This window comes from Coloeus monedula, assembly GCF_965178545.1.
Source record: "Coloeus monedula genome assembly, chromosome: 4".
In the NCBI taxonomy this organism is placed as follows: Eukaryota; Metazoa; Chordata; class Aves; order Passeriformes; family Corvidae; genus Coloeus; species Coloeus monedula.
Genome location: NC_138784.1, coordinates 9,652,939 through 9,725,027, shown reverse-complemented (window position 1 = coordinate 9,725,027; position 72,089 = coordinate 9,652,939).

Sequence of the window (72,089 nt, the reverse complement as noted above, 5' to 3'; positions counted from 1 at the left end):
ATTTCATGCTACTACATTTATGTTTTCTTGTGTTTTCATTTCTAGCACAAATATATAAAACACATGGATAGATGAGATTTCATAGTTGTGCTTCAGGAGCATTGTAACGGGCTTTGAAGGAGACTGAGTTTCTATATCTGAACTGATTGCACCTGGATATTGGGTCCATGTGTGCTGGAAAGAGGTTTCTAGACATAATCCTTCTCACTTATCCAGACCATGTATCAGGCACCCAGATAACAACAGCTTAATAGTGAAAAAACATAGAAAAAAAAAGTCCTGTTCACTCCGAAAGAGTGTTTAGAATAAACCACCACAACATTCTACCCTTCCTTCCTAGCAGGTCCTTGTGTTAGAATGCTCATGGTATTCATCTGAGGGAAAGAAAGATGGGTAACTGTACCTCATATGAGAATATGACAATATGTGCGTCACAGGGCAAATACAATTTCATTGTATTCTATTCATGAATTACAGGTTCAATCTGAAGGCATTGTAGTAGCCCTATATTATACACACACACACACATACATATAAATAAAATACGCTACTTGTGAGCTTTATTCTTTGGTCTAAACCAGATGAAAATAAACAACACAAACAAGGTAAATGTCTAACATCCTTCTACAGCGCAATTTCTTACAGCAAAACCCAGCATTAATTTATGCTAGAAATATTTCTATCTGCCCCTTTTTAGAAACATGGAATGCACTTTAGTATCTCAATGCTCTTTTCGTCAAGCCATGCTCCCTTGGGTAGGAGGGGCTGTTTCCCAACACCAGAACAGACAACTCAAGAATTTGGAGCTCTACACTCTTAAGTGGAATAGACATTGCCAAGCCCTTTAGGGTCACATTTTTTGAAGGAGATCATCTTTCTTAGTCAGGGCCTGCTTTGCAAAGCACCCAGCTCTCACACACACAGAGTGGCCGAAGTCCTAAAACACTGAGCTTCTGGGTGTTGATCTGTTTTGCAACTCTTGCTCCGGCTCCAGATTTTGAATACTGTAGATACTGACCTCTTGGTTTTTTGGCTTTAGCATACAAACACCATCAAACTTCAGAAAGCTGTAATGTAGGTGAGGGCAAATCATGTGGGACTAAACACTCTGGTGGAAAAAAACTGCGGAGGTTTTTTTCTCTTGGTGAGCTGGAGTATCAAGAGCCCAGCTGTTACCATCAGATGAGCAGGCATCCTGATGTATTTACAGAACATGATACATCACAATGAAAGACACAGACCAATGTGCTACACAAACTGTTTTTGTAGTGGCAGAAATAATTCACTAGTTTTGTAAATCCTCCAAGGACAAGTTCTGCCTTGCCTGATACAGAGTGGAATGTTAGAGAATTAACTCTAACAGCAGCTGCCTTAGCCATGTATTTCTTTGCATTTATTACTCTCATACTGTGGAATTGCAGTACTTTTTTCATAAGTCAGAAAGCAGATTTCAAGGATCTGTATTAATCTGCGGTTTCTGTTACAGTTTTTATAAGCAGCCACAACAAACACCTGCACTATACTTAAGTAACATGCATTAAGGGGTTTACCAGACTGTCCTTGGAACTTAATGAAATTTGGTTTGACTTGGAGAAGAAATCTCACAACTTTAACACTTGTAACATTTAAAATGCTTTGCAAAAGATACCATCAAAGGCCAAAACCATTTGATGTATGGTGAGTTATCCCGTACTTATATGGAATTTGTGTTCAGGTCAATAAGAAAGCATAAGAAAATGTATATAGTACAAGTACTGATGGGGTCTTGGGAAAACAAAGATGTAGTCTTATGAGAAAGACAAGTTTTTCATATTTATTCCTCTGAAACTGCCTCTTGTAAAATAATTCAGATACAAACCAAAAGGTATCAAAATTCATTTGGCACAGTATATGTACACTAGTGTTTATATCGCAATATTTGTGGGATAGAACTAGATAGAACTAGAGTTGAGCAGCCACTTCTTAAATATCCTTACCTGAGCGTCCCTTTGTTTCACTTACACTTTTTGGGTTTTCCACCTGGTTTTAAAATGTGGACATCTGAGGAAGGGGGAAAACATTGTTTCATATTATCTTTAATGAAACGTTAGTTTGATCAAAGTTTGCTAAATAAAATGACAAGATTGTTACTTCTACAGAGGCAGTTCCATTCCCACAGATCATCTTCCTGCAGCCCTTGTGCCATATGACTGGAATTTCACGGTAGAGAGACTTCAGACTGTTTTACTGTCTGAACTTTGGGACCACTTCCTTGCATTTCTAAAGAGTTCCATAGGCCAAAATCCTCTGCTGAGTAGCACAACAAAAGCTGCTACAAGACAGACACAAGAAACTTACTCATTCCTGCTGCCTTAGTATAAAACTCCACATACAACTGACTTCTTAGTTAAGGCATTTAGGAAAACAATTGTTGGGGTTCCTCCCCCCTGCCATGGGGTCCTGGGAGAGGGGACCCTGGGGTAGAGGCATGGCCTAGGCACGGGGTCTCCCTGCTCCCTGGTCACATGTACCCTAATCCCGTTCCCCATTGGTTGTTTTGTGTTCCCCTGCATGGAGAAGGACCCAGCTGGTCCCGTGATGAGCAGTTCTTCGGTAGTCCCCCGGCCATGCAGCTGGAGAATAAAGATCTCTGAAACTTCTATCAAGAACCATTCCCTATTTCTTTCCATGGGCCTTGCTGTCTAATGCATGTTGCAGGAGACCCCACTGCAACAATCACCCTCTGCACTGGATTGACATCCATATAACTGTTATTAATTTTTTATCCCTTTACTTTCAATTAAGTGGCTAAAAAAACTGCCTTAATGAAAAATGTTATGCATATTTATAATCCCGTGTATTTATAAACCTTTTCATTGCTCTTTGTGCTTAAGAATGGAAGAGATGTAATTTGTACACCAAGTTCTATCCACACACTAAATACCCTACAGAAGTCACGTAGAATGGAAATGCTGTGGTAGAACAGCTTTATCTCTACCCTGCTAACCATGAGGCCTCAAAACTGTGAAGCCCAGAGCAATATAGGTCATCAGAACTTAATGCAAATTAAACACTAACACCACACCTGACATCATTGTATCTTCTGCATATACACTGAAAATACCATAAGCTTTGTTATTTTTCCTCTCTTACACTGTGGTATGTCCTTCTCTAAAACCTCAGAAGTGAAATGAGAACAGAAACACTATATTAAAAAATTGCTAACTATAACCCAGTATAGCTTTTTTTAATGTGCAAAACTCATGATTTGAAGACTGTTCTCTGAACAGTAACTGGTAACAAGTGCCATGCGCCCCAAAAACTGGTACTCTCCCCTCTCCAGCAGGAGACTTGTTTCATGCAGAACTTAAAACATGTCACTGTGCCACTGACTGTTGTGGACTCCTGGGCATTGGGCCAAAATAGTTTGGGGGAGAAATTCCACATATGCAAAGGGGGGAAAAAATGAAATCGCTCCCTGGCAGAGACATATATATGTGTGTGTGTTTCGTTAAGAGTAGCTTTAAGCTACAAGAAGAGATTATGAGAGTTCTTTCAGAGATTATGTATTGATGAACCAGCTGCACAGTCCATGGCAATAAATAACCACAATTATGGTTTATTTGTGGATATTGGTGTGCACATGCATACATGAGGACACCACATGCCCACACATCAGAATAAACTGGCATTGCAGAACTACTGAAAAAATGGGATGATCCTGTTACTATAGCTCAAGAAATACGTGTTCACTTCTCCTGCCAGTGAAACCTTGCCTTGGGGACAAAGCCTGATAATATTCAGTGAGTGTTATCCTCCAAAGGCCTTAGCCAGACATCACCAAATTATATTTCTTAGTTAACTCCTACCATCTCCATGCCCATACCATCTACTTTCACACAGGACAGAGTGAACTGGTCAGCCAAACCTGGTGAGTTTCTTCTCCTGTACACATAAGAGGAAGATTTGGGCAAAATCATGACCACTAGGGAATACCATGGGAATTTGCCATAAGCACCTCCATTTATCACAAAACTCAGGCAAGCAGTGAAAGGGATAAAAAGATGGAAAAGTTTTAAAGCTGTGATGATCCTTTTTCCTGTTTATGCAGTACCTAGCACAATAAAATAATGCCCCCTTATCAGTATGACAAACACAGAAATAGCTCTAAAATCCCCTCTGGACTAAGATGGAAAGTTCTGCTTCTGCACAATAGGCTGTACTGTTGTGGGAGTAGTAAAACCAGAATACATGGAACAAGAAGAATGGTTTTGTTTCCAAGTTTTATTTAGAAACGCTTAAATTAGAAAAATGTAAGGGAAATGGAAGGGATAGTTTTGAGAATCAATTTTTAATTATAACTTTCTAAATGTCCACAAAGTACTATTATTCTGACACCTTGTTTTCAAAGGCAATCTAACAACTGGTGCCACAGGTGATATAATTAAATTAATTACCAGTACCATCAGGGATGGTAGTTATCTGTTAGATGGGCAGATCTTACTGTGCCAATACTTACTGAAACACATCTGAAAATACTGTCTCTGAAAACACATCTCTGGCTCCCAAAACTGTGTGAGGCTGATCAAAATCTTGTCTTATTTTGATTTTCCAACAGTTACACCCTTTGACTCCACTGTGAGATTGGAAATGTTTACACACTAAAACAGAGAGTGAGAAAAAAGCTGCCCTAATGTACTGATTCCCATCCATGGGAGCAGTGTGGCCATCACACCAGCCTGTCCCTAGCACTTAGGCTCTCAGAACAGTGGGAAACAGCTTTAAGAAGGGCCAAAAAGATCTGAACACACATCTAGGATGTCATCCCAGTCAGAAAATGCAGTCCTTTAACACTGAAATGCAAGGAAACATCAGTGTTCTACTCAAGATAGTGGGTGAGAGAGAAAGAGTTTACAAAATACTCAAATTGAGTAAAATGACAAACATATTTGCTGTGTTCTCTCTGCTCCTCGTACCCGTAGAACCCCATACTGAAACAGAATAGACTTCTCTGTCATGGAAGAAAAGAAAGAGCCAGAAAGGACCAATGAAATCAGTTACAGAAAGAATCACAAAAAATTACAGGGGAAATCAAATGTTAAAATATAAAAAATACAGAGTTACCTAATTCAAATCTACCTCCTCATAAACTTTGTTACTTCCAGTGAGGAAGAATGACAATCCCATCTGTGCCTTCCGGCCTCGTGTGTGTAACACGCTTCCACTCAGCTTGCTTTACTTATGGGAGCTATCAGACCATGTGAAAAGCAAATGCTGGGATTTCCTGACTTGCCTGATACTGTGGTAAATTGTTCTTCAGTCCTAACCAAATTCAAAAATATTTCCTAATACTGAAAAAAATATGCTGAGTCTTCTTGATTATCATCACAACAAAAGTCATGTTCTGGAAAGAGTATGTGCCAAAGACAAAACATGTACAGTAGCTATATATAAAGTTGGAAAAAAGGAGCTCTTCTAATCTGTTCTTTAGTTTAAAAAGATTACTAAAACATATTTTGTCCAAGTACTATGGAATATACTTTAAAAATGGCAATAAAAAATAATTTGCCTTAGGTGAAAGCTCTTACATGGTTACTGTTCATTAACTTCAGTTTAATAAGCACTCCCACAAGAAAGGCTTTGCTGGGCGGGATCCGCCCAAGTTTGGCACAGAATATTGTACTAAGGAATTTAAAGATGGGAAGTGTAGAAACACCAAACAAAAAGTTTTATTTGGGACTCTGGCTGAATAATAAATAATAGAATAGTAATAAATACAGTTTCTGTGGGTCAGGAGCACCATTTGAGAGCACGATTTTGTCCAACATCTTTTGCTGAGGAGGAGCTAAGAAAAGGGAAGCTAGTGATTGGGAGGTGAGGGAACAGGAGAGAGGAAAAGATTGAGCCTGTCTCTTCTGGCTGTTATTACGTAAGGGCAGTGAGGTAGGTATGTCTGGAGAGCTCCGTGTTTCAGTGCACAAGTGACAGGGTGGTTGTGTCATGCACTGCTGTCACTTCTGACTTGGTGGTCTAATACCTGACACGTTTCAAAAGCAGTTGAATCTCCTACAGATTATATAGAGATTTTTTTCAAATGTACACTAAAGGTGATTATCATGTCTCAACCTTTTGCTCAGAAAGACATATTTTGTCAAGTGGGCCAGCAAAGTCTATTTATAATGTATATTTCATGACCCTCGTTAAATAGAAGGGAGTTCTGTTTGTGCAGTACTCCAAACATGCCATATTACAAATACAGGCACACATCACTTGGGAGCCTTGCTCATTCAGGCCAGGTAGGTGCAGGTGCAGACACTGGAGGTGAGAGCTACTTCTTAGCTTCGCTCCAAGGTGGGAGCAACACCTCTGCTGCTCAGCAATCATGCTCCTTACTGCCACTGTGCTGCCTGTTGTCAGATTCCCAGAGGGAATAGGTCTCTCTGGAAAACTTTGTGAAGTGCTGCCTCACAGCTAGTCTTTCAAAGATGAACCCTTTTCAACAGTACCCTGTTTGCACGGAATGCAAGTAGGTTCAAAAAGTTATTATTAAAATAAAAAATCCAGTGTATCTACAAATTTGATTTTCCTCTTAGCTGAAACGTACGACATTAAAATTAAAATTAAAAGGTCATGAGTCTTGCTAGCTTCTCTTCATATCACTTTTCCAGAACAGAAGACAGATGAAGTGGCCTCAGGCTTTGGCCAGAAGGGAGTGACAGAAATGGGGAGATTTATTTGTTCAAATACATAATTTATCATGCTTTAATTAAATATTTCCCCAAAGTTGTACGGGGAGGACCAGGGTGCTTGTGGTGAACATTTAGGATTCACAGCCACAGTACTATATTTTTTATCAGCATAGCATTCCCTAAACAGGCCACTAAATTAATCCCCAGGTGCTGACAACGACTATTGCTTCACCCCAGTTTGCACCAGCCTGCTCTGTCCCACCTAATGGTCTCAGTCTATAACATTATCTATGCCTTGCCCTGGACTTCTCAGCCTGGACTTCTCAGTCATTTAAGCTGTCCTCAAGCTGCTTATTACCTAACTTTTGATCTTTATGAAACACGGAGAAAATATTCTCTGTCATGAAGATGTGTGAATGCAGTAAATGACCAGTCTGTAACCTTTCCATGCTCAGGTCACGTCCAATTGCAAAGACTTTGTGTTGGATTGAACCCAGCAGGCTCAACAGCTCTGCTCACAGGAAGCAAGGGAGGCAGCAGTAACTGGCAAGATCAAAGCCTCTGAAACTATTCCCTTCTTTCCAGTTTGTAGGAAAAGCAGAGAGGGTCTGGCTTTTAACAGTCATGGAGATTTTTTCATAACGAGACAGATTAATCATGTTCTCTCCAGTAAATGCCACCAGGGAAGTTGGGAGCTGTAGCTGCTACAAACTCCACGTATTTTCTCAGACTCTGCTCCTCAAGCTATCTATGCTTAACTCCATTGGCTTACGTGTGCCTGGACCTTTTTCATGTGCCAGCTGGTATTTACCCCCCATGTGACACATTGTAGATAAGCTGACACAGACTATGCCCTCTCCCCACTTTCACACAGATTTTAGACACTTATTGAAAATAAACAAACAAAACAATACTATGCAACTGATGCTCCTCTTCTTTAAGCACTGCATTTCTAGAGAAGAGGATTGTAATAAAAATTATAAATAAATAAGTAAATAAATGAAACCACAGAGAGGATTAAGACATTTCTTTCAGTAGTTGCTATATTTATTCAATACTCTGTTTCTAATAAGCTTTTTTACGTACTGAACTGTGATGCAATTTCAGTTTCTGTCTCCATAATATTGTGTTTCCATAGTTCAGGTTAAATTCCTCTGGAGCTTAATTGGAATCTTTGCTTAGAAAGAAAGTGGGGATTGGCCAAAGTCCTGAGTGATAGGAACTGCAGTATGCAGTGGCAGTGACCTCCAGTTCTGCTGCAGAACCTCATTCTTACTGCCCTGTGCAATCTTCTCCTCCCTTTAGTAGGAATGTTTTTAAACTCTTCATTTCCAGTTCCAGTGTCGAGGGACTAAATTTGAAAGAACTTTGGCTTTCATTAGCAAATCATCAGTACCAACAAAACCACAAGCAACAAAAAAAGCACATCAGCATGCTTTTCAGCACCGGCACTGACTGACGTCTCCTCCTTTCCTGAGCTTTTTGTGTTTTGGGGGATTTTTTGTTGTTGGTTCTTTAATCAGTGAAACTAGACTATTGAGCTTTGGGAAGGAAAAGAGAGCCAGTCCTTTCATTTTATAATTGGTGGAAATTCAGTAGGAGCATTAACAGCTGTCTCTTTCAAAGACGCGCTCAGCATCATCTATGCACAAGTTAGAGCACAGACTGGGGAGAAATAGTAGCAGCAACGTCTCACTTCCACACTGGTGACACACTAGCCATTGCTTCTGACTAAGGGACAGCCCCAGCTTGTTGTTTGAGCAGGCCAATGGCTTTGTTTGGCTCTTTGCAAGAACATAACTTTTCATTTTTTGCTTTCTGATTAACAATGTGGAGGAGAGAACGCATGAGAGAAGCAGACAGAAAGACAGACAGAGTGTCCCATATGATGAGATCAATTAGGCAATCATTTTGGACATGTTCAGACAAAGAAGGTGGTCTCCTTGGAAACTGCAATCACATGCACACACACTCAGAATAACTTCTCCCACATTCTATTCTCTGCTCAGTACAACAAACTTGGATGTAAGCTCCGAGGGACAATTGCGCATCCAGTGTTTACAGACTTGTCAGCATTTCCAATGCCACAGAACAGGCCCCCTGCTCTCCTCACCGACAAATTCACCAAAGACTGAAGAATTAAAAAGCGTATCAGGAGGGTGACAAGGAGGGGCTAAGCAGAGCTACCAATGTTTAAAGACAAAAATGGCAGCATTTTGTAAAGCAAAGTGGTATAAAAATACCTCTTAAAATCTTGAAAGGCTTCAGAAAACTCTCAAACATAAAATCAAACAGTTGGAGAAAGTTACATGCCTGAGATGAAATAGTAAGCTTACAACTGGGACAAAGAAAAAACCCAGATACTTTGTAATTTTTTTTTTCAACTAGAAAAATAAAGAAAACCATTTATATCCACATTTGCAAAAAAATTTCTTCAGACCCCACTGTTCTTATTTACCTAAGTATTTTACTACTGAGACAAAGAAAACCCCACTCCTTTCAGCCAGACTGAGATATAATCTTTAATGGTTTTGAGCAATAAAGTCAGACATTACAAAAACGGGCCTTAACTGTGTTAACTTTTGTACTGACAAAAGGTGGCTGTTTGAAACAGAGGAGAGCATGATTAAAGTATTTTTTTGAGAAAGTACAATTATATAAGGTTAGACTCCTCCCAAACACAAAGTTTCTGAGTCTTCTGTAACATTAGAAGGCATCCTGGAGTTTTTACCATATTAAACAACCTTCATTGTACTAATTTCTTTGTATTAAAACTGTCTCTCACTAGAGTGTAATACAGCTCGATTAATATGAGAGCAATATGGTACCGGGTATTGAGACCAAACACAAGCTGGAACAGAGCTTAATGTAACAATAGGTGAAATATCTGCCATTGTAATACAGCTTCAATTAACCTCAAAATGAACTTCACTTTTTCAGGCAAAAAGACAAAATTTTGTAATTGGAAGCTTTAAAACCAAGCAGTGCCAACACAAGCAGTGAGAGAGCCAACTAACCCTGGAAGAGATCAGTTACCAGAGCTCCCGTTTCACCCTATACAAAAGTTCCATACTGGAACTCCCTGGAACTCCTATGAGAAAAACTTGAAATTAATGCAAAATAAGATGGTCCAACACACACATAGGACTGCAACTACCAGCAGAGCCCAAACCTGCTTCAGTAGCTCTGAACTCATCAGCTCATTGTTAGCACTGGGACTAACAATGAAGGAAGATGAATTAGTCCCACACACTGCACCAATTACCCTGGTAAGGACGTTCCTTTTTCAAATGGACCTCCAGATGCCATATTAAATTTTTCCTTTGCTATCTGAAAGCAGACGCAAATTGCAGCAGAATAAATTATCACAAATGCTTAAAAAATTCCAAGTTTTAGAGAAATCTGATTCAAACTGAAATTTTGAGCTAAAGCTGTGCTTTACAATCAGTAGGTCTAATGGAAAGGTTTACATAGGATTCTCTCTGCATTTTGCTTCCCAAGGGAAGCATTAAAAAGGAGGGAGCACACTTATCCTCTCCTTCTGCAGAACAGCTTTTTGCAAAAGGTATGTGTTACAATTTCTTTCTGAACCTTAGCCCAAGACTGCTTGCAAGCACATTTTTCTTGCAAGAAACTAAATCAAACTGCAACTCTACATCTCTACAGATTCAGCTTCATGACCTCACCTGCTGAGTTTTGCAACTGCAACACATCCTGCTCCTAAACTGTAAGCAAACAGGATTAAGAGCATGAATTCCTAAGTTCATAAAACTACAAAGAAAGCATTTTCATCCAAGTAAAAAAGGCCAAAGGTCCAGGGTTCCTGCTGACTTCAGCAGGAGCCTTTCGGGTTTCTGAGATACCGCTGAACCAGCCTTTGCCTATGACATCACAGTACACGTCATTTGTAATCTCAGAATTAGTACAGGGCATTGCTGTGTAAGGATACACTGAAGGGGATTCTTGGATCAGTTTTACACAGCCAGACCTGCCAGCAGAAGATAAAACTGCTTTGTGGATCTTGCAAATTAGAGCTCTGTGTGCTTTTAATAATGAAAAACTCAGAGGGTGAACTACTAAATTACTATTTTTAAAATTAATAATTGTAGGTATTATATTCTTTTGCCCTGATTTCATGGAAACATTTTTCATATAGAATGGTGGAAATAAAATCTAAAAATTACAGCATTCCCTTTAATCTCTTCAGTGCAGTTGGTCATGTTGGTCAAGGATTTGAGTTTTGCGCAAGGGTGACCCACCCATTTCAGAGATGCCTTGATTCAATCTGCTGCTCAAATTGGTAGTGCTCAGAAATGAGTCACCTGGGCACTCAGATGTATCAAGGGCATATTCAGCATTCTGCTGGACAATGCCTTACATGAATACAGGAGGGGAATACTGTGATTCTCAATCTTTTGCACAGGGATGATGGCACAGTTAAAGCAAATGTCTCAATTTCAGGTGCTGAATGCAGTCCCATGGCAGCTCTCTCTTCCACCACTTCTCAGATAGAAATCTGGGCTGCCAGGCTTCTTTACACTTCCCATTCTCCTCTAAATGGCTGATCACAGAGATGGAAACATGACATGGACACTGTGGTGGGATCACTGCTTTTTCTTAATTATAGACATGTGGAGAAACGTGAAATGGGCTTAGCAGTCTGTTGGTGTTGCCAAAGAGTCAATTAGATGCTTTCTTGACAACTTCTAGAGCTTGTGATGAGTCTGTGATGAGTCACCTCAACATTGTTCACTCCTATCCTCTAGTACAAGTACTGGCCCAGGTAACCTGAGCAGGTTGCTTTCTGCTGCTTTTGTTTTCTTGGACAGAAAAAATCATGGATATCCTGATTTATGTCCAAAAAGTATTTTGTGTTGCTTCCCAGAGAAGGAAAATTGAAGGTGCCTAATTCTAGACTGCTGAGATTGTGTTCACTGAAGGCAATGGAAAAAACCCCAACAAATTCCAGGTTTCAGTGAGCACTGGATCAGGCAAAGAGGCCTTCTAAAGTGGCATATCAAACCAGAAATATATGAGGGGCTATTTTTCTTGTAAAAGGATAAGTTGCGAGTTAAATCACTGTTGACTTTTAGTTACAGAAAGCCACTTAACACTGCACTTGAACAGATAAAGAGATGGGAGCTGAATTCCAGAAGAGGTGTTCTCCTTTCCTTTCAAAGACACAGAAAAAAATACACCTAAAATGAAGGAAAGCACATCTGAACTAAACCAAAATTCTGTACACATTACTAAATTTTAGAATCATCACAGCAACCTCACATGCAAAACATGCTGGCATTTGCCATTCTGCATTGGCAAAAGGGCACGTTTTGCTACATTTTTCCATTAAAAAAAAGTAAATATAAATATATGAATGTCTAAATTTAGAAATACTTAAAATTACTAAAATATGCAGATTTTGAAAAAGAAGCACAAGTTAAAATATGCAAATGTTGGGGTTTTAGGAGTTCTCCTGGTTTTTTTTCTGTTAAAAGAATTTTCCCCACACGTGTTGCTAGGGGGACAAATGGCTGGGTACTTAAGAAAAACAAAAGACCTAGCCACAGAAGTGGGGTGCATCTGGCTATTCTTTTGTTTCACCTGGGTGTGTGGGCACTCAGTTCCCGGCGTTTGGATGGAGAGGGAGGCTGCTTTCTTGGGCTGCTTTTCCTTCTGCCAGAGAAACCCCAGGATCCCAAGCCCACCTTCCCTGCCCCACTGGGAGCCAGGCTGTGGCTGCCCTGCCCCCGCTGTTGCTTCGAGCCTTCGCTGCATTGTATCCCTGCTTGCCCTGCCTGCCCAGACCTCCGGGGGGTTCCCACCACAGCTCCGCAGTTTAAATACATCTTGTCTGCCACTCAGGATTTGTGCTCGTCCCTGCTGTTCCAGCCTGCTGTTCCAGCCTGCTGTTCCCGAGGCACAGGCCGGACACCGGGATCGGCTGCCCAGGGGTTTGTGAAGCCTTTGTTCCATCCCTTCCCGGGATCCCAGGGCACGGGTGCTGCGTGCTCCCCGAGCTCGCTCCGGAGCGCCCCCTGCAGCCGCGGGGGAACCATCGCACCTGCCCTGCTCACCGGGAGCCGCCAGCGCCCCTGCCGGCTGCGAGCGGAACTGCACCCGAGGGGAAAGGGCCCGACAGCCGAGAAGGGATGGACTGGGTTTGTGATTGTTTGCTGTTACTGCCATGGTTATTGCTGCTTGTTTGACTGGCTATACACATATAGATATATAATAGTAAAGAACTGTTATTCCTATTTCCCATATCTTTGCCTAAAAGCCCCTTGATTTCAAAATTATAATAACTCGGAGGGAAGGGGGGTCACATCTGCCATTCCAAGGGAGGCTCCTGCCTTCCTTAGCAGACACCTGTCTTTCAAACCAAGACAGCAAATCAGGAGAGCAGTTCAGGGGAGGAAGAAGACAGGAAGGGAAGGATGCTCTTTGGCCTCATCATAAGATGGGATCCATTTTTCTCCCCTGTGGGAAAGTTGCTGAAGCTTTGCCCAAGGCATGGATTTGTGTTGAATCTGCCATGTAGTGTAGAAACAGGCTTCAGGTTTAAACCTTCTGGCAATGGGTTTCATATGGCAATACGACCCTCTTTGTTACAGCATTCTTGGTAAGCTCATGTGTTAGACAACAACTCAGGAGGTTTCAGGCAACATCTCCCCAGCACAAAGAAAGAATGATAAAGTAGAATTCCTTTCCAGCTGTATACAGCTGTGCACATTTCAACCAGTTATTACAGAATCAAGTATAATTGAGTTTGGAAGGGACCTCAGGAGGTCTCAGCTCCCTCCTCCTGCTTAATGCAGGGACAGCTATTAGTTTAGACAAGGTTGCCCAGGGCTTCATCTGGGTGGGTCTTGAAATCCTTTAAATGTGGAAATTCCACAACCACGCTGGGCACCCTGTTCCACTGCTTGCTTGACTGAACTACTGGTGAAAGATTTCTTCCCTACATCCAGTCTAAACCTCTTGCTTCAATTCATGTTCATTGTCTCTGTAGCCTTTCATTTTTTACTGCTGGGACTCCATCATCTCAATAACCTCCTTTGGAAACTGGAAGGCTGTTATCAAATCCCCCTTTCTTCCAAAGTTTTCTCATCTGGGGTTAACAGAACCAGCTTCCTCAGCCTCCCCTCCAAAGAAAGCTGTAGCACCCTCACCATCATGGTGGCCCTTCGCTGGACACTCTACAGTTTATCAATGCCTTTCTCATACTGAAGGGCCCTAACCTGCCTGGAGCTTTCTAGATGAGGTTTGAAGAACCATATGTAGGCTCTTCCCTCAGCCTCCTGACTGTGCTCCTGTTAGTGCAGCCTATGTCACAGCAGCCCAGGATGCCGCTGGCCATCGTCACTGCCATGGCACCGGGCTGGCTCCTGCTCAGCTCTCTGCCAACAACCCTGGTGCTGTCTCTGCACAGCTGCTCCCCAGCCTCCACCACTGCAGGAGGATTCTTCTCTCCCACGCACACGGCATTGTATTTATTCCTGCAGAATTTTGTAGGGTTCCTGCTGGCCCATCCCTCCATCCAGTCTAGGTCCGTCTGAGCAGCAGCCCTGTCCTCAGGTCTATCAGTTGCTCTCCAATTTAGTGTCATCTGCAAACTTCATGAACATGCCTCTATCACCTCCTCCAGGTCTTTGCTGAACGTGTCACACAGGACAAGTCCCCCAAAAAAATCCTGTGGTGTTCCCTCTGCCACAGACTTCAGCTAGAGTATGATCCATAAATCACTATCCTCTAAGCCAGACCAGCCAACCACTAGTTATGCATTTATTTGTCCACCCATCCAAATTCTAAATTGGACACAAGAATATTTGTAGACCTTGTCCAAAAAGTCTTGTTGAAGTTAAGATAAATGACATCTACTGGTCTCCCTCACCCACAGCCTCATCCAGCTGTTTTATCCTACAAGGCAGTGAGTATAACCTTGGTAAATCCATGCTGATTGTTTCCAGTCATCATTTCCTCCCTCCAAATGTTGTCTTTATTATTTATTCAGTGGCCCATATCCACAAGTTGGGTGTATGTAGAAGGTACCAGCCCAGGCTTTATCACTGAACCAGCACAGAGGCTGCATCAAAAAATACTCTCAACTCTCACACAGAGCCTACACTGTGCAAAGCTCTGCTGCTCTGCATTTGCACAACATTCAGCCCCAGCCACAAAGGAGAGTGTGTGCATATATGGACAGATGTGTAAATAAACATAAACCAGCCAGTTGCTTTTCACCCTCACTTGTCAAAATTCAGTATTCACTCATGAGCTTTTCAGACTGCTGGTCAATTCTGCTCAGCTGAGGTATTTTAAAGATACTACTGCACTATGAATAATTTGGGGGGGGGGAAAAAAGACAAAGAAACCATTTCCTATTGCTTCTAAAACCCTAAATATTAACTGAGTCTAACATGTATATGTAAGGACTACAATATACACTGCGACTCTGAGGAAAAGATTCCATTATACATGATGTTAACCACCAACGTGAATGTGGTGGTCCTGCTACAGAATTACAAATGAATAATGATATCTCTCAAAACTAAAACATCATGGCAACAAAATGTATTTGCTTTTAGAGTGATTTCTATATAGAATCATGCATTTATTTAATCCAAATTAATTTCTACAGCCCTTTTCCACAGAGGGATATTGCGTGAGATGAAAAATAACACACTCAACCTTCTTTTAGCAAGGCTAATACCTGCATACTCTTGAGACTGCATTCTTATTTCTGCTGGTAGGTGCTGTATAAATTTGTAATAGAGACCATCTGATAAGTGTTTTCCAAGACTGCTTCTTCCACGTGAACAGAAATAAATTCTCAGCATCTGGATGTCATGGCATGAAGATGGTAATTGAAACCCTTGCTCAGTACAGTGAAGTATCTAGAGGCAGCACAACATAATGGAAATTTTCAGCAGAAGCATAAAATTTCACAGGCTCCTGCAGCACATCTGACCAGGATAAGACCTGCTGCCAGAAAGGACAAACTGACCATACCATGGGAAATGCAGTATAAAGCCAGAGAAAGCTGACCTTGCTAAACACACAAAGCTTCTCCAAATGTCTGACACTATCATTAGGATCTGAGTTGCCTTTTTTCCAGTTGAAATTTATAAAATCACTGTTGCATTGATAAACAAATAATTAAAACAATTCATTCTCCTACCTGTATCACCCTAAAGTACTGGGGAAACTAGAAGGATAACTTTTTGGGACATACACCGTGGTATCTGCTCTCCTGACTTGAAGGAAAATGTATCTGAGAGTGAATTGTCTTGAAGTCTCATTTTAAATCACAGTCAGAGTAATGCAATTATTTATAAACAGGTAAAGGTTAATTAATTTAGATGCTGCAAACCTACAAAAGACTGACATGAACCTAAGTCTATCTTTCTACCTTATCTTCCTTTTTTCCCATGTATAATCTTATTTTAAAATACACTGGGGACACTAGCTGCATCCTGATCAATGGCTATGGTTTGATTTTCAAATTTTGGATTGCCTTTCCACTTGAAAGAACAAAATAGTGCATGGTTGATACATAACATAAAGGAGTTTTATGACATGGCTGAAAGAGTTACTACAGAATCTAAATGAGATATAGCAGTATATGCTGTTGCATACACTATGCTTTTCCAGAAGTTTTTTTTTTAAAACAAAAGTTTTACTAAATTCCACTTACATCAGTGAGAAGTCAACTTCAGACAAAGTTATACTTAGAAAAATGTGTACTATTTAAATATATTGTATTATCAGAAGTCCTCCTCTGCTGTACTTTAGGTTTGTTTACATTCCCGTCACAAAAATTTGCTATAGGCAGATATGGAAACAAACTACATAAGACAATATTCTCTGTCTTTCAATTTCAGCAAATTTTTTAACACTGCTATTTGACAAGAATGCCTTTCCAAAGCTTGATTGTTAACAGACTTCAGGAAAAAAAATTATTTCATAAATAACATCCAACGTTTCAGTTTGTAAGCTCTGAAAACGTGTTTACTGTTTGAGAAACCTCCAAATGGGAAAGGAAAACAGGAAATAAAAACATCTGATTAATAAAGAATGGTGGGATTTAGGTTGTTTTTTAAAGAATAGTTCAAATGAACCAAGAACAAACCAAATTTAATAGAAGCCCTTCTATTTTCATAAAATAAGAGAATTTCAACCACTAGGATTTTTGCTAGTTTCCTACACGCATACACACTCATGTGCCACTCCAATGTGGAGAAAGTTTCTGAGATCCTAAATTGCTCAAGTGTCTCCATGGGTAGCCCCTCTGATCAAAATTTCACAGAAAACTGCAGTAACATCTCCCAACCTCTGCTGAGAATAAGGGAGAAAATTGAAACCAGAGAGCAAGAGACCAGCTTACAAAGACCCTATTCCCTCCCCCCCCCCCCCCCCCCCCCCCAGTTTGGTGTGCATCACATAGCGCTCTCCATGTCCAAAGGTTAGTGCTACAGCCAAGGGCTTATGGCAGACAACAGTTCTGAAGTCAAACATCTCTTAAACTACTCTAATTTTAGGCATGCCTCCTATTTGCAGAACTGGTCATGAGTAACTGGCATTTTTACTCCTTTCTAAAGCCAAAAGTAATCAGGTCAAAAGATGCTCATGGGCAAAACAGGCAAGTGAAAGGCACAGTCCAAACTTCACTCCAGCAGCAGTAGAAGAGCAGCCATGCAGCAGAGCACTGTGCAGGAGAACCAGCAGGAAGACTGGAAGCAATGTTACAGGTGGCATCAAACCCATACCCACTCAGTAACTACAGTTACACAGTGCAAGGTTAAGAAATGCATTGTCCCTCTCTCAGGACCACAATTTCTCCTGCTGATGTGCAGATCTTTGTTCCTACTTACTGGCACTCAGCAGAATTCTTCACTAAAACAGAGCTGCTCTACTGACAACTGAAGTGATGCCCCATTGCTGTGAGGTGCCATCAGCTCCATTTCAGGGACTGTAAATGCTTCTGACCACACTCACAGCAGGGCCACTGAGTGGAAAACACGCTGAAATGAGTTTTCAGGTTTCACCCATTGCTATACAAAACCTCTTTCACACACAGGAAAATCCAAGACACTGCTTTACTCCTAGGACATTGCAGCAGCCCCCGCTTGTCCTGGCAAGGCCATATCTTTCCAGAGAACAGTATAAAGCAACTGAAAGAATTATGGTTTCAGCTTGGCAGTGATTTTGTACTGAGACATGGCTTTAGCCTCACAGAAGAGGTTTATGAGGTGGACAAATCATAATCTCTGTATAGCCCTAAGACACCACTTTTAAACATAAGATGCTTAGCATTTAAAGTAAGCTTCCCAGTGACTCTCAGTTAGAAGGTCTGTCCTCCTTAGTCATCCCCACTAAAAAGAGAACCATCCAGGCCATGTTCACTTCAACTCAGTGTGGACACTGTTCTCACAATCACAGATGTTTTTCACAAGCAGGAATTTGCTTTGTTTCTTTATTAATTACCAGTGCTGCTTAAAAATCCAACACCTCACAGCTTGTCTCTACTCTTCCAACCACAACTGCTGAAGTTTACTCAGATGGTTAATTTCTAACATAACAATGACTGTCATACTTTCCCCTCAAGTGCTAATAGATGCTTTAGTACAAAAGATGTGGACAGATTAAAATGACATACAGGATTAAACAGTTTACAAACACAAGGTAAATTGATTTGAAAATCCTGGTAACTGCTGACATATACTTAAAAACAGTTATTACAGCATATGTTGAGTGCAGGTCTAGTGACACTCATTTTTGCTCATGGGGAGCCAACATGTAATACTATAATTTCATCCTAAACTGCCTGAGAACTTCTAGCTATGAGGTTCCAATGGGTATAAACCAGTTATGAAGAAACCCTCTCCCCTTCTGAGACAGCTCAAATACTGGCTTCACTTAGTGCCTCTCACCTGGCAATGGCTACCACAAAGAATTGATTGGATATTTTTGAAAACTGGAACTGTAAAATGTTCCATTTGGGAGAAAAAGCGTGTAAGTATAGAGAGGTCAACTGGTTTCTCACTGATCCAAATTTAAGCCTGCTCTTAGTGCGAACGTGTATCAGGTAGCAACATGTATCATCAGCCTGAATCAAACTGAAGAATTCTCTAATATACACATTTACAATTACAGTCTTTGAAAGCACAGGAAAGTTCAAAATCTCATAGCTCTCAGCTTAACTTACAATTTCCTTGCCGGTTTCCCACACCCCATATATGCTGAACAAACAGGTACCTAAACATAGATGTTCGCTTGCCAGCTGTTGTCAGGCACAATACATATAAGGAACTCCACCAGTATGTATTTTGAATGCTATTCCAAATTGGAAGCAATTTTCTGTCTCAGAAATGCGTTCTAATTTTCTCTTAGTATTACAGAATCATATATACCTACACAAATGTGAGATTAGAGCTGAACAAGTTTTTCTTTCACCCTTTACTATTACACCTTTAGTATGATGTTTTCCTCACATCTCTGTGAATAACTTAAATCAATTCCACAAAGAATATTCACTCAAAGACTTACTGCAGAAAAGGAAATAGGAAACAATTTGGGGATTGCAGAATGCATAGGATGAGCCCCAGAACTCTCTGACAAACATAAACTGTAAGATTACCTTTTCATTTCCTGCACTGAACAGAGTAAAATAACCATGGAATAAATGAAAGACGTTTTGTTTTTAAAAACATAGCCCACTTGATGAGGTATTGTGAAATCACAACTCATTTTTCTCGTATCTTTAAATATGGTATTTAACTGAGTAATTATTTCAGTCACGTAGGCCACGTGGATGAGGAGCTGGATAGACTTTTGTGTTGGTTAAATTATAAATAACCCCATACAAACACTGTTTTACTAGAGCAAGAGAAGTACAGACTCCACTTCTGAGGGGAGAAAAAAAGAAAAAATGGCAAACTCTTGCTTCCTGTTATGTTTCATGTTATCTTTCAAAAGTTCAGCAGCAAAGAGCTACCATGAAAGAAGCCAGAGTATTTAATGAGACAGCAACTGGCAAATAACACATTTCATGGGACAAGTTGTACTTTTTCTTCACGCTAGTCAATAAATTATATTTTAATGCATGAAAAGTACTGCCTATAGGTCTTTAAATAAATATTAAAGGACAGGTAAAAAGAACCAATGTATTAATTTGGGGGAAAACCTTACTGTTTACTGATATGAATTTAAAAACTAAACTAATTGGAGTCAAAGAGGCAAAGAGAGTCTCTTCACTTCACCTGAAAGGTGAGGGAAATTTGATGAACTAGTACTTACATGAAAAATATTTTACACTGGTTTCTGTAACTGCAATTGCAGGCTAATTTCAAATAGAGTAAAGCCAATAAAAAACTTGTTCCTAAAATTTAAAAATTTCTAATTTAGTATCTGTGAGATTTTTTATTTAAATGTCAAAAAAGATTGTTCTGCCTGTATTTCTGCATCAAAGTCTCTCTTCTGGTAATGGTGTCATTGAACAACATCCTTAGCTTCAGTCTTCCTTTTTTTACACCTTGGCATCCACATCTACTGCCCAATTTCAGTTAATCTTTGTATTACTGGTTCACAGCTGTACCTTTGCATGCTTTCCCTGCAGTCTTCCTTCAGTTCCCTAGTATGGACACAGCACATCACCTGAATGTTCATGTAACTCTCCACGGCAAAAAAACTCTGTGCTGAGTTCAGCGGCATCAGTGTTCCTCTCTTACAGTGGTGCCACCAAACTGCCATTTCGGTCCCATATTTGATACCTTCTTCCTTCTCCCTGAATATAATGGATCTCAGTAATCTGGTTTCTTTTCTAGGCTTTTCCATGTATTTCCAGGTTTAAATTTATGCTTTACCAGCTAAAATGCAGACTGGCATTTGGTCAAGGTGCTCTTTAGGAAATCATGGTACTGTGTCTCAGCTCCTGCACCACAATCCCTTTGCACATGGCAGCAAAAGGGTTTCTTTCCTTTCCCTCCCACAACCCAGATGTCAGTCCTTCCTGTCAGCCTGAAGTACATTTAGTATTGGGTTCAAGCCACTGAACAAATTCACCATAGGGTAAAGACCATCTTTAGTCAAAGTCTTAATTCTTAAAACTACTACCTTGAATTTCCTGCTTGTCTTTTTATAATATCCATGTAAAATGGAAAACAAAACTACGTCTCTTTTTTTCCTACCAATGTTCCTGTTCTGTGTGCATTTGTAAGGTATCTTCTTATTGGCATTCCTACTTCCAGCTCTAACAAACCCATTGCTACTTGCATCTCTAGAAGACCATTAAGATTTGTAATTTGTATGTACTTTTATTCTTTTGTTTTTCTAAATGCTGATTCTCCTAGGTTCCCTTGCTCTTCAACCTGAGCGCTGAAAAAATCTGCCAAACAAGAATGAACTTGTCCCTGGACAAATTATTCTTGCAGCTTTAGAGGCTGTATTCAGAAACTTTTCCCTTTAGCTGAGTGAGTGATTCTGCCCCTGGGAAGGTGTGGTCATCAGCATTCACACAATATTAGCATTCAACACATCCCTGATTGAGCTCATCTTTCTACAACCCCAGGGTATCACTGTTTCTCCACTTCTGCAGCACTCTCTCTGAATTGGCACTGCAGGCATTACTGTGTTAGTCAGGAGTTTAAACCTTTACTAATCTTGTACCTATATACAGAAATAATGGTCCATACAGCCTCTGTGTGAAAGCAATCACAGAGGCATTCAGCTTCTATACATTCTCATGGATATAATGCAGAGCTCAAGAAGATTTCATGGAGTCTGTGCCTGGTTTGATTGGTTTGGAAAATAAGAACAGGAAGTTTTACCTTATCTGAAGAACTATTTACCAAGGACGCCTCGTTACAGATTTCACCCAAACATCTGCACTATTGAAAACCACCAACAAATGCCCAGCTAAGATCAAAGGAAACCTTTTAGATGGGGTCCAAAGTAACAAATGCTCATTTTCAGAAGTCAGTGCATGTGAGACACACTCACACAGCCATGCCAGCTGCACGAGGACCTACGTTCTTTCTTAGCACTACTTGTGCTGTAAGAAGTGGTGTTTGTATGGGATCTCCAGACTCACAGTTCATGCTGCTCGCTTCTAAAGTGACATGTAACACTTGCTTTGGCATTGGACAATTCATGTCACAGAAACCATTCATGTCTGACTGCCAGGAAGAGCAGAAAGCCAGATATGAGATGCTGATCACTGCAGTAGCAGTAGCCTTGCTTTGTGAGCTTTATCCACATGGTCTCAAACTACAGAAACATCAAGGAGTTCCACACACAGCAAGGTGCCCCATGACTGTGCCTATGTGATGCAGCACCACTGATATGTTTAAAGATATGGGAAAATGCCCATCAACACACGGAAAACCATGCTGAGAGATGCTGATGTAGAACTCCTTCACTCATTACTGGCCCAATCACAATATGCCTATCCTGTGCTAGGGGGTTCACAATAGAAAGATGCTATATATGCAAATCCTAAAAAATGAATGCCTTTGCTTTCAAAATTTCAGTATGGGTTTGTTTCTTAAATTACCTGATTAATAGCAAGTGGTCGTAGGTTCTGGCATTCTTCTCAACTAAGAACTGGGCCATGATCACCTGAATTTTAAGCTTACTCAAGTTTCCAGAGAGCTCTAAAGACACTAGCTGGAATACTGTTTTGGTTAATTGTATGATAAATATTACATATTTGGTTCAAGTAATGGTTTATTCAGCATATATCCTATTTGGAATTAGGAGTCTGAAACCACTGTAGGCCGCTGAATTTCACACATCTGTCTGGGGGATGTGTGCCTTGTAAGAGATTTGTCTGATTTGCACTTACACTGTGGAACTTTATTGAACCTCTGGCATCCTTTATCAGATTTAACACAATTTCAGCATGTTTAATGTGTGTCGGTTTCGACAAATTTGGAGGAAAATATCCTCTGAGAGAAGGCAGGTTACAACCACTTCTCCCCCACCAGGTTCAGGAAAAAAAATTTTCTTTGGAGAAAAGTGAAACAGATAAAAAAACTATTTGTTTAACAAACACACATGAAAAGAATAGTAATGCTGAATAATAAAATCTCTTGCTTGGAGAGAAACCTGGGAAGATTTCAGAGTCCTTCTGTAGGTGTGGTCTCTCTCCTCCTTGGAGCTGGGTTGATGTGGGCCCACCTCCAGGGCCTCGGTGCAAAATTCTCCCAGTGTGTTCTGATGTTGAACCAGTCCAGAAGAGAAGAAGGGAGAAACCGAAGTCCCAGGAAAACAAAGTTCAACTCTCTGTCTCCCTCCGGAGAAAAGGAGCCAAAAGCTGGCTGAAAAGCAAGAAGAGTGCTTCTTCTGCTCTTGCTGCTGCAGCAGGACACAGAGGAGTGTGTATCTGTGTCCTTGAACAACTGTTTTGAAAAGTTTGCTCAGTTTTTTTCCTCTCCCTCCTCTTGGGCTCAGTTTTAAAGGCACAGAAAGGCACGGAAATAATTTGTGGGTATAGAGCATCAATAGGGGATACACATCATATAGTCACCCAAAGACAGAGGGGATTTCCTGAATCCAACCTACAGACAACTCTTTCCAGGACTGTTTTTATTATTTCCAGGGTAGCATATAAGAAAGAGGAAGGGGATGATAGAGACATCTGTAAAGCACCTGTTATTATTTGTTATGCTGCTATTTGTATTACTACCTTTTAAGTCCAGTTGTAGCCCTGGAAAACACAAACTGAAGCTTTATTGCTGCAAAACTGTACTGCCTTGCCAAAACCACCCATTTCTTCCAAGGTCTCAACAACTACAGAATAGGATTTACTGCCATAAGGTGACCTAGACTAAATGCAAACCAAAGGAAAACATACAGGAAAACTTACAAGCCTTCTACAAAGAACAAATTTCTGAATTTTAAGAGAGACAAACACCACCAGCACATAGGTGGCCTGGAAGTACAGATTTAATTAACACTCCTGCAAACTTCCCCAAAGGCCCAAGATGAAAAGCATGCCTACAGACAAAAAGCATGCCCAAAAGAAGCCTGTATGAACGTAGTACAAAAGCAAAGTTAGGTTCAGTGACTAATCCTGGTCCTTAGCCAGACAATGACAGAGACAACAAAAAACCCCACCACATTTAGTAAAGCAACAGCTCTGCAGGACGAAAATGAGCAACACTCATTTTCTCCCCTATACATTTCATAGTACTTTAAAAGTGTCAGGGAACAGCCCTGTAACACATTTGCTGTGGAGTCCTCATTAGGGAGAGGTGGTACCTGCTGCTTGCTGATGGGACCATCCCTACCAGGACACCTGCCAGGCATGTAGCAAAGATGCAGCATTTTCTAAACTTCTAAACCCTTTCTTTTGTTACTAAAAAGACAAGTAGGACTATATGCAAATATTGAAACAGTATTGATTTTTTTTCTGACATTTAAGTTTTGCAATTAGCAGCTAGACAGCTCTTAGACTGGCATGAGTTACAAGTGGTGGGAGGAACAGCCCTTCCCGACATCACCTTCCACTGGCTTCAGAATTCACTGAAAAGTAGACTCAGGTCTGTGCCAACAGGGGCAGCTGGGTGAGGAAAGCAAAGGTGCCCTTCATATCTGAACTCAGCAAAACAGTGAGGAGAAGAGCTCCAGTAAGTTCCTACACACAGGACAGATGGTCTCAAAGCCCACCAGCTTGAACTTTGGCGAGATAAATATTCTCAAGCATGGTTTAGGAGAGAGATTGCATGGACTCGAATTGTGCTAGAGCACACACTTAAAATTTAAAGACATGGGATGGAGATCCAGTGTCTGAGTCACCCACATCTTGGCCCCACTTAGTTTACTAGGATAAATAAAAGCATTGTTTTCCAGATGCATTTGGATGTTGGTGCCTGACTCCTCAGCAGAGGAGAGGAGGCTGATGTTGGAGAACCAGCAGTGAGGGAGTTCAGTGTCAGCCACCCAGCAGAATGCAAACAGACACCTCAGAAAATCATACACAGTCTTCTCTGCCAAAGTCTGATGGAGGTTACAGGCTCTGTGAAATCTCAGAGAAGAAGTGGAAAAGGAAAAGCAAAGTATTTTTTAGGGAATCTCAAAGCAATTCAGGAGACAATATGTGCATGTACACCTAATTTCAAGAGAAAATGACTTCTTGGGCCTGGCTGCCACTCTGTTCTCGCCTGAGGTAAATGTTCTGAGATGCACAAAACACCCGAGTTTTCTCAGGTGAAAACAGAGCTTGTTTTTCATGTTCAGAAGGTGAAGGGCTTACACGGGATGTACAAGTGCCTTGCACACGGTAAACGCCATCTCTCTTCACAACCATGATGATGGACCAAAGGTAAGGCAGGTTATTAAAGCAAAACAGAACTTTGGTGAAGTCACCTGTGCCACCTCCAAAAATTAAGACAACCCAAGGTTACCTAATAATGTAAACTTAAGTCCTCCTGTCTGCATTAAAAAAGTTATATGAAAGGGTGGTTGACAAGAAATTAGGACATCTATCACCTTCAAGAAAAGCCTGATGGATACTCCTGTCAGTGGAGCAGGAAAGAAGAGCCTTTTACCCATCTCCCTGTAAAGGATCTGCCCATGTCTGTTCAGATGTAATGGTTGAGTACCAAAAAACAGGTGAGTATATAAAAATAGGTATCTTTGTATTCAGCACTTTGGATCCTGAAGCATTGCTGAGTCACACCTGCTTGTTTTACAACAATAAAAAACTCCCAAAGTTTCGTAACTTACCAGAATCTCAACAGTAAGGATGTGAAAGCACTTGAACCGTGTCCTTCTTGGCATGTCAGCCACAAGCAGCAAACTGAATTCCAACTGCGAATTCTTACGGTGAGTGCAGTGCTGAAAGCACACACAGTAGTTTTCACATTGAACCCTTCTCTGACCTGTAAGGAAGGCAATCTGTAAGTCTTTCAGAAAAAGAAAAGCAGATAGACACAGGGAAAGGAACGAATTAAACACAAAATTCCCAGGATGTTCTGTTTAGTCATTCTTTACACTATTAAAACACCTTGGAAAGAATTAGTACTCTCCTGCGTGGTAGAGAAACAGCCTTGCAGGAGTAGAACAGCAGCTGGAGTCTCAGAAAAAGGAACACTCTCAGCTTCTGAGCTGGTATTTTACTAAAAGGAAAAACAGTCACAAATTGAAGTGGTACAGGGACTGCACTGAATAACCAGACTGCTGACTCCGACTGCAGATTTCTAAGGCTACCAAGAGGTACAAAAGTTGCCTTAAGACCACATTTGAAGCAAAATGCTACATATCCGTACTGACTTTAGAATGGGAAATTCTAAAGCCAATGAATAATCTGACCAGAAATTTTACGCAGGAAACAAAATAATCAATGACAGACTGTGGCAGAAGGTTGTGGGTTACAATTTATGTGGCAGTAGTACTGCCACGACCAGGGATCAGATCCATGAGGCTCTGGATGAAACAGAGAGCATGTGGAATCACAGGTTACTGCTGCCTTCAGCAGCTACAGAGTCACGAGACTCCCTAACCCAGTGAAGAGAGAGAGGGTTTGCCATGATTCTTACTATTCTCTTTGGAATACAGTGAAATTTTGCCTAGGGAAAATAAAAATACCCATACTAGTTGTTTTTTTTTTTTTTCCGTTTTGGCCGTTTCAAAGGGATATAAACAGGTGAAGTTTTCTCCATCTCTTTCAAAAAGAAAAAGAAAAAACCAACACAACAAAAAACATACCCCAAAATAATTTAGTACTGAATTTATTGAGCAGAACTGCAACATCAGTTCTACTCTTAAACCATTTAAAATGTGAGTAATATTAGATCTGCCATTCTATTCATCTATTTTAATTTACATCTATTAAACCTTACCCATGGGAAGCATCTTTCAACCCACCTGGAAGTATGGAACTTACTGCTTAGTACCCCGGAGTCATTTACATGGGTTTACATAATCTCCATCTGCTCAGCTGCTTTGACACCACCAACAAATGGACTGAGTCAGATTGATTTTTGTGAGGATTTTTGCAATCCAGATGTTTTGCAGAAGAAACAGGCTGTATACAATCCATCCACTAAAACTCTTAAATAAAAAGTTATTTTGACCCCCTCCCCCAAATATTAAAAAGGAGAGAGAAAAGTAGTGACTTCCAGAAGGAAACCTTGCATGCACATTACTTGTTCCCAGCCTTCCCTTTTCTCCCAACAGACATGTCTACCTCATGCCTTTTCCCCACTTATTCAAACAGCTAATTCCTTTGGTTTACTTGTACTGAATTATAAAAGCACCATTGCATGAGATGCAAAGAGAAGCATAAACCAAATGAATGTACATACATATTACATTCAGGATAACGTAATAAAAAATTAGACATTCTCTTTTCCAGTTTGCCTGTTCACTTAGCTGAACACTTTAAAGAATGCTGACAGTACTCCTTACCCATTTCCCTTCCCTGGCTTTTGGTGGTTTACCAAAAGCCAAGTGATCAAATGTGGTCAAATGATCACTATCATTTGACCCATAATGAAACTATTTGACGGGTTGTCATTATATTATTCAATTACATTATGTGATACAAGCACTTCTGTAATTTTCACAGTCTCTGTCTAATTCCAACAGGTTCCTGCTAATGGAAGGGAAGAAAGATGCAAGTGATTCTCCTAAGAAATGTGTAATTTATTCAATAAGAAACTTCACGGCAGTTCAAGGCTGTAAATATAGCAGATATTTACAGGAAGCATAGGAAAACAGACAAGGTAGCACAGATATCAGATCTAACTCTTACATGTTGGAGGCAGTGTGTCTCCACATCTTTACTTCTTTGTCAGTGTGTATTTTTCATTGCTACATTACAATCCAAATCCAGTAATTCAGAGAAAATTAATATTAGCATACAGAAAAATCAGAGCGCTATAAACAATTAGTTATGATGGTTTTTTTCCATCCATGTACTTCAATGTTAGAATCAAATGACAAGAGTGTAACGAAAATGGGATGCCCATGTACTTGCAGTAAATAACCATGTAAAACCCAATCCAGCTGATGTCAGTGAATAATTTGCCTTTCTGTTCCTGGGAACTAGGATGAAAGTAGCTTGTCTATGCTCCCAGTTCTACCAATCACTTAAAGTGTGCTTGGAACAGTGTTAGCAAAATTTCTGCAAATGCCTGCCCAAACAGTTTTGCTGAATTTAAAATTATGTTTATTGTGTTTAGCTTATACCAAGTAAATGAACGAACCTATATAAAAAACCCCCACCCCATTACTGTAAGACAAAACACCCAGAGCATCAACTTATTTGTTTTGTATTGTCACATAATTACATTGGAATAGCAATTCTGATAAGCACTCTTTTATGGACAATGTCTTAGAATCCTTTTTAGACCAAAGCGGTCAGTCAGAAACTGAGACCAGTGTTTCACAAAACCACATGAAGCTCGACCAAACCACTTTGATATAAGTGCAACAATTACTGCAAAAAAGTGAAGGTAGAATGATTCAACAAATTAGATGATGTTTGGAAGCGAAGACCACAACAATTATCAGCTAACAGCAACGCAACCCTTTCCTATTTCTAGTACAAAGGATTTGATTCTCACAAGTTCCTGCTAAAGAATAAGAATGGAAATGAAAGAAAGAACCTTGAAACCTTCACCAGTTTCTGGGAAGGAAAAATCTTTCTCATGGAACAGAGTATAGGACAATAGAGCAATTACATTTTAACAGAAATGCCACTGCTCTGGAAGCAAACTTCAAAACGTGACTGTCAGCCCATATCTTTAAGCATCAAGATCACTGCAGTAGTGCCTCTGGAAGAAAAGCCAAGGTGTGAAAGGAGCAGAAGCCAAAAATGCACTTACAAAACTCATCTGACTTACCAAATTTAATATTCAAAAAGGGGGAAAAAATATCTTTGTACAGAAATGCTTTATTGTTTTGTGGCTTTTATTATCCTGGTACATATAAATACATATTTAATCAACATGCAAGACTTCACTCTGGACTCCTGAAAACCAGGATCAATACCCTGACAAGCTGTCATATAGAGTAAGCTAAAGTCAAGATTTAAGAGCCTAAAGGCTTTGAATTTTTTTTTCAGACTATATCCATTCAAATCTTCTTCAGCTTCCTGCTATCGCTTGCTCCTTGTGTAATGGTACAAGGGGCACACCCACCAAAATGAAATTTTGCACCCAAATAGAAACCCTGACATAATAGGCACACGTGGTTTTTACTTCTCCTCTTATGCTGGTATACTTCTGATTCTCAGTAATTCATTTGTAAGCAGATCATTTTGGTATTAGTCATCAATGAAGAAACCCCCCAAACTATTTTCAGGAACATAGACAAAAACTTGCTCAATTTCTTCCTCTTGAGTCAAATCTGTTCGTCCTCTACTGACTTCTGCTTCCTACAAAGCAAAACCAAAAGCTCCCAAGCTTACTGAATCACTCTAATTGTTCAGGAGTTAGACAGTTTAGCTATTTAGTGCTCTGGTGATCTATTTTGCCATAGGAATCCTTGAATGCCTTCATTTTCTCCCATCCTCTGTTTGCCGTATAAATAGACCTTCTGTCCACCCAGCAGCCACCATGTAATGCTGATGTCTTGTTTACTGCACTCATAACCTCTCTTTCACCGTGACCTCGCAGTAATAACAGCTTTTGTTTTCACATGAGATTAGCTGACATAAAGTGACTCTAGCAAAGTATTTATTTGTTGCATTTTTTGGATGAAAAAAATTACATGTGGAATGTTTTTAAGGACTTCAGTTACAGAAGGCTTTGAATTAGCTGTTTGGTTTAGTTGTTTTCATTTGGGTGGGAGACAGACATGAGTAAATTAGTTCTGACAAAACCCTTGATGAATGTTTGATTAAATAATACACATTCAGACTTATAATGAAAAGTGTACCAGGATTCTCAAGATGTGATGGCCATTTTACATGCTATTATCATGCTCTTCTCCAGTCTTAAATCCTCCTAATTCTCTGTCCTCATTCTCTTTCTCCTTGACCATTCCCACTGCCAAAGTCAGTATCAGTTAAAAGAGAACAGCTTCTGCTCTTCAACCACAAGCAGTTCTAATGGTAAAAACAGTCCTTACAAGCTACTGAAGGGTACTGCCAATCTTCTATTTCTCATTTCCACTTTCTTCTTCCTCTTGTCTTCTTGGGCAGTACAAAGGAAGAGAAGCATTTCAGTTGGCTGGCTCATTTGGTAGATATTTCAGCTTTGGCTCTTATCCTGAAAGACTGAGTAAGTACTATCCCATTCTCTTTGACTGGCAGAAAGCAGGGTTCAAGGATATCAGCATGATATCAAGGCAGACACACGACTGTTCCATCAGAAAAGTGCTCTGGCCCCTGGCACAACACTCTGGAGGCACACAGACAAGAAGAGAAGGGAATATGCATCTAGTAAGATTACAGTTACCAAAAAAAGAGCTAGTTGGAAACCCAGAAATATCACCTTTTAAAAGCAAAAGTTGGTCTTAAAAAGCAAACCAGTTCCAGCAAGTAAATCCACAACCAGAGGTTTCTGTTTGTGCTATAGTTTGCATACTTTATCACTCACTGGTTATTATGCTCACTGGTCTGCACTTCCACAGGCTGATGATCTGGACACTTCCCTAGTCTCTTGGTTTGAAAGACAGGTGTCTGCCAAGGAAGGCAGAAGTCTCCCTTGAAATGAAAAAAAAAAAAAAAAAAAAAAAAATTGCAACCCCCCTTCCCTCCGAATTATTATAATTTTGAAATTAAGGGGCTTTCAGGCAAAGGTATGAGGAATAGGAATAACAGTTCTTTACTATTATATATCTATATGTGTATAACCAGTCAAACAAGCAGCAATAACTATGGCAGTAACAGCAAACAATCACAATCCCAGTCCATCCCTTCTCGGCTGTCGGGCCCTTTCCCCTCGGGTGCAGTTCCGCTCGCAGCCGGCAGGGGCGCTGGCGGCTCCCGGTGAGCAGGGCAGGTGCGATGGTTCCCCCGCGGCTGCAGGGGGCGCTCCGGAGCGAGCTCGGGGAGCACGCGGCAATGGCGGCCTGGGGTCCCGGGAAGGGATGGAACAAAAAAGCTTCACAAACCCCTGGGCAGCCGATCCCGGTGTCCGGCCGGACCCTTGGGAACGGCAGGCTGGAACGGCAGGGACGAGCACAAATCCCTGGTGGCAGACGAGATGTATCAAGCTCTGGAGCTGCAGTGGGAACCCCCGGAGGTCTCAGCAAGCAGGACGTGCAGGGCTACAGAGTAGCAAAGGCTCAAAGCAACGGTGGGGGTAGAGTGGCAGCAGTCCGGCTCCCAGTGGGGCAGGGAAAGGCCGGCTTGGGAATCCCGGGCTCTCTCTGGTAGAAGGAAGGCAGCCGAAAGGAAGCAGAAGTCACCAGTGCTGGCGAATTCCTTCCAGCCTCCCTCTCCATCCAAAGGCCAGGAGCTAACACCCCACAAGCCCAGGTGAAAGACAGTAGCCAGATGGACCCCTCCCCCTGAGGCCAGGTCTTTTGTTTTTCTTAAGCACCCAGTAATTTGTCCCCTGGCAACATGTATGGGGAAAATTCTTTAAGAGAAAAAGAAAACAGGAGAACTCTTAAAACCCCAACACCTAGGAAGCAGGAGACCCAGGTGAAAGTCTCCCTTCAGTCCAATTCTCCAGAAAGACTTCCAGCTGCCTGAATACCTGACAAACAAGCTGTTTGTGGATAGATCCTACTGTCTTTTCTAGTCTTGCTGAAAATTTTCAGAAGTTCTTTCTTATACACTGATATTCAGACAATTCAAGTGCCAAAACTTGAGCTTATTTTGAACATAAATGCAGCCTAGTGCTGTACTAAACACAGCACTGCACTATTGCCTTGGAACAGCAATGCCACACACGGTCTCACTTTCAAGGACCTAATTCAAGACAGGACACAAACTATTAAGTCTCAAATCTTCAGATCATCATGCATTTTTTTCCAACAGATTTTCACAGCTCTATAAACCCACTTGGAACAACAGTGACATGCTTTTCTTTCTCCTTTCACCTTGCAGATACAACGTCCTCTTGCACTTCTTCAAGGCTGAGGCCAGAAATTCCCCACTTACATTGCTTTTTCCTCATCCTTGAAAAGAAAAAAGAGGGACTTTCAGGTTCCTTTGTGTATCACAGCATGGATAGATGGGGTAAAACACTTTGCTTTTATTACATGGCCCATAGTTTCAAACTGATGCATCTCTGCGTTCATGACTCTCAGAATTTGTGTCTCAGGGCTCTCAACAGATATGCAGGAGTACTACTACACCTCTAAAAATTAGTTTTATCTGGTTTATGTTTTTCAAGCGTCTCTTTTACAGAGAGAATAGCAAAGATAAGATACAGGTAGAAAATGGAGAACTATGTATCCACTACATGAATCTAGACACTGGCTATACAAGGATACACCATTATTATCAGTATTTCCTAGAATCACAGAATGCTTTGGGTTGGAAGGGACCTTAAAGCTCATCTCATTCTACCCCCTGCTGTGGGCAACACCACCTTCCACTACATCAGACTGCTCCGAGCCCCATCCAATATTCAAGTTGGCCTTTATTATACAGCACAGAGTGAGTGTAAAATAGATTGAAATCTTGCCAGGGAAATAAGCTGAAAACTTGGGTATCTGAGGGTCTTCGCAATCCAGAGATCAAATACACAATTACAAATATTAATTTATTTTACTAGCAGTTTGTGGTTTGTTTTTTTGTTTTTCTACTTCTGCAGAATTGTGAACATCTAAAATGGTTTCACAAAATTTATCAATTATTACCACCCAGCTAACACATATATATACAGTTGCAACTTTAATTTTTATTTTTATTTATAAACATTTCCCACATTTTCAGAACCTTTAGTAAGCTGTCCCTGGTGGTGGATTTCTCCCCATGTATATTTTTAATTTTTTCCATACTACTGTATTGGAATAAATTATTTTACTGTTTAGTAATAAAAGTATTATTTACATTCCATGAATGAAGTAGAACTGAAAACAAAACCCCCCCGCACATATTCCATATTCAGATCTCCTCCTATGCTGAACAGAGGGGAGAAATGTAAAATCAGCTTTCATTAACTCCTTTGAAATAAGAGGGGATGCCTCAAAGGTTGACAGATCAGTATCAGTTTTCACATTGCTTGTCATACTTGTCAGTCATTTTTGCCCCAATGAAAGAGCAGCATCAGGAACTCCAGTTTTAGCATTTACAAGTGTACTCCATTCACAAAGACTTCACTTCCTAAAGCCACCATGGACACTAAAAAACTGTAACTTAGAGGAAGAAAACTTAGGATTAAGACTAGCAACTGGATGAGATTCTTCTAGAAAAGGCAGTTAATATATGGTGCCAAGGTTTCAGATGGTTTAAACACTCAAAATTCTAGTAAAAGGCTTCAGAACTGAGACAGTCAAGAATCTGTATTTTTAAGGAATTACACTGAAAGCAAAACCAAAATGGCATAGAAGAGATTGATATTTAAACCTGCCACCTCAAAGAACAACCAACCAAATTATTTTCCAGTCAGTCAGGGAAGTTCAGCAAGTAACAACTGAACTTAAATCAGATCCTTCTGTCTAAGACATTGTTCTCATATGTGGTTTTAAGAACTAAAATGGCAGCACATTAACCTTAATTATTCCTTGTTTAGCTTGCAGCATTTAAATAACACATCTGTTTTTATAGATACATCATCTTCATACGTCCTCTCTCGCCCCCAGCTTGGGAGGAAGGAGGGCATTTGTCTACTAATTTTGCTCTGTAAGTGGGAAATGTTATTCATCACACAGAACATGGATGCAATTAAGTAACCACACTGAGAGCTGCTGTTCTGTTTCTTAAAGCACCAAGTTAACTTGAGCTGACTTTGTCCTCACCAAAGCGGGATGGCTCCTTTGTCCAGGCTGGGGAAGTTCAGCCAGAATGCCAAGCCTGGCCATTCCCACAGGACAGAGCAGAGAATCCAGGAGAAAGGAATGATGAGCTCCTGACAAAACAGGGCTGAGGAAGAGAAGGTCAGGGACTTGGGCATCTTCATCCTATGGAGAGAAGACTGAGGAGGCATTCTTACAACTGCATATCCATTTGAAGATGGGCGCCAATGGGGTGTCACTCACACAATTTTGCCATGTCACACACCAGGGCATGGTGGGGCTCTCCCCATGGGGTAAGTGGGATTAATTTACATGAAGAGAATGTTTGCTTGGCATGGCCTTGCGAAAGCTTGCTAAACACAAAGGAGGATATGCAGATTACCTAATTAGCCTGGAAATTCACATTATGGGGATTTTTGATAAACAGGGTAAGAAGCATCTCTTAGGAATAACGTATGTATTGGACATTCATGTCCAGTCAGAGCAGGAAGAGTCAAGATTATAAGGTATGGCTGTTATTATTTTACATGCTTTATTTCCTTTTAAAGGGTTGGGTTTTTTTCCCTTCTTCTTCTAAAGGGTTTTTTTACAATTCAGGAATTTAAAAATAACAACTGTGGCTAAAAGAAATTTCCCTCTTAGAATAGGAAGGTCATATGCATATTCCCAGGCCAGTTATTTTTTCCCTCTCAGACATTGAAATTTGTAGCCAAATTAATTTTGCTACAAACAAAAGTAAATGTAAAATTGGTCCTTGAAGATACCCAACACTTTTATTCCTAAGACCCCATGCCAAACAAAGCAGGCTCATTAGATATATCACAGAGTTAAAACTCATTGAAATATTATATACCAGCTTTACTCAAATTGCATATGTAGGCTTTGTGGGGTTTGATACTATTCTTTAAAAATAAATGCCTCTTTTTCTCATTCAGCTGAACTGTTCTTCCCTAGAGAGTTTCATTCCAAACAGTCAGCTACTGAAATGCCTGTTATTGCTACGGACTCCCAGGATATCAAGACATTACCTTCAACTAAATTGTTGTTCTAAGAACCAAAGTTCCCTAGTCACAACAGAAATGGGGTGCAGACTGATCATAAACAATAAGCACTTGTCCCTCCCCATGTCCCCTCAATCTACATGGACGATGTTTTAGGGTCAATGTTAATACATGAAGTTTCAGGAATTTATCACTTCAAGGATTTCAGTGTAAGCAAAGACAAACTGCAGTGCTGTTGCCACAGAGGACAATGGAAAACCTCCTGGAAAAGGCACTTCACACACAGAAAACGTGAAGAAGCTTCTTGAAAAAAAATCCAGTTAAGAGAAAAAAATACAGACAACAAGACAAAACAACCTTGAGTTCTTTAATGAGAAAACCAATTCTTCAAACATATTATCACCTAGCACTGCAGAAGAATAAAAGATAAGAGAATATGGCCAACAAATGGAACAATAATTCATGCTATAGAGGAAGAACACTGATAAATACGACAAGAAAAGTGGGAAGATAAAGTTCTGAAGTATGTCCCCTGTGAAACTTGTGTGCAGTGTTCAGAGGAATACATAAAGAACAATACGAGACAGAAGACTCTCAGTGACCTTTATCTATCCTTTGTTTAGTTCAGATTTCTGAGGAGTTTCACTGCAATTCTAAAATCCCTCAGTTTTGCAAATCCTGTTCATTGGGGTACTTAAAACAGTTCTGTAATGCTTTGTGGCCTGGAGTCATTGATAACTGTTCTTGACTTTAATTCTCTTTAAATGTGGATTTTGCCAGGAATATTCACCAGCACAATAGAAAGCTATTAAACAAATCGCTTCAGGGGATATTACTTCTGAAAATGCTGTGCTTGGCCTCAGGTAACCACAAGGTGCTTCATGGTCATGGCTACAGACTATTACATAACATTAGACTGTTTTCCTTCTTGGAGAGGCCCCAAGAAGTGGTAGGCCTCAGCTTTCTACCTAGAAAGCTCATATGCTGGATAATGCAGAGCTCTCTGATCCTCCTGGATCCAGTGTGTGTCACGCAGTGTAAAACCCTCCCTGGAATTTCAGCTGGATGCTGCACTCATTGGGGTCTGTCCCAGCTCCTGCAGGCTGAGGGGCATTTCCAACAGCTGCTGCACATCCCTGTGGAGTCATGGTACTGCAGGGGCAGGGCAAAGACATGGTGCACCTCACTCTCAGTCACCTCAGGTACCTGCAAGTGATATTTATATACTATTATATTTATATGAGATATAAATATGCTTACACTTACATTTATATACCACTATTATACTACTCCCCTCTAGCTTTCTAAAAACACTGACAAGAGTTTTTGCAAATACTTGAACTACCTTCAGCTCAAAAATAAAAAAGTAATATGTATTAATATTGCATGTCCTCTATCTTTACAATATCCTTGCCATGAGTTTGAAATAAGCACAGGAATCCTGTGCAGTCACTGAAAATCTCTGAGAAGACATCCTCCGGGTCCTCCACTGTGCTCCTGGAACCCTGGTGTCAACACCTTGTAGCCAATGCACAATTCAAAGAATAAAATCAAGCAATACCCTTTCTGTTCAAAAAGTTGTAAAAGCCTGTCAGAAAAGCCACGTTTGCCTTCTGGATCATTACTTTGCAAAAGGAAGCACTGCATCTCAGACATACTGCAAACCTGCAAGATACTATAAAAAGTCACCAAACCTAAAACTGCTTCTCCCATTTTCAAACTCACAGCTGCTGAGCTATATCGCACCAGTATTTTGTGGTACAGACAATTAGACATAATGTACATTAACAGAAGTTTACATGTACAGAAGAGAGTAAAACTTATGCAAGTCAGCAAGACGGAGAAAACCCCCTAAAAATTACAGTTAATTTTTCTCCTCTGCTCCACTTTGATGTATTTAATGGCATTAGTTTGTATTTAATCCATACTAATAGAGCAGAAAGCAGTTTACTGTCTGAGACAGACATGGATGGGATTAACTCACTTTATTTAGAAGCAAAATTAAAAATTAAAAAAAGAAATTAAATTAAAATGGCTATAAAATTCTGAGTTCTAGCTTAGGTGCCTCAGGCCTGGTAGGATGTACATTACTTTCTACCTAACCTAACTCAATTCCACTTCATGCCCTATGCATATTTAAATGAAAACATGCCTCATCCTCACTAGAATTTGAAAGCTTGCTGCCATATGCACATGGACATATTCTCCACAGAGTTTCTTCCCTTCCCCAACTACACTTCTCATGTGGTTCTGTGCCCTTACACAAAGAAGGTGAGGATGAGGCGGGGGGGGCGGGTGGGGGAAGCCTCTAACAAGTATTTTCTATTTCAGAAAGAAGAGGCTGTTTCCCTGGGAAAGCGAGGAACTTTTGGCTTGATCAGATTTTCACAGATTGCTGTATTTGGAGGAAAACAAACCATTCTCATCAGAGATTCACCATCTCAGGTTATCCAGCTGCGTTTCAGTATACCATTAAATACTACTTCTCTAGAAATGAGGCATAGGGAAGAAACAGACATTGTGTGGTGCCATGCAAGTTTTCCTGACATGAGAACAGGCTTTCCGTATTACCCACAAATGATAAAATGATAGGCAGTCACACAGGTTATTTCAGACCACTGCTGATAAAATCTTTACATCTCTTTACATCTTTCTGCACCAGGGCTATGCCATAAAGCAGAAGGTATGTTCTGTCACAGGAAAATCCCCATCCCAAAATGACTATTCCTGCCCTAGGCAGGCTTTTCACTCAGTGTCAGATACGACTGCAGTTTCTGTTCTTCTTCTGTAAAGAGAAGGCACTGGTAATCTTTGCAAAGGCAAACTTTCACCAACTTCCCTCCACAAACAACCCACAACACCCCCCAAACACACAAACCCTAACAGTTTAATATTTTTAGAGGCACTTCTAAAATAGTTAATTAACTGCTGTAGGTATTAAAAAAAAGTTTTTCTCTAAGGTGAGAGTGGGAGGTATCACTATCAGCATCTTGTTCTCAATACCTTTGTCAAGTTGGTAATTTAGTGCATTATTTGAATGGAAACTTTCTCTGTGCTGTTTCTTCTGACCAGAGAAGTCAGTGTGCCAGTTTTGTAGCTCCTTTTTCCTTAACATTATGGATCTTCCATGTCAGCGTGCATCAGTCAAGTCAAGTGAACTGACAGTTATCTCCCTACATATGACTGTAACAAGAGAATAGGACAGAGGGTGTTAACTGCTGCTACCTTGGAACAGTCAACCCAGCCCAGAGCTTTACTGAGCCTGCCTTATGGACGTGGAGAATGCAGCACAGCTTCAAAGTGTTCCACACCCGGCTGGTCTTTGCAATCTGCATGAATCCATGAGAAAGTAAAGTATATTTTGCAATGTTACTATTAAAGGTATTTAATGGTATAATGTATAAGGTATTATGATATTTTATATGGCACTCAGACATTCCCAGATTTTGGCAAGGTTTCTGATTCATGTTTAGGAGTCATGTCCACAGGCATGAGCCACTTAAGCAACAACTTAGTATTTGTGCTTTTGCCTGTTAATTCTGCCAGCCCACAGCCCATGGCCACCTTTCTGAGATCTACCAAGACCTAGAGATACAGAATGCTGATCCTTCACAGAATGTTCCTTCCAGTGTCCTTTTACTGATATTTGTCTGAAACAAACACTCAACAGACACTGTCTCACTAGCAGTCTATCACTGCATTTTCCAGTACACTCAGACTGTTCCAGCCTCTGCCATTTGCAGCCTGAAATGACCATTTCGGGGAGTGAACAAAGAAAGTCAAGACCACAGGGACATTTCCCCATGCTTGTCCCATGCCTGTCTTCCCAGCCATGCTGTCTGCAGTAACTATCATACATCTGCTCCCAAGCTGGAGAGTGTTTCTAGAACAGCAAGTCCCTGTCATAAATCCTTATCACAACAGTGCAGGACAGGGGATGGTACAATGAGGGACCACCTCTCGTTCTTAATATATCTATTACCTGCCTCACACCACCATCAGATACCTTACCCTGAAATATTTGTGATCTTAAGGTAAATCCTGAACAGGGCAAACAGGGCTCAGGCATGTTTTGAGCAGTTCTCTGTTTGCATGATCTCCCACTCCTTAACTCCATAAAAGCATTACACGGTACTATGTTGCACTGGTATGGATCTGCTATAGCATTTCATTCTCCCACATGGTACAAAGGAATGGCTATGAACCACCACCTTCATAGGACTGGACCATGAAGCAGCAGGTATACTGTTTGTATTGCAGAGTTTTGCCTCAAAAATCCATCAGGCTGTTGGCTGATGTCAATACTGACTATTCAGGCACTGAAAAGATGTTTCAGGGAAAGAGATTTGCCTTTCAGGAACTTTGCATTTACTAGTTGCTCAAGTCACTAGTTACGGAAGCTACCAGTTCCTAAAGACTCCAACCACCAAGAGCTACACACCAGCGTGTCAAAATCCCAATGCCAGTAAGGTTCAGAGAGATCAGATGGCTCAGGAAACAGAACCATGACGTTGCAGGAACTGAAGGAAAACACAACAGCTCGGTCTGTAAGTGTGACACAGCTGACCTAAGTGCAATCCACAGGGCTTTTGACAAAACACAGAACATATTACAAAACATTTCCATCGGGGTGTGCCAGAATGGCAGTGGCAATGAAGTGTACTCAGCACTGACACTGATGCCAGGTAAGTCAACCAGTGGAACTGAACTGCACCCGACCAATAATATGATTATATCACTGAGGACACAGATGGATGAGGACGCAATGTACAGTTTATCTCTCCTCTGGAGACTTCAAGTGCAAATGAGATCACTGATTACATGCAGACTGGAGACACTGAGGCAGAAGTGCAGTGCAAACATCTGTAGATTGAAGACCGCCAGGCAAAAAATTTCTCTGTCTGACACTGGGGTTCATCACCCAAAATCATATTTGGTAGGTAAATGACACAGGCTGCCAGATGACCTGATGCACATGCTTAAACAAGGTTTTACAGAGAGCTGCTTTTCTGTGTTTTGAAATATTTTGTTTTCAAGACTACAAATTCTTTAATGAAGAAATGTTTACCTACAGATATTTAATTTACAGACTTTTACAAGGAAGGCGAAAAAGAATAAGAGAGAAGTGACTTGATATTTCCCCAACCAGATAGCAACAATGCCAGGAACAGAACCTGGTCATCTGCTTTGCTGACCAGGCCCCAGTGCCTGCCCAGCGTGGAACTGCAAAGGACCAGAAGTAGAGACACTACAGCTACAAGTAAGAACAGACAACTGGAGGCTTAGTAAGAGCACAAACCTGACAGAGCCACAAACTATTTTTTTAAGCCTAAACCTCTTTCCATGCAGGGATATAAAGACAAACTACCACCTACAGATCAAATAAGCTTGATTGCCCCACATTACGACTACATCATCACTTTATGTGACAAACTAATGTGACACATTACAGAAGTTTCACACAAGTAAGGGCTTCTCAGTTGTATCCAAGTGCCAATTGCCTTTGTGTGCATCTATTAATTCGCAATGAGGCCTCTTCTTGCACCACCTCTTAGGAGACTGATGGGGGGGAGAAGAATCCTAGCTAAAAATTAGGTAGCACTGAATTCCAAATACTATGTAAAATAAAGCTTCATGCACATGGTAACTGGCTACTAGCTGGGGAAGTATATAAGCCACTCTGAAACAAAGCAGAAGAGACAGCTAGGAGATCAATATTATTTGAGATGAAGAAGATAATTGAGAGAAAAAAAAACACTGTTCAGGGAGCAATAAGGAAAAGAAATACCTTGAAAAATCTTCAATTTTTCTTTTTAATCTGGTCTTTTGCTTCAGAACCTAAAGCTCAGAAGAGCAACATGGTCTAAGTTCAATTCAAGGATGCTTTGTTTTCTGCAAAATTGTCTTGCCCATATAATTTTAAAAGCCTTTTTTTTTTAACAGCAAACAGCAATTACCAATTCCCTGAGTCACACAGATTTAAGCAGCAAGAAGATACCAACTACAACCAACTTCCTCCATGTACTGTTTCCTCTACAACTCCTGGGAAGCAGAAAGTCCAAGTACAGCAGGAGTGGTACAAAAAGTGTAACAATGGAAACAATCCCTCCTCACAGAGTATTTGAGAGAGCCATGTCCAGCTCAGAGCAGAGGATGGTATTCCAACACCAGCCCAGAGCCTGTTGCTTACACACCTCCTGTCCATCCCTGCATAACTGAAGGCTGGGTCACAGACCGAGTGCCACAAAAGCAAGTCCAAGGCATAATTCCTGTTTTAGGAGTGCCTGTTCTTACAGGGTTTAGAGCTACAAGCCCCAAGGTCACCTGAGTTCACCATTTGGGCCACCAAGCCCCAGCGATTCACTCCATGCCAGTGGTTCTGCTGACATCAGCAGAGCCATTGCACACCTGATTTAATCAAAGACAGATCAAAAGGGAAGAAACATTCAAATTAAGAACATGTAAAACAAGTTATGTAGGGACACCCAATGTAAAGCTTTATGCTGAAAAACTCATCATTCAAAAACATAACATAGTGGGATTTGCAACCAAAGGGAACTGAGCAATGCTTTTGCCCTGATACAAAGCTCCTGGTTGTTTCTAGCTATGAAATGGGGGGGTGGGGAGGGGAGCAGGGAGAGAAGAGAGGTTTTAAAACTCTGTCACAAATATTTATGTAAAATGTGTTAGTGAACTACACAGGAGTTTTGCCGATCCCAGACACCCAGAGAACAATGCAGGAAATTCCATATTCCACTGAGGGAGGATAAAACATTTCAGTCATTTTTTTTCCCGCTTCTCTCCTTTCTGCTGTAGGGGCAGCTCTGTGAAACTCCTAGTTGTAATCTTAGGAAATGTCAGGGAGAAATGCCAATTGACAAGGAAGAAGATGGTGAACTCTTCTTTTATCAAACTGATGTTACATACATGTATGTGTAGGTAAAAAAAATAAAATTAATAAAAAATGCAGACATTCACCAAGCTCTGGCCCTGCCAGCAGAGCAAGCAGCACGTTCCCAGTGCCTGCCCTCCTCGAGACACCGACAGCTGGAGCGAGTGCCAGCACTGCACTGAGACACCACGGTCCTGCAAAAGGAACTGCTCAGGAAAAAAAGGATTAAGGGATTCAATTACGTGATTTTTCCCCGGGACTGATTTTCAAAGATAATGCGCTCGCTTTTCATTCTTTAGAGTATAGGGGCAGGCTCTTTTTTCTTGTAAGAATGTAACAGTTTTCCTATATTTTGCCTTCTAGCAAATCATTTTATCTCTTGTACAACAAAGTACATTATATTGGAAATTTAAATGGCATCATATAATGTGTCTAATCAATCAGTCCTTTTTCCATAAGTCAACTTGTCTAAATATTGAAAAGTTGAGCCCTGGAAGGCTTTTCTATACTCTGCAAACAAAAAGGTTTGAGATAAATTTCTTCATAAGCTACACCAAAAGAAAGCCTTCCCAAAAGCAGTATCTACAGGACAAATTTCAGAAATACACTTCATAACACCTGCAGAATTATAAGCATTTTTTGTACTACTACTTATGTATTTTTACTACTGATTGACTTCAAGATAAACACAAAGAAAAAAACAACTTTATTTCTCCATTTTGTTTTGATAAAAATTATGAAAATATAACTTAAGCACACTTAAGGAACAATGAAGCCATTGAGAATGTTCAGTAGATGTATATGTGACATAGGAAGTGTAGTTAAAACTTTTCAGAATGCTTTCATATTTCAACAAGCAGTTACACTTGTAAAAATAACAGGAAAAATTTCGAAAAAGCTACCAGAGACTATTACATACAAAAAATAGTCAGTAATAAAACAGTAGACTGAGCCCTTAAAATGACACAGTTCAATCTGAGTAAAAAAAATACTAATTTAGATTAAATAACCCTACTAATTTAGATTAAATAACAGAAGAGTTATGGTAGCTTCTGCTTTCAAAACACCAAAAAACACACACTCTCTCTGAAGCAGTAAACACTTTGCCAGCTGTATCCTGTGGCCTTCACTCATATGTAATCACTTCTCTCCACAGAATATTCTAGTGCAGTCAATGGCATTACGAGGGGTCACAGGACTCAGGGTGGGCATGTGTGAATTATCTGATCCTTTGGAGGTAGGGGAAAGGCCCTTGGAGTGTTAACAGCAGTCTTTATAGGAAATTTTATTGTTAATTTCAATAATAATTGGCTTGTTAATTTCAATAATTTTGATAATTAATTGCATACAATTTAGCAATACTTCTCCATTGTGCGTATCAAGAAATTTCAAATGTTAATCAACACAGACATTCAAAGCCCTTGCTAGACAGACTCATTTCAAAAGACATGGCCCTTGTGCCAGAGATTGGGAGAAATTTCTTAAATAAACAACAGAACGTAACCTAATTTTCAGAAAAGTCTTAAATGAAACGAAGATCCTTCCAAATTCTGATCTCACAACTATGACATTTTATTAATGGCAATGAGAATTATTTCAAGATCTAAAAAATATCCAATAACAATAAAGCTAGTGCTTTAGCAAGCACTTAAAAAGTCTATGTTTTGTATTTCTAATCACATTGTCACCTGTTACATATGCTGAAAATCTGTATTTGTATATTCATGGATATTTTACTCAATACATTATTTCACTGCCTCATTTCATTGCACTGATGTTTATGTCTACATATGCAAAAATGGATATGGATTAAAAAAACCCCGAACCCCGCTCCCAGCTTAAATTTTTTGACTTTATAACTTAGCCTATTATCCCCGTCAATATTTACAGAATAAAAACATGCACATTAAAAAAGAACACTGCTGCCGCTCACTCAGCAATGTTAAAAAATAATCCAAACCTTCAGATACTTCTGATATACTAGTATTTCCATACAATGTGTTAAGGTTTTATTCCACCTGCCTTTTCTATCACAAAATTTTCAAAATGAAGGAATAAACACAGATCGAGCCTGCTGCTTGCAAAATAAAAGCTGACTACTGGGCAGAACTCAAGAGAAAAGGAATTTATTCGTGCTGGAAGCATTAAAAGCAATTCAGACTTTTTGGATTACATCACTGGAAGCAGTATGTCATTTGTTCCAATTGATGCCATTTGCTCACAGAAAGCCAGTATTTCACAGAGCACCTTAGCATATTTATATTTCCTTCTTCCTGACACTGTGATCACTCACTTGCAGCTGACACATGGAACACATGGGAAAGGCAAAGCAGAAGAACTGTCTGACAAATGTATTTTACCCCAACCAAACTAATCGTAACAGATGCAGTGCTGTATCAAACAGAGTTTTAAGCATCCCCTTGTAACTGAAAATGTCAAAAGAATTCCCACCATTCTGGTCATACAGTGACCTTGGATAACTTAGATTTGTACTTGTGGGATTTGGAACTCTTTTCCCAAATGGATGTGAGATGAGGTAATGCCATTGAAATGGGGCTGAGCGCTGAAACGTTACATGCAGAACTGAAACTTCTTGGCCCCAGTTCTAACCTTGCAATTATAGTTAACTGGGTCAGTGGAATTTCTCAACTTCCACTTCTGGTTTCTTCACTTCTAGATTTCAAGAGTGACAGTTCCAAATGGATAATAAACTAATAGATGGTATTTCAAATTAACACCACAAAAGCACTGGCCTGCAAGGAGTACAGATTTGTGTTGCTCACCCACACCATGCACTACAGGATGAGACCATGCTGTGTCTGCTGCGTGAGGGCAAGGCCAAGTCCTGGCTGTGTCACCACAGCAAGGACACAGCCACCCAACTGCAGGGGAGGGTTTTAATTACCCAGGGATACTCCTTTTTAGAAGTATTTTAACAATGGGCTCTGTCTGAAGCACAGGATAATCACATTTTTAAATGGACTCTGAGGTCAATTAAAATCAAGCAACTTCATTCCATGTCCTTAGAACTGAATAAAGTTGTGAAAAAATATGTTCTATATGATTTGACCTGTGAAAAAGAAGACCACACATTTTAAAATCTCTGGAATAACAGTGACACAATCAATGCAAGTGTTAATTAATACATGCAGAAGCTGAGCGTGTGTTAAGTGAAACAGAGAGGGTTTGGTACCTGTCTCAATCTATTTACCCAACAAATACATCATGCTAAGCTTCTAAAACCTCCGAACACTGAACTCTCAGTAAGCAAGAATTCACCAGGGCATAAGCTTGTGCTGTACCAATAAAATATCCATAAACAACTCACAGAGCTCTACAGATATCCATACCTATACAGATACAGTGAGGTAAGTTTCCAACTGATTTATTTTGCAGAACGCAATACAGAAAAATCACCAGCCAACTAGTAGAAGGCTAGACATGCAGACTGAGGTTTAAACAAATTGCTGAGTCTTTGATTCACCTCTGGCAGAGTTCTTTTAATTTTAAATGCATACCACTTGTTTTTAAAATATCCATGTCAAAATAAAAGACAGATTCAAAGAGAAAACAGAATCATAGAAGCAATGATGTTCCCCCTTGTCTTCTTCATCTTGATGGATCACTGGTAATTTTTTGTCTATGCCTCAAATCCTGTTCACCATTTTTAAATGAAACTGTGGAATGGCCTGTCTGGCAACAGCATAAATCACTAGTACAGTATAAGTAACTGCATATGCACACTCCATGAAAAGGCACCCACTCATGGTTTCAATCCTGTGTCTTCTTTAATAAGAACAAAAGTTCGAGGCAGAGAACACCCTGAAGTATGCAGAACAACACCATAAACTACACAGAACAAGGACAGTGCTGCAGATGCTCCCTAAGCTGCAGATGGTACTAAAGCAGATTTTAAGATAAAGATGAAAATTAAACCTCCTAAATTCACTCCTCCTTGTTCCTCTTTTGGGAACACACACACGCACACCCACTGCACACGTCACCAAGGAAAAAGCAATACCAAATACGTTCACAATATAGAAGTTATTTGCAATTTCTCGCTCTGGGTGACCAAATGTTAACAAAGACCTGCGCAGGGAGAACCAGCTTTAAGGTTTTACTTTTTTCTGAACTGGATATAAGCTGAGAGCCCCAGTTACAATTAATGCTTCTCCACTTCGCTGTAGTGATTTTTTTTCAGCAGGCTATCAGAATTCGTAATTCTTCATACCATATGACTACTGGAACATCAGAAGTTTTGCAGACAAACACTAGTGTAAACACACTCAGATATAAGCTTTCTGTAAAGCTTCCACAGAACGCAGTGTTTGCAGTGTTGCAGTGAAGTCTTTTGGAGCCCGAGCCTGTGTCTAGAAGGCAGGACGGGCAGGACAGGCAGGCCATCCCTCCCCTGAGCTCACCCCTGGCTCACAACCTGCCTCACCCCTGGCTCACAACCTGCCTCACCCCTGGATCACTCCCCGAATCACACCTGTCTTACTCCTGTCTCAGCTCTGGATCCCCCGTGTCTCATACCTGGATCACCCCTAGATCAGCCCCTGGATCACACCTGTCTCACACTTGTCTCACCCCTGGATTCCCCTGGTTCCCCCCGGCTCCCCGGCGCGCTCCAGCCCTGCCCGCGGGCCTTGTCTTCCCTGTGCCGCCACCTGCCGGCCACGCTTGGCCCTGCAGCGCCCGCTCCCGCAGGAACTCCGGCTCCCGCAGGAACTCCGGCTCCCGCGTCCTGCCCAACCCACTGGGGACGGCCTGCACTCAGAGATCAACATGGCTTTTCTTGGCCTGGAAGAACTGTGCTTCAAAATGCTGTCCATGGCCATATGGCATTTCACAGTTGTATCTGTTTTTACATTACTGTTTTTTTCCAGTCCAGATCCTTGAGACTGCAAAAATGTTTTCCAGCGCTAGTAAAACTTTCTGAATCTCTTATTCATTCTTGTCAAAGAACATTGTGTCTTGAAGTTCATATGCAACCACTTCCACATGAAGTTTTTCTGCATTTCCTGATAAAACTCAGAAGGGCAGTAGAATGTTTTCCCATGACCTAATAGCATAATAAATAAAATGCACCACAACTTAGTTCAAAGCAAGCTTAGTAAGCTACACAGTATGCACTATTTTTAAGCAAACTAGTTTTTAATTAACATTTTACTTTAACTGAACCCGCTACATGCTACATTCTACTTCAAGGGCTTCTCTACTCCAGAAACGTGGTGGGATGGACAGCCTGCCTGGAGTGCATCTACACCAATATACACAGCATGGGCAACAACCAGGAGGAGCTGGAAGTCAATGTGCAGCAGAGAATCTATGACAGAGCTGCCCTCATGGAGACATGGTGGGATGACTGGCACACCAGGAGAGCTGCAGTGGGTGGCTACAAACTCTTCAGGAGGTTCAGGCAAGGAAGGAAAGGTGGTAGGGGCAGCCCTGTGCGATTGGGAGTTTGGATTGTCTGGAGCTTAGTGATGGCAATGACAGAGGTGTTTATGGTTTTATCAGGGAATGCCAACAAGGCAGATATCCTGACAGGAGTCTGCCAGAGGCCGCCCAACCAGGACAAAGAGCTGGATGAAATATTCTATTATATTATAATATTAAAATTAGGATTAGAACATTCTCTGGGAGAAGTCTCATGATCACTACCATTGTTCTTGTGGGGGCCTTCAACTTACCAGATGCTGGAAACTCAACACAGAGGGAAACAGTCAAGGAGGTTCCTGGAGTTTTCAATTCTCAGAGAAGCAAGGAAAGAGATCAGCAGAGCTGCCACCTTGGATTGCTGGAGGGCAGATTTGGCCCACTTAAGAGATGGGCCAACACACTCCCTGGGTAGGCATTCCTGAAGGACAAAGGAGTCCAAGAAGGCCGGACATTTTTCATGAAGGAAATCCAAAAGCAGACTGTCCCCATGTGCCCACAGACAAGCCAGCAGTGAAGACCAGCCTGGCTAACAGGGAGCTTTGTCTGGAACTCAGGGTGTAAGAAGAAACTTCATGGCCATTGGAAGAAGGGACAGGCAGCTCAGGAGAACTGCATGGATGTCGTGAGGTCATGCAGGGAGAATATCAGAAGGGTCAAAGCCCACATAGAACTTAATCTTATTCCCACAGACAACAAAACACTATTTCTATTAATGCATTAGCAACAAAAGGAGGGCCAAGGAGAATCTTCATCCTTTGGTGTCCCAAAGTGACAAAGAATGAGGAAAGTGCCTTTTCTGCCTCAGAATGATAAGACCATTGTTCTCTGGGTACTCAGCCCCCTGAGCTGGAAGATAGGGACAGGGAGCAGAATGAAGCCCAAATAATGCAGAGCGAAATATCTAGTCAGTGACCTGCTGCATAAGTCCATGGGGGCAGATGGGATCCACCCAAGGGTACTGAGGGAGCTGGTGGCAGTGCTCATGGAGCCGCTTTCCATCATTTCCCAGCAGTGCTGGCTCACTGGGGAGGTCCCAGGTGAAGGGAAGTTGGCCAGTGGGACACTCCTCTGTAAGAAGGGCTGGAAGGAGGATCCAGGGAACTACAGGCCTGTCAGCCTGACCCTGTGCTGGGAAAGGTCATGGAGTAGATCCTCTTGAGTGCCATCATGCAACACGTGCAGGACAACCAGGGCATCAGCCCAGCCAGCCAGGGTTTATGACAGGCAGGTCCTGCTTGACCCACCTGATCTCCTAGGACAGAGTGACCCCCTCAGTGGATGAGGGAAGCTGTGGATGTGTCTGCCTGGACTTTAGTAAAGCCTTTGACGCTGTTTCTCCCAGTGTTTTCCTCATGGCTTGGACAGGGGCACTCGCTGTTCACTGGGTAAAAGACTGGCTGGACGTCTGCGCCCAGAGAGTGGTGGGGAATGGAGCTACATCCAGCAGGGGCTGGATTACACTGTCAGAGCTCTTTAAGGAGCATGTGTTTATTTAGCTTTCATTTTGCTTTTTTATTGGCAGGGCTGTTCTGTTAACAAGAAGACTGAAAGTTTGCAGACATTAACTTATTTTTTCAAAGCACAGGTGCACATAAATGAACTGCCATGCCTTGTTCTGTAAAAATACTCTTGCAGTTCTAAGGTGTTAAACTAGTCCCCTCACAGTCTCATTGCTCCAGCTAAGCACATGAGAAACTGAGTTCTCTAATACTTCACAGACAGACACCAGAGAATTAACCTGTAATTCTGTCCTTTTCTGAGCTGTGAGGCTGATAGAGATTTTGCTGATAGAACATCTTCAAATAATTGACTGACCTGAAGAAACAAATAAAGTGGAAATTAAAACCCACCAGAGAGCCCGATTAGTCCAATTTCTTTATCAGCACCAATGAATATGTTTTACTCCCATCTTACAGTTTGTGAAAACTTTGTATGCACAAAATACATATGTTCATGTATCTGTTCACATACCTCTGGCATACTGGAATCCTCTTAAGCCATTAACAAAATTTGTCTTGTAGGAGAAAGTGAGTAGGACTAATGGTATGGACAGGCAGTCAGTGCTGGAGGAGCAGAAGGAAAAAAAACATGAAATAAAAACCTCAGAATTGCAGTGGAGTAGTGAGGTACACTAAGAGCAAGACATGATTTTCAAGAGCACTTTAGCAGCAACAAGATTTGAACAATATCCTCTTTGAAATGCTGGTACAGAACAGCTGGTTTTGATGCACAGGAGCCAGGATAGAGCCAAGCAAAGGATGTGAAGTTCAGACACAGCAGTTCATGGCGAGTCTAGATCCCAACTCACAGCAGAACCATGACTGCATCCTCAGGTATGTGATCAGATTTTAGGGAAAAGAATTGAAAGACGGATCACTGAATGTTTTGTCGTGTTCCATGACTGTGCACTCCTGCAAAGTCATCCTGCTGCATTAGTATTTCAGTCCTTCAATAAATGCTTTACAGAGCAGATGCCTCTAAAGAAAGTCAGGCAAGGACTCCATCAAATTCCCAGGGCTCCAGAACAAACATGTTAAAAGGGATATGATAATAAAATCAAGAAAAACTTGGGAACATTATTTTCAGTGCATTTACAGTCTCAGAAACTAGTTATTTAATACAGTACTATTTAAATTTGCTTTGACATTCACCTGTTTTACTTTTCAGAAATGTAATAATCTATGGGACTAAAATAAGAAAGCATCCTTTTTTTTTTTTTCCTTTTTAAACATAAATTAAACAATAGATGCAGAAGAAGCTTACCCAACATGCAGCCAGCTGAACACCAAAGCAAATCAGTAACTTGTACAATTATCAAGAGAAAAGCATCATATTGATTTCATGGGTAATTAGGCTCAAGAGTCCTTGACTCTGACATAGGATTTCTTCTTAAAGACTTAAAATACATAACAGTCCAATAGTGTATTTGGAACACGTAACTTATCCTGAGAGCATTCTGAACCACCTTTCAAGAGAAACTATTCTTGTTTTGAAGGCAAACATGGCAAAATACTGAAGGTGCAGATATATGAAACATACACACGCAAGCACAAGCAAACACAAAGGAATAAACAGGGACACACAGCTTTTACCATACTTCAAGCAGTAAGATTATTGTGAGCTACTCCAGGAGCAAGAGCTTTGTAGGTGCCAACATGTGATTAACACGCACACATCCCACTATACTTCAAAATTCCCCATGCCCAGTACTGAGACAAACAGCTTTTTAAACTGGAGCAGAGTTTATGCAGACCAGATGCAACCATAAAAATACAAACCACTTGAACCTTAATAAAATACATAGTAATGGAAATGTAAAACAGATACTAAACCCATAAAATATTAACAAGCTTAATCAAAATGAACCCAGGTCAAAACCACTAAGTCCAGCCATCATTTACAAAAAGACAACAGACACCAGATGTATTCTGATTCGGGGCAAGAGGAGGAGGAAAAAACCTCCAAACCTATTTTCAGCATCTCAGCAATCTACAAGACAAAATACACAGAGCATTTAATATTTCACTGACATGAAAAGTTACAGGTCTGTTACTAAAACTCACTTGGTCACAACTCATAATCTGTTCTGTAAAAGAGACATCTGGTATGTGTTAATAATATACAAAAGGAGGGCAGTTGGCATTTCTCTCCCCTCGATTCCTTCCTTAATGCTATTTTCCGAAGAACTTTGCAAAACTCTTCTGAACAAGTAACTCCACTTTAATGCAAATCTATAAAATCCTAAAATTTTTAAGACACAGGTCCTTATAATTTAGTATTTCTTACATATACATGAGGTTATGTTTTTGTACATGAGGCAACATCTATGTGAAAAAAGTCTGAAAATGAAATAACATATTTTTGTGTATATATATGACATATATATATATGTATATATATATTAAAAAAACATATATAACTATGTAAATGTGACAAACCAAGAAAATCCCTCCGATATTCCTCCCAAAAATGATCTGCCACATCTAAACATTTTACCTTAGTATTTTCCTTTTTGCCTGCATGCAGCTCCCTGTTTACCAAACTTTCTGAACCACTTCAGCTCCTTCAAGGCAAACATGACATTCCTTACTGTGGTTTGATACTGGTATGATGCTGCGATTGCAAATACCATGTTTGTATAAAATACAGTTTATTAACCATTATTCTACAGGGCAATTGTAGTAATCAACTCTGTACTGATTTTGAAAACAGCAGAAAGATATTTTTGCAGTTACAGATTATCAAGTTTAAGATTCACTTCTCTGAGCTGATTGCTGTGCTTGCACAGATCCAGGCAAGTTAGCAGACCTTCATGCACATATGGATCAAAACCCCTAATTCTTTGAAATCCAAGCATTTAAAAAGCCTAAAAATTTATAAAGCAAACTTAAAAACAGTGGTTGCCAATTCCTTTGTTTCTGATTTGGTTTTTTATTTATAAGTCTTTGCAAGCATTTTCCTGGGTGGGGAACACTTGATTTTTTTTTTCCCCTTCTGCAATAAAAGTGAAGATCTGTGGCTCAGTAACTGTAGCTTCAGGAAAAACACCATGTATCATGAGACAGACATGAAAATCACAAAGAACTGGCAAGAATTTCCTAGTGCAGGATTGAAGTGTGAGACTGCCAAAGGAACTGAATTACCTAGCAGCCAAGTGGCTCATGCAGTTTTCTAAAAGCAACTAGAATTGCATTCCAGATCATCACATAAAATGAATGATGTGGGAAGGTTTTGGCTACTTGGGCAGGGGGAGAAAAAGTTAAGGATTAATAGTGTGAAGCATTGCCATGGATTTTCCCAGGAGACTGTGGGATCTCACTCATTAGAAGTTTTTATGAATAGGTTAGACAGGCATCTGTTGGGAATGAAGTACGGTTTATCCTCTCTCCAGGCAAAGGAGTGGCCAACATAACATCTGGGGGGCTCTTTGAATCCTACTTTCTGTGATGCTATACTCTGCAAATGGAGAATGGAAAACCACTTTTCAAACAGTATTCAAGTCTTGCTGCAGTGCTTTGGAAAGGAGAGCAGAGCACTGAAAGCTTGGAAGGTTCAAGCTGGATGTTCTTTACTTGATACTGCTATTCTCTAGCTCGGTGAACATTATTTCATGCATTGCTTAAGAAATCTCCAAATACAACCACTGCTGACAGATTTAAAGTTTTCCTACTCTGAATTCCCTGGAAGCAACAGGTTTTGAGGGTTTTTTTCCCCTTTTATTTTTCTTTTTCCTTTTCCCTGGAAATTTCTTTATTCTCTTTAAGGATACACAGAGGCAAGTATGTATTTCAAAATAGTGTGTCAACCCTGCCCTGATCTGTACCCCACCAGATATCACCCTGCAAATCTCCTCAAACAAATTTGTTACAGTCAGGTAATACTCCTCACAAACACTGATCTTTAATGATTGCTCTAAGTAATTGCATCTTGAACTGAGAGGATATACACTGTCACTTGATATTTAAGGTATCAATCCTAATTTTATTTTTGTGCACACACACGTGTGTACGTATGGGAGAATCCTCTCTGGGGACAAAGCGAGATTCTAGCAAATGTGCCTAACATTGTAGCAAAGTGAGGGGATCCACCCAGGAGAGGCACTTCCTCACTGGAACTGATGAAGTTGTAGTCATTTGCATGAAGGCTGACCCTGACCCTGATTTGGACCTATCTTTCTGGAAACTCTTACTTCAAGTCTGAGAACAATACCCAAGCTCACCTGAAGACTCAGAGGTGGGGTGGAACAGCTAAGGCTCATATGGCACAGAGCAGAGTGGAGAGCTGGCTGCCAGGGGTTTCTCCAGGGCCATTGCCAAACTCCAGTGGTATTTTAGAGGCCTTGAAGTAGCCAAAGCTGAACCTGCTGTGAAACACTGAATGTGAAAACAAAAGGGCCAAACTCCTTCCAGAATCCAGTCCTGGGAAGCAGCTCAGAGCCTGAGTGAATGGGGGCATGGCTATACAAAGCATCCAAAGGCTCCCATCTCGCCAGGTGCAGCTGCACAGGGAACAGAGGCATGAGCCCTGCTCTCCCTTCTCCCATGAGCACAGCAGGCTGGTCCAGAGCCACATCATCCCTTGGACTGGCCACAGCCTGGCCTCAGCCTGGCCTCACAGTCCTAAGTCTGAGATGGCCACAGCCTTTGCCACCATGGCACCCATGGGCAGCACTGCCGGAGTCACCTCCAGACAGGACACCCAGCACTCTGGAGCAAAAAGAAGTAGCCAAACAAGTTACAATCTTTACCATGATATTTCTTCTTTGAGATTTTAAATCTGATTTAAACATGCAGTAGAGAGCGTTTATGCTGCACGTGTCTCATATGGTTTCCTTTGTTCTCTTAAGTAACTACATAGTCAAGCACTAGGAGACATATCCTGAGCTGCAGAAAACTGAGGAATGGCACCATACACCAGTGAACCACCAGCCATTGGCTTTTTCTAAACTTCACTCTGTGTTTCAACAATATTCTCTGCACATCTGAATTTAAGAACATCTACAGGCAATCTGCAGCCTGAAGATGAAAGGGAAAAAAAGTTTTCTTTGTGTCATTTCACTGCATTGTGAATGTTGCTAAATTCTTATACTAAAGAAAGGGTAAAACCCTTCCCAGTTCACCTTCTGTACACCTAATTGATTTCTGTATTTTTTATGTCTGTCCTTACTTATGTCCTACGTCATATAATTAATCTCTTTCATTCCTATATATCTTCATTTAGGAGCTTCTCTGCACTTTCAATTAATTATGATGTTTAAAATGAGAGTGTTCTTTTTCTAGGTAACTTTTCTGACAAAATATCTACTATGACAGAGTATATCACATATTACTCAAATTAAGGACAGAAAAACATTAGAGTATTTCTTACATTCTTATGAAAAAAAATTTCCTTTTCTTATTTCCACCTCAGCCCCAGCTCTCTATTGCTGCCTTCCGTTGCAGTGTTTGGGAATGTCATCATTTCTCAAGCCCTTTTGCACCTGCCTCCTCCCTCTCTCAAAGTTCTCCACTTGGGAACCTACTTGGAGAACTCTGAGAATGCATTTTTTTACATGCACTTTTAAACTTACTTCCCGGGCTTTGCCAACTAATCGGTTTAACAAAATGATTTATCTCCTGTTTCAAAGGTAGAGCCTGTCATGCAGGAACCCATCCTACTTTTCATGTTCATCATCTGCACTAAAGATGTCAAACACAAACAGTTTTCAAATTTGCCAGCCTTTGGGAATTAGTTTTCTACCTTGGTGTGTTAGAAGACAATAGGCAACTTGGTCATCTTTTCACACACTACTCTTTTTTTATTAGGAATTTTATTTGGACTTTGCAAACTAAAAATCTTTGTATTTCTTTCAACTATAGAGCTGCTGCTGGAAACTTGGAAAAAATTCACTCCTACTTTGAAGTTTAAAATCAGCTTTTAAGAATCTTGGATATGATTTTTTACTGCTAATAACCAAACTACTCACGTGCAGAAGTATGTTCTAAAATGCACATGTGGGCATGTAAATCTGTAAGGGAATGTGCACCACCCCTTCACTGCAACTTACAACACAGCTGCTGTAATTAAAATAATTACTAATTCTTCCATAAAGTTATCTTAATCTGTACTAGTTTTCCTTCTGTATATAAAAGGTGGTCAGTGACCTAACAACCACCTTCAAATGGTTTGATTAAATGCAGAAAACTTAAATGTAGCATCATCAAAATAACTTTTTTCTTTGAGAAAAGACCCCATGACTGGGGAAGAAACACAATTTATTTCCTATAGTTAAAACACAACTGCTTTTCAGCTGGGCTGTCTATTAAAAGTATTCTGTTTCCAGACACATATTATGTTAGAATTAACCTGAGGCAAATACAATCTTCAAAACAGTACTTCTAGATCTATAACAGAATAACAAGAAGAATTTTGTTTCATTTCTCCTTAAAATAACCCATTAATTTTATACAGTCAATATAAAAATCCACAGTCTAAATGTACTTCCTTTATAAAGTCAATGCTCCCATATGAGCCACAGACAAGGACAAATTTATAAATCCTTCAGGACATCTTTTTACAACAGTTTTACTTTTTGTTCACAGAGGTGACATTACCCATTTAGCTTCGTTTTAAGCACTATTTCTTTCATACAGGCTTGTGAGTTGCTGGGCAAAAGATCCTTCTGGTTCTGAAGGAGAGTCAGTTGAAAAGCAGATATTCCTCACAGTTTCCCCCCTGCCAAGAGTCATTAAACACAACCTGTGTCTCTGGACAACAAAACAGGAACGGGACAGAAAGCACTGGCTATAGTCAGTGTCATGCAATCAGTAACAGCACAAGGAAATCCCAGTGACTGTCTGTACAACCATCACAGTACAAACCCACTTCTATCCACAGCTGGTTTAAGAGCAATTGTTAGATTTGCAATTTTTATCACCTCAACTCATGTAAAAATGGTGGCTTAAAAGACCGTAAGAAATACTGACCATTTAAAACATACAATGCAACATACAGCATGCTCCTTCTGTAAGCCTCCCTGAATCTTGATGCCACTGCTTGCTCTATGGATTATGCTCTGAACAAGCTGAAGGGGTGCTTTGGCAGGAGCAGAGCTGTTAGTGCAGACGCCAGAAAGGCACAACAGGCTGCCTTAACCAGGAGCAAAAGAGATTGAGACAGGAAGGATCCTCTCATTTCTGGCCCCTTTTATAGTGCTGCTGAGACACTTCCTGGTCTTGTCTTCCTGGGATGATTGCAAAGTAAGGAATGATTATCATTGCTGTTCTACAAATAAGAGTGGCTATGGGCCTATATTTTAAAGGTACTTAGGTGCCTAAGGATGCAGATAGGCACCTACTGGTATTTTAGCTCTTAACCTAATTAGCAGATTTAGTCGCAAACTCTAGCCTTGGGCATCAGTGTTTGATAGCTGTGCTATCTATTGAACCACCAGGAATATCATTACAGCTGTCCTTCTGAGTTTCATGTTTAGTGCTTACATGTAACTTTAGTTAAATGGGAGAAGAGGAGAATAGGCCAAAACTGAGGGGAATAGGCTTAAAAATGAACATGCATGAATAATTTGCACCAAAATACGTAACAGGCATTGGAGTTATGCCAAGACAGGATATTAAATACCGTAATTCAGATAGCTTAGTTGCCTGGTCTTATATCTCTTAATCACATACTACTTCTGTTACATTACAATTTCTCATTTCATTCTGAACTTCTATTTCATAATGCTCCAGCCTAAGACAAGCAAATATCTACATTCATTTCACTCTCAGATTATTATTTGTTATTTAATCTTTTTATATCGTGTCTTTATCTGAAGTTAAAAATATATGGTTAATTGCATTAGGCTGCACACCACAAATAGTATGTTTATACAGCTACAGAATTCTCTGTTAACAAATTGGGTGCTATTTAGAATTAAATGGGTTAGAAACATTTGCAAAACAGCTTCCAGTGACAGTACTGCATGGAGAGGTTGTTAACATGGGTAGGAACTCTCAAATAGGTACCTTAAAGGAACCTAGAAACATTAATATTTCAAACTTCCCAAATCAAAATGAAATATTATAAGGCTAACACTTACTCTTCTATTTTTACAGGACTGCACATTCACAACATGTATCAGATCTATATTTATGTCACTTCAAAAATAAAAAAATGGATAGCAAGTGTTTCCCACCTTGGTCTGCTTCACAGCTTCTACAGAATTGTTCAGTGTAATTAAACAAGGATCACTTGGACTAAATGATAGTTGAGCCTCCTTTGTGACAGGAACTATTAACTAACTCTAATTCTGCTACACCAGGTGCCATGACATGAAATCCACTGGCCTCAGTGTGCAGTTCTCCTTGGTGCCACACGCTTGCTAGAGCTGGCAGCATTTCCCTTCTCCTGGGCAAGCTCAGAGCACAAGAAAATGCAATGCTACCTTTTAGTATTGAATAAAAGCTAGTACTGACTTTAATACTGACTGTAAGGATTGAACAATGCCTATTAATAATGAATAAGGATTTTTCAGTTCAGTTTAAATTTAGATTAACCAGTTGCTGGTCAATCAATTCCAAGAGCCATTTAAAGTAGGCAGGTGTCTGTCTTCTTTTGAACTTCACAATCACAGTCTAATCAATTAAAATAATGCTGGTAAGAAAGGAAAGTAATGCTCTCACAGACAACAGCCATTGCAAGTTTCTGTCATCAGACTACAATATTTGGGCTTTATTTGATGTGCATGTTTGGATAAGCAAACAACATCATAGAGAGGTACTAAGACTTAGCTTTTTCTTTCTGCACCTTTTAAGTCTTACGGATATTTAGCTTTTCAAAACAGTTCTGTTATCCAAAAGTTAAGCTCCATGGCTATTCCACCTAAGCCCTGGCCAAAGGGATTCCCCTCTAAAACAAGACATGTTATCCTGGGGAAGTTTTCATTACTTCTCATGAAAAGACCTCTTTTCTCCTTACTTTTGCAGAATTTTGCAGCCTGGTAACACTGAGCCAATGCCTCTGATTTATCCAGCTCTTCCCTCTGCAGCTTACTACTTGTTCAACCTTATGAACAGATTAATTGCTACCCCCTGCAGGGCCACCTGGGCCAATTCTTGGACTGGGCCTTAGGACATGTTAAAGGATTAGCCTAATTGCCAAGACCTTTCAGGTGACCTCGGAACCTGATGCTTTTACCTGGAGTTACCTGTGTGCATTCTTAGAGTTCTCATCACACACAACTCCAATCACCATCTCCTTCAAGCCACATCTCAGCAACCCAACACCTGTCTCTTCAAGAACATCACAGTGCAGGCAAGATATCCAGTCCTTTTATTTACTGGACCATTATGCTCCCAGAGGAAAATACCACTTGTAAGAGAAATCTCTAAGGTACTAGAGAAAATACCAAGGGAAATGCCCCCAGTGACACTGGGGCAGGCCTCCCTCTTGCTATGAGAAGAGGGCTTATTGAAGCATGTAGTCACTGCATGGGCACTCTCTCTCCTGTGCACATGTACACATACACACACAATCTCCTTTTCCTTAGGGAAACAACTACCAGAGCCTTCTTATTACTGCAACCCTAGGGTATTTCACCATGTCCCACAGCCATAGGGAGGAGGAGAGAAGATCCAGCAGGCAGGAATTGTGCAGCAAGATTGACTGATTTATTTATTTATTTTACAAACTCTTTTATAGACTTTTTTCTTCATAGTCTAATTGGACAAAGGATCAGCCACCCCTTGGGGGTGATTGGCTAAAATCCTAAAACATCCATTGTCAAAATACTTTTCTACTGTACTATAAACAAGACTTTACAAGGCTGCAGGTGTTTGGTTGTTTACATAACTCTGCTACCTCTTCTGTGAGAGAGAAAAGTCTCTCATGGGCTTAGAAAATAGCAAGAAAATCCCTGCTAGCAGCATTTTTGTATCCACACCTTCTTGGGTCAAAACTGCTGCCCACACCCAGCACTGCCATGTGACACAAATCCGCTTGCACGCCACCTATATCTGAGCTCAGAGCAAGACAAAAAGCAGCTCTATGTGTTGTACTTATCTGACAATACTTTATTTCTAGCAGGTATAAAATCCAGCTGTGCTTGTTACCGGCTTGGTATGTCTCCTTTCCCATCACCTGCTAATCAGCACGGCTTAGGTGAGTGGGCACCTCTATTTTTTGAACACAGAACAAAGAGTCCTGACCAAAGTCAGTCTTTGGTCAGCCTGTACAAAGACAGTGCTCCTCCCTTTGACTGGGGTCACTCCAGAAAGAGCAGGATATTCTTTGTAAGACCAAGTGAAGTGACAGAGAGAAGTCTTCCTGGCTCTAAGACAGCAGACCACTCAAATATAGAGCATCTTGATTTACTGCTAGATTTGGTTTTGAACTGACAGTGCTGACACAGCAAAAAAATTTTTTTTAAATTCTCTTTAACAGGAGCAACCAAATGTGGCAGAGAATCATGTGTAAAGAATAAAACACAGGCCAGACTAAGTCTATGCAATCTCTTATACAGCTGTCAGATTTTTTCTTTCTGCTTCATGATTTACAACATCACGAACTGTGAAGCAGACATCACAACAACAAAGTTTGATGTTAAATGACTTTTCTGATTCCCCTTATCTCCCCTTATACTGGAAAGGCCATGTCTGTCTGTCACATAGCACTTTTCCCTCCCACAGGATCTCCAGAAAATAGCCTGAATGTACGCTTTAAAGCAGGAGAGCAGTGGCCGGGCAGCCAGTGCCCAGATGTGCTCACAATACTCTGGTAAAACAGCTCTGCTACAGCCTCCACAGTGCACAGGAAGGGAGGCCTCCTGCATTTGCTTTTTGTCATTAAGTTTCTGTGTGCAACCACCTAAAGTTATTTCATGATTAGCCAAGGCAGAGACTTCATACAGAGACTTAGGCAGGTGTTGAAGGGCCACAGAGACCAAGGTAGAGTGCATATTAGGAGCAGGGCATGGAGGAAAATCTTTTTGCTTATGGAATTTTTGAGAATAGCAAAGATGTCTTACACTCAGCTTTTAATTTCTGATAGGAATTAAAATGCACTGCTTTTGTTGGCAGGAGTTACCAACTTACTATCAGTTATAAAAACCACCTTTGCTCCTAAAATCAGCTGATGATGATAGAGGTGTCTGCTTCATTTGTTCACAACACATTGTTCATTGTTGAATATTACATTTTTCTGGGGGCTGCAGCTAGCAGTGATAAAAATGCCTATTTGCTTTGCACCCAAGTACTACAATTTGGGTCAGACAGATACCTCTGGGGAAAGGTGCAAGGTACAGGAATCTCTCCATTTCTGAGTTGCACAGACTGTTCAATGATTGAAAGACTGCAGAGTGCAGGTGAGACAGGAGGGAGAATGACAAACACAGCATGCAGACAGTCCACAGCATAAAGAGAAACAGAATATCCAGGCCCCAGGTGTGAGAGAATGTCTGACTTTTCTCTGAGGACCCTACATTGTCATGTCAAAATCATAACAACCCAAAAAGCCATTGGAAGTTGCTGAATGGAGAACAATCTGAGGCAGGAGACTTGTCTTTCACTGACACTCTAAATGAAGTGGAGATGCGTTTCCAAACCATTTATTTTTATCCAGTCTCAACCAGGAGACCTCAGCAGTTTTGTGGCTTTGTATGAAAACAACTTACGGTTTTAGGTCATCTCCAAACGATATTGAGTTTGGGATGCAGTTTTTTAAAAGAAAGATGCAGGAAGATACACTTCACAGCTCTGGCTGGCACAAGCTTTCCTTGACAACTCCTTAAAGAAAAATGGCAGCCAGTGCCCAGGTCTCACTGTCAGAGACATTTCTGAGACAGCAATTGATTGTTCTTGGTCTTAGACTAAGCAAAATGTTCATTTAAGATAATTACAGCTAAACATGAAAACAAGTGTAATTCAACCAGTCTGGATAGTCCCACACAGAGGGCAGCAGGGTGGGATGGGAAAAAATATTTAGTCATAGCATTCTGATCTGAGCATTCACAGCAAAGATGGGAAATGAAACACCAAAATGGAGACCTGGCAGGCTAATGCCACAATTCCAGAGACAGATGAGAAGCTTCAAGGTTGTGAACAAGCTCCATGTTGTTCTCATTTCCCATTCTGGCTCTTCAGTGGCTGAATTGAGCATTAAACCCAGCAAACAACCTCATGAGACTGACTCTCAGATATGGCAGCTGGTGACAGACAGCACTGGGTGAGTACAGACAGGATATTGCTACCAGATGCAGACAGAATGGCAGGCATGGCAGGCACCATCTTGAACTTCTTTTTCTTTGGGGTGTGTGGCAGATTTGGAGCTGCTCGGTAGTTATTTAAGAACACCATGCACTAATTTAGTCATCAGAATGTTTTTTTCTGCAGCTGTGGTGGTTTCATTCAGTCACAGTCTGTCTGGACAAGTAGGCAGGAAGGAAGAGCTTGGCAAAATACGTGACACTTCTTCAAGATTTAAAAGTCCATGCCAAAAAGAGGTAGTTCTGGTTTCTTTTCCAGCAACCTATAAAACCAGCTCTGACCTGGACAGACAAAGCACACAAATATTGCAGGATGTTAAGAATGAAGATGAGCTCTAACAAAAAGAGCCTCATGCTCTTAAAACTGTGCTTTATTTACTAATAGGAGAAATTAATTATTAAGTAATATTATTTATGCAAATTTTTTATTATGTAATTCCCTCCTTACCCTGCTGCTGTACAAGATATTTCATGTCAAACATGCCTTCTTCAAACACAGTGCAGATTCCCCAAAAGAAGACCTGTGAGTAACTAATGGCAGCCAGAAAGATCAGATAGCAGATCTGATGAAGAGAATTGAAATTCTACTTTGAGGTATAAAATAGTCACAACTTCTCCACTGAGACTAAGACTTACGCAGTTGCCTTTCAGCCAGCTCTTCCCTGCAGTTAAATGTAGGTAACATGTGACTACAATGTTATGCACCCTTAGCATTCCCTAAAACTACGTGTGAAACATGGATGGTAAGGAATAGGAGACAGCCTGCAGCTCCTACTGTGGTGGCATCAACCTCGGCCCAGCACTCAGCAATCCTACAGAAGAAACCCAGACCTTTGATGCAGATTAGCACTGTGGTCCCTTCCCATCACTTTTTCAGAGTTCACCTTTCTCTCAGTTGGTGGGAGCGTTAATGTAAGATAAAAACTCATCAGAGCATGAAATAGTAGAGTTATGAAGGCTAATGCACACAAGGAGTTTTCTTCACTGAAGACAGCACTATTACAGGTATTCACTCTGAGGTACCAGTAACCTCATTTTGTCTTTTGAAAATTCCCACTGTGTTTCATTTCTTTGCTCACTGTGAACTTTATACTAATGGACTCATAAGAGTTACACAGTCCACAGGATCTAGGTGCAATTTCTTCTTTTAGAGAGATTACAACAAAAATGGAAGCAGTTAGTCTCTCCCTAAGACAAGGACTCTTCTCCTCAGACCTCATGACTTGTAATGCTGTATGAAGCCCTACTGAACTTTTCTTCTCCTTACTTTCCTAGGTTGATCAAAATGCAGCTCTTGGAAGCTTCTTTCTAAAGCCCCAGATAAGAAACTTACTTTAACCAAACTCTCAAAAATGCTAACGGAAGTCATTCAGTTAGTGCAGAACAAAGTTAAAAAGCAGGCAAAAATGGACATAAACCACCATTAACTGACTACAATAAGAGATTTCCTCTGCAGTGACAGGAGGCACTGCTAGGAAGGTGCACCATGTCTGGAGGTAAATCACACACAAGAGTTACAGTAAAGATTACAGCCAAACAGAGGTGCCAAAAAATGCAATTAGCTGGAACTTCCTAAGCACCAGGGACAATGCTTTCAGAATAGCACAAAATAAGTGCTAAAGATAAGGACCCTTGGCTAAAATATGTGGTCATTCACAAGACTACACTGAAGGGTAAAGGAACCAGTGCTGGTGTCACTTATCTCCTTTATGCTTAGGTCGATGCAAGCCCCTCAGGAAGTTTTGGCATTATATGGCAAGATAGGAATAACAAACATACCCTTTGGTTTTGCCATCTACTATTTTAATGCAGTTATAGTCTTAATGACAAGAACATGCATCCTGCTATATGTGACTTCACTCTGAGTCTGCCATTTCACTCACATTAAATTTATAAATGTATGCTTCAGCAGATTCTAATGGATCTTCTACCATTACACGCAGTGCCTTAAGACTTTTATTTTCAATCAGCTCCTGCTTTTCCAGGAGTTAGTCTGGTATAAGGCTTACTTTCTGATACGCTTTGCAGGACGACAGCTGGGAAGACGTTATCACACACGTTGCCCTTTTTTACTGGTTGAGTATCAGAGGAGTTTATGTAATACATATTCTGAGAGAGGAGTCACAGATCTCTATTATTTAACTAGGAAAATTATTTTCTTGTATTTGCTCAGGTCTCTGTCAGGATACAGTAGTTTGGTAACTGCTGAATTCTTTTCCACGTGTTTACCTAGCCTTTCAAGGTAACAACAGTACATGGTAACTTTTTCACAGGTGAGATAATAAGATGTCAAAATATGAAGTCTGCAGCACCTGAGTGAACAAAGAACAGAAAGGAGGCCTTTCTCACATTCCTTCTCCTCCAACAAAGAAGCTGCAGCTTTTGCATTTTGCTAACTCCCTTCACCAGCCCAAGACTTGCCACCACTGGCTGTGCGTGAGCACATGGCTGTGGGTTTCAGCTGATGGACCCAATGAATGGCTTGCAGTTCATCTGAAGTGAAAAACAATAATAGGGAGCTAATTTTGATAAGAGAATGAGTTTAAAGGTCTCTGGAGCAGGAAAAGAATGTAAGCAAAGAGACAGGAATGAGACAAGGAAATTATTATGAATGTTCTGAAAAAGAAAATACAAAGCTCCTCAGGAAGGGGAAGGTTATGTGAGAGTGAGGACAGGGGAGGAAGCAAGGGAACACACTGGAAAAAAACACTGGAAAAGACTTCTGAAAAAGCAAAGGAAAGGAAAAATGGTAAGTTTACAGCTTTCCTTCTTAGATGAACATTCTATTCCCTCTACTGTTAACTTTTTAATATTTTCAGTATTTATATTGGCTGCAAAAGAATTCTTGAAGTTCTTCGAGCCTGCCACTATGACAGAATAGATAGGAGAGAGAATCCCTCAACAAGTGACAGGATCAACATCACAGCTTATAATCATATTCCATCAACAGCTTCAAAAAGGCTTTACCATGTCTTTCTTTTGACTTGCTAAAAGCCAAACAAATTAAACCCAGCACCTGTCCTAGAAAGACAGAACCTACAAACAGCAGCAGCAGCCCAGTAAAGTGTATGTGGCTGAGAAAATGACCAGAGATTGAGCAAAACCAGGTCATCTTCAATTTACCAGTTCACTGGTCTCCAGGTGTCAACATTCCTGATATGTTTATTAAGCCAACAACCAGTCTTGCAATCCATTAGCTACATTTCTTCGAATTTCTTGTGCTGAAACGTGTAATTAATAGTGTGTGGATGTTGCATTATTTGTTCTGCAGTCACAAGGCCTAATCCATTTCTGTGTTCTAGTTAGCTAGCCTAGGAATGTCTGTATATGTTGGTCATCTAATGCTAAGCAATTGAGTTATTGACATTTAGAGGCACCACAAAAGACTTATGTAACTCAAAAAATCTGTTCCTGTAAGTACTTTAAAACAGCTGGCCTCAAAGCAAGCAATTGCACGAGTCCAAAAGAAAACAGAGTAAGAGAAGGCTAGCTGGAAATTTCAACCACCTTGTCATCTTCTCACAATTCTTGATGTTACTGTAACTCTTCCAGAAACACCATAAAAATCAGGCAAGTACGAACAGGTGTGTGGTGTATTTTAAACCCTTGTCAATATCCTCGTTACTGAGCTGGAATCCCAAACAGCCCGAACCCTGTGACCTCGGGGGTCACAGTGCCCCCTGAGTTGCTCAGTTCAGTATGAACCATTTCTACCAACTTCATTATCCATGGGATCACTCATGCATCAAGACAACACTCATCCTGCTTTTGGAAACGGCTTTGGTCTTCTCCTGGGGTAAGAAAAGCATGATATCCTTGACAATGGAGTCAGACCACCTGACCACTTCCAGAAACCCTTTCTACCAGCCAGTGACTGCCAGTGCAAATGCCACACCACAGTATGGATGTATCTCCAACATCCGTCATAGATGGCAGTACAGCTTGGAATACAAAAGGGATGTCTACAATTCAAGACTGAATACATGCCACTGAGCCAATATGAATTCCATCACCACGGAAACCAGGCACTTTTGAAGAGTGAAACATGTCCAAACATTTACTTGATCTTATAAGCATACATATGTAGATTTCAAGTACAAGCAAAATCTGCATTTTGCATTGCTGCTATTCTTCCAGCTGAGGATAACAACTAAGGATAAACCAGGAAAAAGATGAGAATACAGAGGAAAAACTAGGAGAGAATATTGATTTTGGACTATATGACGTAAGTACAAGCAATTTTACTGAGATTTACAACTTATTAAAACAACCAAGTGGAAGCATAACTGAGAGCCTGAACCTAAAAATTATCAAAGTAGGATTCATCATGTGGATCAGCCAAAAGCTGGGCATTTAAATTCTCCTTTATACTTAGGCACCTACTCCAAGCCAGTCATTCCAACTCCTTCTGTAGCCAGCCATTCCAAAGGCAACCTCATTCTGCCTATGGAGAGAGCACCTGCTTTAGGATGGTCCCAGGAGGCACCAAACTCTCAGAGGGCTAAAACCACGCAACAGGAACCTGAGGCTTGCTATTGCTATGGCAGTTCATCACTCCCCTAACTTCCCTACGTGACTGTCAGGACACAGCAAAAGCCTACATCCAGTTGGAGGCATCTGGGGTGGCCAGATTCCAAAATCTGACTTGCTGATCACCAGACCAAGCCTTTCTCAAAAAATCTTTAATTGAAAAATACAGAAAAGATATTTACAGAGCTATAGGATTATGACGCATTGACCTTTTCTTTTTTAACAAAATGAGAATGAAGTTTAATTTATTTATGTATGCTTTATTCTGGTTTAACATTAAAATATTTTATCTTCTTCATCTGGTTTAAAAATGAAGAACAAAAAGGTATATGCGAGTCTGGAAAACAACCTCTGCACATATTCTATGATGATAATCAAATCTGTTGGTTTGTTGTTCAGGCATATAATTTTAGAAAGGGATATTCATGGAAAAAAAATCAACTGGGAGAGGAACATGACTAAAAGTTCTGAGAAAAATGTAGTTTGTGAAAAAGATGTTTTATGTCTTCTTTACAAGGGAAATGAACCACAAGAAAGACACAAACTTTATATTACATTAAATTTTGTAATACACTGCATGAGAAATAGTTTTGTTAAATGAGGCATTAAAAAAAAGAAGAAGAAAAAAGATAATACTTCATTGCCACTCCATAAAAAGCTGATGCATAATTAGAGAAAAGGCACAGTAAGACATGAATTTCATGGCAAAAGAAGAAAATAATGCAATGAAAAAGTCTGTAGGCATGTGTGTGAATGTTAGCCAATTCCTCCACCTAGCTCAAATTTGTATCTGCTTGAATTTGCAGAGCCCTTTTTCTCTACAAATAAAACAAGAGGCACCTTTCTCTCCTTTTTATTTTCTGTATCCATTGAATTGAATTGTAATAGATTACTTTAAAAAAAATTTAGATTCTCATCTAGCTTTCTAAGCAATTAACTCTTTTCAGAGCCAAATTATAACATTATAGCAAGAATATTCTGCATATAAGCAGGCCTACACATCAGCTCTTGGATGGGCCATTGAGTCCCAGGTTAGGGACAAGCTCTAGGTGACACTGCTCCAGGACTGCCACCTCCAGCAAGGGTTGGATACACATTTCTGGCAGAAATGGTGGTGTCACACCGCCCCTGCTCTAAGGGGACAGGAGGCTCTGAGACAGGTTTCTGGGATATGGAACATACCCGCCAACACAGTGAAACCCGGGCACAGCTTCCTGGTGTTTGCATGGTGCTGACCAGTCCTAATTCAGGGCCTAAGAAACACAAGCAAACAGCAAAAACTGCCATCAGTGTCCACATCTGCAATGTTTGAACACAAAGAGGTCTTTTCCTTGTCACCCTACAATCACCTGGCCCTAAGGGCTCTTTGTCACAGTCTGTTCCATGGCAGGAAAGGCAAGAGCATGCAGACCTCACCCAGGCTCGTCTAGTGGAACAGTGAGATCTGGGAACAAGAATGAAACCTATGTGTGACTGAAGCATCCTGCCAAACACTGTCTATCACCCTGGCACTGTATGTTACCATGAATTTTTGTATACTTAATAAAGAATTTCTAGCCAATATACCCATCTGTTATGGAAGGGAAAATAATCCCAAAACAAATAAGACAAGCAAAATATGCTTGCAAAGCAATAATAAATTTGGGGTTCTGTAACTATGACATTAAATGAATATTTAAACTAAAAATAACTTCTTGTTATGCATTATCAAGTGAGATTAAATATTTAATGAGCAGTTGTTGCACAAAATCGTAAGTCTCTCTAAAGATCAAAGCAAATTATACGAAGTTTAAGGTATTTTAAAATAAAGGTATGTTGAAAGTAGTTACTTAAAAAGAAAAGCAGTCCTAACTATAAAAACTCAGAACTTGAAACAGCCTGGTATGTATTATAATATGTATTATAATTTAATCCTGACGTAGGAGATGAAAAGCTATTGCCACAAGATTTATCTGTGGTGACAAACCTTCAGATCTGAAGTCAGAGTTGTTCTCAGACAATAGACAATATCTGCGGCCTGGACAATCTGCTCATGACAGCCACAAAACCAATTTGCTACAGACACCTTCCTTCCTCTGCTGCTGAACATACTGGTCACTGTCTAAACTGGGCCCCAAAACTCCTGGAAATTTAAGCAATATGCAACCAATATTTAAATAATATTAAATAAAAATAATGGAAGACTACTCAAATTAAATTTGTGGGGTGAACACTTAAGATTGCTGTATTTGCTCAAAGTTTTTTTATTTTACTGAATTCAAGCTCTAAACCAAAATGTTTTCTTTACAGAAGACACTTGACTTGGCTAAAAGCACTTAGGTCTCACCTGTGGAAAGTACTGTGAGCCCAAATAAAGACATTACTTTATCTTCCAAGGGGCAATGAACTTGTAGTCAATTTAGAGGTGAAAAATATATACTGAAGGAATATTTTTGTATTTGGTAAAGCTATGTATCTTGTAAAATTAAATATCTAAATCAAATTCTTAAATATTGATCTTACATAAGAAGAACTTAACAGTTAATACTAAAATGATACTACATCTGAATGAAACCCTCTGTAAATATTTGTACTATTATAAGTCATAAAAAATACATGCCCTGTATTAACTTTGTACAAAGTAGTGAAATATTTGCAGGATAATGAGCTCTTTTCAGTGTAAACCACTAAAATGCATCAGACTAAATCATCTCTTTTGGATACTATACCATACAGAACAGGAGTTGTGGAATACATTTTTACCCTCCTGAAAGTCTATAAGAATCTCTCATTGCCACTTGCAGTCATTCTCCAGCACAAAGTTAATTAGGAAGGGCTAGCTTACATTTCACTTCTTTTTAATTAAAGAAAATAAATGTTATTTCCTAGGCAGGTCAACACAAAAGAAAATCCTAAAGTTAATAGCTATTATAGTTAAATCTGTCAGGCAAAACCACTTTGTTATGGCAAAAATCCCTTTCTGATATCCATGTGATAAAAACGAAGACATCTATATATCATGAATAAACCATGAGAATGTTGATGGAACTAGAATGGCTCCAGGGTATCACCAGATATCCATTCTAGGTTGCTCGTGCTACACAAGCTGTATAAATCTGAATGAAAAACCTTGAGGGAGTTGGCAGCTCATATTCAGATGCAACATCTCATGTTTCAGTTTATATGCCCACTGCCTCTTGTCCTCTCTGGGCACCACTGAAGAGAATCTGGTCCCATCCTCTTGATACCCACCCTTCAGATGCTTTTATGCATTCATAAGATCCCCTCTCATTTGTTTCTTCTCCAGGATAAAAAGGCCCAGCTCATTTCTCATTTCTCTTATTTGTGCTTTTACTAAAAAATAAAGTGTAAAGGAATTGTTGAAACAAATTATAGGAAAAATCCTGACCTATGCAAAGGGCTGGTGAAAGATATCCAATACTACCTTAAACCCTTTTGCTAGAATACTCAAAAATCTCCTGAGGGTCTGTGAGAGAAGTGCCTACAGACTGCAAACCATTTGGAAGGAAAAGCCTGGACATTTCTCAAGAATAAACTGCACAAAGGCCCCTAAAGAAAAGGAAGGAAGTCCTCTTCATGCATTTTGAGTTCCCACTTCTACAATAAAGACTGTAAAAAACCACTACTGGTTCAACTTGCTGCCATGAAAACTGCACTGGGTAGCTCTGATTTTAACAGATAAAGGAAAAGTTAAATTCGACTTGTTTTCACCTGATGTAAAGAGAAGTCTTGCTCTGGCACTCAATCCATCACTATACTTCCACAAAAATGAGTTTCAAGAGTCCTCTGTAAAACCTGTCACCATTTCCTCACATTACATTTTTAGTGTGAAAAACACATAACAAAGGAAGTTACTTCAAACATGTTATAGTGAAAAGTGAAAGGACAACAGAAAAGGAGAGAATCAATATTATTGAAAACACAGTACTGCAAGATAGTGTCTAGCTTAGTAAAAAGCAATTTATGTGACCTGTTTAATTACTGGGTTTGAGGCACTGGTATCAGTTTATTATGTTAAAGCCATCTGTATATAAAAAAAGCATGTTCCACAACACAAACTGGATACATAGTTAAAACACAGAAACCTGGTTGGTCCTGCCTTTGCTTTACAGTATCTAACCATGAATGATCCCACATGAAGGAAACATTTCCCGAGCTACCCCCATACCTGCCCAAAAGCAGCCATCAAATACCCAGGGCGGCTGGGTATATATTCCCTGCTGTAGGAATACTCTGCCCACTGCCTAGTCAGACCAGTGACCTGCGTGCCTGTTTCCCCTTTCTCATGTGACACACAACAGAATACAGGTATTCCCACATGCTGACTTTAAGAAATCCAAAAGAAACCCCAACCCCAAGCCTCTCTAATCTCTATAAAGTAAAACTGTGAGCCTTCAATAGGATTCTTGCTCATGGCGTTAAAAGACAAAACAAAAAAGTACAAATTTAGCTTTGGCATTTTCTTTCATGAGACTTGGAAGAGCTGGTTTTATTTCCAATGACCACAGAAAGTTTTGCTCTAAAATCTCACAGTTGTGTGCGTGCAGGAGTCTTGCCTCCTTGCCTCTCATATAGTGAATAAATTGTTCAGACTTCAGATTGCTATAGAGAAATATGGCATCTGTAATTGCTATCAAGGTCAATGAGAAAAGGGTAAGTGCTTAAGTGATGGATATATAATTTACATCACCCTGGAGCAATGTTACCGTGAATTTTCAACCTGTTTAATGTTTATTCAAATGCTGCTGTCGTGAAAAATTATCACCTGAGTCTATTTGATAAAAATTTCTTCAAATACATACAAAAATACTTCAAATACATGTGTTGCCTTTTTTCTAACCATCTACATCAAGATTTAGAAGAACTGGATTTCAAATAACTAAAATCACCTTCCCTTTCAAAATATGAACAATGCCAAGATGCTCCAAGTTGAAAACGACAAAAATGTAGAACCATAAATAATAACTTTATTTCCTCACAATTTGGGGGCATGTTTTTTGTGCAATTAGTTAACTGTTGTTAACATTTATTGAATTAAGGCGAAACATCTTAATTCCAATACACAATCTTCAAAGTTCAGTCTCTGGACTACATCTGTTACCAAAATGCTGCTAAGAGAAAGCAGATTTGTTTCAGTTAGCCAGGAATGTGTTCCCACTGGATTTCAGTTACAAGGTTGCATAGGTAGTGAAATGACAGATATTTGTGATGAGGAATTTTGACCCAAATGTACTTTATGTACTTTAAATTGCTTTATTTATCATTCCTATTTAACACCTCCTTAAAGCCACTTGGTATAGTTCTGAGATCAAAGTGACCTTTTGCTAAAGAGCAAAATTGATGCATAGTTCATTAACCAAACCAGAAAACCACTACTCTTTATGATAGGAGAAATGCACAAATACCAAATTCACCTTCTTTCTTTGTTTTCCTTCACACCTCTAATAAGAAAGCACACAGCAGCAGGACTATGCTAAGTTTATCATAAGTGCAGGAAAAGAAACAGAAGTTACAGAATGTTCCCTTTTACATCTCACAGCTTTGATGTAGGAAAGCAAATCAGCCTTTTATTCTGAAAGTATTTATTTTGCCTAAGAAATATATTCTCCACACACCAAAGATGACATTGCCTGCCTCAGAAAAAGATGTCTTGTCAAGCTCGCCAAGAAATCTATTTCAACTCATGTACCTGACTACCTGTTAGGAGCAAGATTGACTCCTTCTAAGTCACTTGAAATACCACAGAATTACGTTTTTGGTAAGATCACATTTTATGCAGCTCTTCTGCAATTCCTGAACTCAAAATCTGGACTCAGTCAGTGCCTTGGTTAAAAATACTTGGAAAAATAGTGCAAGTACCACGGGGCATTAGAAGGTGACATAAAAATTCTGATCCAGAGTGCTGCAATGCCAGCACATGTGGCAGAGGAAGGCAGAGGCAATCTAAATTGCAGAACAATGCTATCAGGCAGATCAAGTTGCACTCTCTATCTGTGTGTACTGTAAGAGAAGTGCAAAACAAGGACCAATTCAGGAGTTACTGTTTTCTTTTTAAGAGCATATCACAGAATCTTTGAGTTGGAAGGGACCTTTCGAGATCCCCTACTTAAGCAGGGTCACCTAGGCCTGGCTACCCACAACCATGTCAAGTCTTGCCTTGACTCTCTCCACAACCTCTCCGAGCAGCCTGCTTTGGTTTTTGACTGCTCTCGCAAGAACAAACTTCTTTTTCTTGTGTTTAGATGGAATTTCATGCATTTTATTTTGTGCTTCTTGCGTGTCACTGGGCACTACCAAGAAGAAGTACACTACCAAGAAGAGCCTGGCTTCCTCATTTTCATCTCCTGAATAAACACCTCTGGTATTTATACACTTTGATAAGACCAGAGCCCCCTGAACTCCAAAGCTTCTCTAGGCTGAAGAGTCCCAACTCTCAATCTCTCTCCAGAGGAAAGGTACTCCAGCGCCTTAGTCATTTTCATGGCTCCTCACTGGATTCATGCCAGTATGTCCAAGCTTCTTTTGTACTTGAAACGCCAGGACAGGAGCCAGCACCCTAGATGTGGTCTCACCAGGGCTCAACCTGCTGTCCATGCTCTTCCTAACACAGATCAAGCTGCTTTGGGCTTCCTACTGCAACTGTGTGTTCCTGACTCATTAGCTTGGTGACCATCAGAATCGCAAGGTCCTTCTCTGCAGAGCTGCTTTCAAGTACATACTGGTGAATGCGATCACTCCTCCCCAGCTACAGGATTTTTTATTTCCCCTCACAGAGAGATTAGAGGTTCTTCTCTGGCATTTCTCTAGCATGTCCAGGTCCATCTGGGTGGTGGCACAAGCATCTAGCACATCAGCCACTCCTCACAGCTTTGTGTGATGAGGGTGTGCACTTGATGAGGGTGTGCACTGTCCCACCATCCAGATCATTAATTAAGATGTTAATTGGTGTTGGC